Genomic DNA, 72,089 nt, shown 5'->3' with positions numbered 1-72,089 from the left:
ATCCAGGGAAGTAAATGGATAAGCCTTCCAACATCTACAGAAAATGAAGCAAAGTGCAAAAGAGATTATAGTCAGCTTTTGTGTGGCCAACCATCTGGCAAAGTTGGTAAAGTTTGGCCTTCAAATTAATGGGAGAATACTAAAAATGTGGCATTTATATAATCATCTATTCATATGTAAACATAAGGTTACAGTCACTCATCACTCCATTTAAAAATATTCCAGATGGATTTAAAGGTTCACAAAATGAAAGTATGAAAATTTAGGAGGAAAATATTGGTGTGTTTATAAGTTTAGGCTAAACAGATCTTCTAAAACAAAACATAAAATCCGTAAAAGATAAAAAATAATAGTTTATTGCTTCAAATTTTAAAGTTGCTCTATAAAAATATATTATAAATAAATTTTAAAGTAAAATGACAGATTAGGAGAAATTATTTACACATATATATCAAAGAATTTGTATGCAAAATACTTTCCAAACCCTGTCTACCTTTATGCAAAAACAATGTACTAAAGAAATAGGCTAAAGAATTGAATAATTGATTCACTAACGCATTGCTAAGAAACCCAGAAAAAGATACTCAATCTCAGCAATAATCAATAAAATGCAAAATAAATAATAGGACATATTTTTTTCTCAGCTTCCAGATTGGGTATACTAAGAAGCTTGAAGATCAGAATTTGTTATGAAGATGTGGTAAATGCTGATAAAATTCTTAAATGTTACATATTACATATATTTTAATGGGAAATTTATCCTAGCCTAGTAAAGGTTTCCTAAACAAAACATTCACATATCACACAAAGATCCAAAAATTGCAAAATACCGTATTCATTTAGGAAAAAAATGCTTGCACAGACACAAAAGATGTTTACAATGATGTACATTGCATGATTGTTTAAGGCAGCAAAAGTTGTGAATTACCTGAATTTCTACCAAGAGGGGGGTAGACATATCTAAAATATATGAAATTCTATGTGTGGAAATAGGAAAGATCTCTACCAAATGATATTTGTTGAGTGAAAATAAGCAAGAAGCAATACAATACCACTTCTATTTAAAAATTAAAATATGTCAAATCACATAGGTAGATAGATAGGTGATTGATAGATACAGAAATATCTGTCATTGTGTCTGCATGGGTTTGCAAAGATTTGGAAAGTTATAATTCAACATGTTAAGAGTGGCTCTTTCCAGGGCAAACACTGAGATTGGGGTAGGTGATCATGTCTCATCTCAATCACTGAATTTTTGTTCAATGAAAATATCTCTACTTGCATAAAGGAGCAGATTAGAAGACACATAAAAGAAGCTGGTATGATCACAACATAATTTTTAAGTCAGTACTTCTTCTGGCACTTTAATTTTGATAGAGAGAAAGGTGAATACCATTTCCAATGTACATTTCCACATTTGGAGACTCACCACTGCAGAGCTAGGAGATCAAAGTCCCAGCACATGAGCAGAAAGGCAAACGTGCTGCAGATATTAAACAAAATGACTTTGTTCTTAATACAAGGCTACCTCAAAACCAGAGAAGCAAGGAGATTTCTACTTGTATAACAAAAAATAAGAACTCTTCATCTTCGCATCACAAATGTTCATATGCAATGAGAATGAAAAACATAAGGGCCCATGACTTGGATCATGGACCTACAGAATCAAGGCTATTCTAGAAATGAGGTCACTGTACAAAGCTGTTGTAACATATGTTTTACTGAACTGACATGGACACATGGAAATTGTAATATTACCCAAGGGCAACTTCAGTTGGTGTATCTCAGTGCATCTAGGAACAAGGAAAGAAAATCATGTGCGAAGGTTTCCTAGAATTGTTAAAAGGGTGGAAACAATTTTTAAAATCCTGTTAAATTCCACCTGACATTGTGAATGTGGGAATAGCAAGGAAAATGCATAACTGCCAGCACTGAATAAAATTTAAATGTCGTTACCGTACATTTGAGTGCTGTTAGTGTATAATTCTGAAAGCAGAATTTTGTAGCACTTCTTTAATTGCTCTAAGTTGATGTTAGGAAGGTTAATTTTTTTTCAAACTTATCCACAACACAAGCAAAACTAGAGAATAGTTAAAACTGCTTGAAGCTTCAGAACAGTTCATAAAATTATGAAAAATTTGAAGAGATGTCTACAAATGTTTAAAAGATCTGTTCCTAGGGTCAAAGTTGGACAAGTCCACAACACCTTCTGGAGGTGTAGTATTTGTGTGGTATTTGATAGCATTTTGTTGATTGATTGACTGGAGTATAAAGATTGGCTTTATTTCTGCCATCTTGTAGCCATAATTGACCCAAATAAGTAGTTATTTAGAAAGAAGAAAAGCCACAAAGGTTGTAAACATAGGAAAAGATGTATCACAGTATATTGGTGCACAAGAATTTCCCAGTAGCTCTTGCAGTTCTATAGAGGTGGACTAGGATTTCATGTCTGGCTGAGCAGTCATTCTCAAAAGTTAGCTTCCTCATCTTGCATTCTCCGGCTGCCTCCAGCCAAATCATTTTACACAATTTGCTGTGTCGTTCTGTAGAGAATGTTTTTTGTTCAGCCATCTTGGGATTGCTCGAAGGAATCGGCCGGGGAGCCTTTGAACACCTTCCAAATGTAACGAGACATCATAGTTCTTCACAGTGAATTCACATAAGGGAATTAACTACTTTTTGAAATTTTTAAAATCTGTGTGCAGCTTAATCACCTGTAGACATTCGAATAATCATCAAGAAATGTGTCCGTGATGTAGTCTCAAGTGTAACTAAAACATTTTCTATAGAGTGGAGAATTTGTTCTCTGAGGCAGTAGTTGGTATCATAGGCTGCATGTACAGTGTAATTAGGACCTATTTCCAATCTTGGCAGTGATGTCTCTCTCAATGGCATTTGGCCCCATTTCCTCATGAGATTATTCACTGGTTCTACCAGAAGGCTAGAAGGCCAAAGCTCCCATCTCAATATTTATTCATACTAAGTTCATATTGGTTTTGTTTTTCCTTCATCCTCTCTTCTAGAACTTTGTACTGCCAAGGTTAAGGTAATGAGTATGCTGGAAAATATGTCACTCTTGAAATTACAATGTATGAAGTCTATACTGGTTGGAGAATAAACCTATCCTTCCTTCCTTCCTTCCTTCCTTCCTTCCTTCCTTCCTTCCTTCCTTCCTTCCTTCCTTCCTTCCTTTCTTCCCTCATTCCCTCCCTCCTTCCCTCCTTCCTTCCTTCCTTTCTTCCTTCCTCACTTCCTCTCTTTCTTCCTCCCTCCCTTATTTCCTGTTCATCTCAAGCACGAATGTTGTTCCTAACGGGCCTCCTGAAAGACGTGGTGGTTGTCATTGTCAATGCACATGATAATGACCATCTTTAATATTTTCTTTGTATGGTTCATTTCAAACTGCTTAGACAAAGATGTATCCTAAAAAAAGGGTGGGGGCTTAAGTAGCTTATATAAACTAGAATGTTTATTACTGTGCTTTTTAATAATATGACAGATATAAGAACAAATCCATAAGTGAGGAAGAACAAAGACTGCTTAGCCAAAAGAAAAAAAATCAGTGAATATACAACTAGATATAGCATTGACTTTGTCTTGGGGTACTATTAGCAATGAAGGCAATAATTAAAGTGCGATTTGTTTATATAAAAATAAAACTACTACTTTTCTTACATGGAATTTGGTAGGAATTTAATCAAAGCTGTACAAATATATATCCTACCTGAAAGAAAAAATCGTCTGATATTAGTCACACTTATGATGATGAGAATAATGAGAACCAAACAGGGTACACACATGGAATAGGTGCATTGTCAACACAGTCTGCTTCTTAACTAATTAGCAAATCAGCCCAAAGTGGCACATCAGCTTCAAATGAGTCTCATAGCTATTTCTCTTGGCCTTCCTGCATAATTAATCAAATTCATGATACTAGGAAAATATTAGAACATTAATCTATATAGAAAAATAATTTGGTGCTGGCTTTCCTATTTTTATGTTGTGCCATAGTGTTGAAAGCAAAGATTCTGTAACTTGAAAAAACACGCTTGGCATGTGGGAAGACTGAGAGTCACATTTGATGTTTATATTCCTGTCGTACATAAGACTGAGGCTCACACTGAAGAAGTGAGTGGACTGGACATGCAGAGCTTGCTCTGTCACAGGCACTGAGCAGGCCATTTTGGCAAATATACTCATGAGCATGTAGGCTTCCAACACATTTCATGTGTCAAAGTGAGGCTACTGAATACACTTGGGAAGCTACAAAAATTGTTTCTGTTCAAATTTCATCAAGCATTCAAATTATATCTCTTTTTAAGTCACTGAAATATCAAAAATAGGAAATGAAAATGGTGTTAGTTATCTACTGACCTTTAAATACAGAGCAAAGAAAAACTGTCAGATAAATAATATCTCTTCTCTCACAAAAAGTAATAATAACATTCCATCTTTATTCTGGTTTAACTCTATGTGCCTATGTTTGCATTAACAAAACATATGGCAGGGGTTCCTTAATCTATAGAGAAAAGAAGAAAAAGAAAGTACAAAGGTTCCTTCTACATTTCCTTTTCTCTCATTTTCTCGGACTTACTCCGAAGTCCTTTCTACTTTCATTTAATCATGGCATAGTCATTCATTGAATCCCTGCCAGTGAGAAATGTCTTGAATAGACCCCGAGTAGACAAAGCTTTAGGAGGCACGGCATATCTTTATTCAGATCAAATCAAGCTGTCTGAGTCAACCCTGCAAATCTCTAAGCACTTCTTAGAACTGAATACATAGCAATTGTCCATTGCCTATCTAAGTTATTTTTGGAGCCTATAATTTCAAATGGCATTCAGAAAATATCACCAGGTAAGCTGGCAAAGCAGTTTTATTGGATATGGAAATCAATACCTTCTTGTTTCACTCTTTCTGACCCAGAACAGTACCTGTTACTTGTGCAGCAGCACATCTTGGGGCAGGCCAGATTACAGTAAAACAGCAAATGATCCACATATGTGTTTTGGAAATCATTCATTTGCATGCAGCAGAAAAGCCAAAGAAAACTCATTTAAAACCTAAAGATCATTTATTCTATCTCATAACTGGAAAGATGACCACGTTCTTAACCACAATTCGGTCCAGGATTTAGACATTCTCAGAACCCATGTCATGAATTAGTTTTCTCATGCATGATTTACCCTGGACATTTAAATGGCCTTCACTGCCCTAGACTTTTCCTGAAGGGTGCATACTCTTTGAAGATTCACAATGTACTTAATGACAAGACCACTGCAGAACTAATTGCAGTCCAATGACAACAAGATACTCACATTCTTTTGAGTCAGAATAATCCCAAATGACATGAACAGATGTGGGAGGTTGGTCCCCAAAGGAAATTAGGAGTCGTGTCACCAAGAAAGATGAGAAGTGGATTTTGAGTAGCCATCAATACATGTCTCTATCAAAAAGGGATACGTGTTAGTTCTTTTACTTGAACGCACTGCACACTGTCATCTATTTATCTGGTTGTATATCCTTCCTGGTAGTTACAGGATATCCTAGAATGCAATCTGTTTGAGGGCAGAGATCATGTTTCAACTGTATCTCTCTCTTCTTTGACCATGGTGCTTGATCATGAGTGAGAGGGAAATGGTTATTTATTAAATGAACAGGTGGATGGGTGAAAAAATGAATGAATGAACAAGAATAACATAAACAGAGCTTAGACAGGGATTCTGTAATAAATAGGGAACCATGGGAGGATTAAACCTGCATTTATGAAAATAGTACAACCCATCCAGTAGGGCTTTGCTTGGGCCAACTATGTTCCTCCAAACACATCCTCCAAAGGCAGCAAAAACTCTTAAGGATCTCAGACCAATTGCTCTCTAGCAATGGCCCTAGTGTTTTAGGGAAATATAAGGGAAAATTGAAATTGTTTAGTCATAGAATATTTGTAGAGTTTATTGACCTTATGACACACCCTGTGGCACTGGAGTCAGTTAAATACTGGACTAAATCTCTCTGAGAGATATTAGCTGTCACAAAAAGTAATAAAATCTCAAATTCTTATAATTTCCCCAATAATTCCCCATCGTAACACCTTCCATTATCTCTGCATAAAGACATACCTCCGATGGTGTGTTAGAGGTGGAAGGGATGGGAGATAATGAGAAAAACATAGAAGACTACCTTCTTCTCAATTTTCACCTTTTTCCCTGAGGTAATTCTATTCTTATTTCTCTGATGATTGCCTTCTCGTTTTTTATATCCCAGTTTAGCCATTTCCAGACTCCTTGGCAGCTGATGACAAACCCCTGAAATCCTACCTAATCCTACCTAACTTAGGTATGTACCATATTGAGAGAAATATATACTCTTCCTTTCTCACATCTATAACCTTGTTAAAACCTTGTTGACAGGGATTCTGTAACCTGGCTGTAATAAAAATTTTTTAAAAAGAAAGAAACATGGCTATTCTAAACAATTAGCTGGCAATTAAAAAAAGAAAAACTATTTTAGAACTGTCAAAAACGTCTCTCTTTTTATCAGAAAATTGAGTTTGAGTAATTTTTCTGGAGTTCTTAGAATTGTTTGTAATTATTTTCAGCCCTATGTGCAATTATTTATAACAGAACTCAATGTACAAACTTAGCAATACTCCTTAACACCCAGGGACTCAGTAACTATTTTGAATTTTTAGATATGTAGCAAGAGCTTTGTCATAGATCACCTCCTTCTTTGATGAATATAAATATGATCATATGTTCCTATCTCTATTGGGAAGTATACAGCATTTTCCTTTATATTGTATCCCAACCCTAGCTCTTTGCCCTATGTCCAGGCACCCAAATGGATCATGAGAAAGGACTCTAAGATGTTTTTTAAAATACTTATTTATTTATTTATTTATTTGAGAGAGAGAGAGAGAGAGAGAGAGAGAGAGCACAAGGGGGGAGGGGCAGAGGAAGAGGGACAAGCAGACTCCCCAGTGAGCAGGAAGCCTGATGTGAAACTCCATACCAGGACCCCAGGATCATGTTCTGATTGAAGGCAGACCCTCAACCACTGAGCCACCCAGGTGGCCCTCTGAGATGTCTTTTTTTTTTTTAATTTATTTATTTATTTATGATAGACAGAGAGAGGCAGAGACAAAGGATGAGGGAGAAGCAGGCTCCATGCCAGGAGCCCGACGTGGGACTCGATCCCGGGACTCCAGGATCGCGCCCTGGGCCAAAGGCAGGCGCCAAACCGCTGAGCCACCCAAGGATCCCCTGAGATGTCTTTTATTTTTTTATTTTTTTATTTATGATAGTCACAGAGAGAGAGAGAGAGAGAGAGGCAGAGACATAGGCAGAGAGAGAAGCAGGCTCCATGCACCAGGAGCCCGACGTGGGATTCGATCCCCGGTCTCCAGGATCGCGCCCCGGGCCAAAGACAGGCGCCAAACTGCTGCACCACCCAGGGATCCCCCCCGAGATGTCTTTTAAATCACAGTTGCTGGCCAAGAACTTGCTGTAGCCTACTTAGGAAGTCCAAGATCTTTGTAGCTTATAAATTGCTAATATTTTACCTGTATTTTTTATATTAACATATCTAAGATTGCCATATTTCTGAAATTTTGTTTCAGAATTGCAATTTTAGAAAATAGCAGTGATTGTAGAAAAATCTGTATAGCCAGTTAACAATTGATTTGACAAAACAACTTTGTTTACATTTCAAGGATCAACTCTCAATTTCATGCTTAAAATCAGGCAATTTCTAATCATACTGTGATATCTAGATAAATCATTTATTCAAGTTTATGATAGCCTCTGTAATCATTTTTCCTTCAGAACATTCACATCAAATTGCTTTGCTGACACAGCATTTTCCAAAGTCAACACTAGTGCTAAATGTTCTTATTTGCCCATATTTGAAAGTCAATGTGTGTGCATTATTTTTAACAATCTCTATAGCCCATTTTTGAATCAAAATTGATCTGACAGTATTGTTGATAGCAAAAGAGAACAGTCAAGCAGATGAGGAGGGTTCCGCTGTTTATATTGCCAATAAGCTGTCATTCATTTTTCACTTGTACTAGGTTAGCAGAAAGAACTGAGAGGTACCATATTTCCTCTCATTTGTTACATCTAGCATAATGCCAAGTAAATTGTGATATTCAATAGATGTCCATAGGATACACGAAAAAGGTCTGAATGAAAGAAACATGTAGTTTATAAACCTTCATGATGTTCCTACTCTACAGATACGAGTTCTCACAACATTATTCTCAATCCTTAGTTTGCATCTCGAAATTCTGAAGCTGAAGTTTGTGAGGAATCCTGTAGTTTTCATTTGAAGGACTTCAGTTCCTGTAGTTTGCATTTGAATGGTGTCATTTTATGTCCACTTTTCAATTAGACCTAAGGAAGCACTACTAGGTTTTGAGTGTGCCTAAGTGTTTGAGAAGCCTAAAGTCATTAAGATAAAACCTAACATCAAAAAATCAGAAGCCAAGTAACTTGTGCAGAAGGAGTACACAGAAAACTTGGGGTGGTTTGGTTAGAGTATAATTAGGGGAGGGTGTGCATAAGGTAGATTTTTCTGGTTTTCAGAAATTGTAATTTTTTTGATGTGCTATTTCAATTTTTAGTAGCAAATGTGTATGTAGAGGATCTTATTAAAATTGAGACTTATTTGAAAAAAAAAATGATCAGTGTTTTCCACAAAAATTCCAGGAGATGCACTTTGAGAAACAATGACCTATAAACAAAATTATATGGTTAGAAATATTTAGTGGTCTAGAAATCTTCACATGCCACGTGAGTTACAATCAGACTGGATTGCTTTAGATCAAGATCCTAGCTCATTAATTCTGGGAACAAATGTTGACATCCATTGTAGATTAGCGGCCCCCCATGACTGGTTACTACAGTTAATGACCCCTTTTATAGAAATAAACCTAGTAATATAGAATGACCACCATAGAGGACAACCATATGCAGCTTTTTAGAGGTTGAATCAAAATTATACATGGAATAATCCAAAAAGAGGACTTAGTGTTACTTTGACTCAATACCCATCCCCCCTCTTAACTCAGAAATTGATGAGACTATTTGCCAGACAAAAACAAATGAGAAGTCTCTGAGCTGAGCTGTTTGAAGACAGCCTCTTCTTTATAACATTACGATCCCTTTTCAGTGCCTGATGCTATTTGTGTCATGCACCATCTGTATTGAATTGATCTTTTTCACATATCAGGACTGTTGGCATGAATTGCACAAAATTCTGAGTTTCTTCATTATTATTCAAATTTCATACTTTTAAGTTCAAAGTCTCCCTGACTTGTGTTTTTAATGTTCTACTTTCCCATTTGCACAGATATGGTCAATTTTCTTCTTTAGTGCCTTCTTGGTTTTGTTATAACATGCACTGGCAAAGTGCCAACGCTTCTAATTCAGTCATTCCACTCTGACTGCAGCATCTCCAAGTGTTCTGTCTCCCCAGGGTTGACAACAACAGAAATGGTTGTGGGTACCCTGGCTCTGGTGGGAAGGAATAACTAACAGCTTGAGTATGATTTAGACAAAGGTCCTTCTCACGTAGAAATACAGAAATCTGGGGCATCTCCTAAGTCAAATATCATCATTCATACTTACTGAATTTAGCAGTTTTACCATTATATTATGTTTTGCTCCAGCTTGACAAAAATACTTTTCCAACTTAAAAAGGCTCTAATGAGAAAACAGAATCCACGGTTGAATTCATTTTCACCACAAAGCCAAAGTCTGGAGTGATGTATAAGCTTATTATAAATAAATTTTATTTATCTAGAAAATTAAAAGAAACAACCATCCGAGGTGACTTCTTTTGACAAGATTGGAGGTGTGTCTGTGCGTGTATGTGTGCATCTGTGTAATTGGATTTATGCTAGGAGGCTGAAGAAAGATTGAGGCTTTAAAGAAATTATTAAAAATGAGAAAAGAAAAATGTGGTTTTTTTCTTCCTAAACATATTGGTTATCTTGAGCATTATGATCACTACAGTGTATACACTATTTTAATTAAATGTTTGCATTTATCAGTTGGATGATAAATAATCCTTTGAATGGAGTTTTAGTGATGAAGGAAATGTTGAGAGTGAACTAAGTCTGAAAAAGCAAGGAGCCCGAGGATTAAGTTATCTCTTAAATATCACATCTGGGACATCTGGCATGAGAACCCACCTTTTTTAACTTCAAGAATGGTGTCTTTCCTATCTATTTGATTTCTACAATCACAGAGAGACATACATACATGGTTTCATTTTTTCCTTTGAGTAAAAATAAGCGTGTAGTAAAATAACATAGTTTTCACAGATGTTACAATACATCTGTGTAAAAAAAAATTTCTCTATGATGAGAGTTATCCAGGTATTAATTAATTCTACCTGGGAAGTTCAAAGCTACAGTTTTGCATATCAGTATATTGAAACAATCATTAGACCTCACTGAAGAAAGACAAGACAACATTGCAATAGCATGTAGGATGGTTAACTGCATTCCAACAAGCATGGAAGATTAATTCACTCCTGTTCAGTAGCTGAACTCTGAAAAGCCCCTTCAAAGAGTCTCTTTTGGGATCCCTGGGTGGCGCAGCGGTTTGGCGCCTGCCTTTGGCCCAGGGCGCGATCCTGGAGACCCGGGATCGAATCCCACGTCGGGCTCCCGGAGCGTGGAGCCTGCTTCTCCCTCTCCCTATGTCTCTGCCTCTCTCTCTCTCTCTCTCTGTGACTATCATAAAAAAAGAAAACAAAGAGTCTCCCTTTTCACACACTGTGCAGCCCCCCCCTCCGCCCATAGAATCTGAGCTTGCATGTTATCTGGGCTAATAAATCAGATTGGAAGAAGTGACATTGTCAGTTCTAAACTAACCTTTACCTGGCCTGACCATTTACGCTCCATCCCTCCTGGAACACTGGAGTTTTGGGAGCCATGAACCACCGGGCAAGAAGCCCAGCTGCTCTGCTAGCCAAGCCATGGGGGTGACTAGAGAGAGGAGCACTGTAACTTTCCCCTGTAAAACAATCACACAAAACCTCTTTGCTCTAAATAATCTCAGTGAAAAGCAGGGCAACATTTTCCACAAATGGAAGACACACAAGTGAGGAAAATCAGGAATAGAGCAATTTGATAGGTTTTAAAGGAAGTGTGCTTAACATCCTCCACGAGAAACAGAAAAAATAGTGCCTGTAAAACAAGACAACTTATGGTGAGAGTATTTACACCAGACAAATTGACGAGCTACATATAGGAGTTTTGGGGGTTAGGCAGACCTGTTGTTAAACATTTCAACACAGTACTGCTTAAAGGCCATAAATTCTTTTTTTATTTTATTGGAAAATATAGATATATTTGAAGAAATTGAATATTGTATATCATTGTACAGAACTAATTAATTAATACATATTAATAAAATGCTGGTAATTCATTTTTCTTTTTAAATTAAATGTAGAGCTCTTTTTTACTTTTTAGTAAATGTAGAGCTTCTAATAATTTAAATTTAAATTTAAATAATTAATTCCAATGCTAGTGAAGAGAAAGAATGGAGAGCAATTGTATTTCAGAACCTCTCCACAAAGCCCCCCCCCCTTTTTTTTAACAGATAGAGAATCATTTAAAGGCACCATTCTATGAAGGACTGATGCATTCATTTACACATAAGTCATCTCAGTGGGACTGTACATCTCAAAATCACTGGCCAAGATTTCATCTTTCCTGGTAAGTTGTTTTTCCTCCTGAGTGATGCCATCCTTTTCTCAGTGCCCATTTTGGTTTTCTTAGGCTTTTGGGTCAAACTATAGACAAATGTTTCTTCTTTTTGTTAATACTTCCTTTCTTGGGATGACTTTAGATCTCTAGATATTTCCATAACCTAGGAACTGTTCTTTCTTTTAAAATCATTCTGTATATGTCTGCTTTGATCTCGTTTTGATGAATGAACACTCAGGGGGAAATATAGTTCCCTTCATTTCCAACTGTGCAGAAGAATCTCAACATTTTCCCCTTATGGAATTCATAAAGCTGCAATCATAATCCAGTAATTCACATTAGTCTGTGTCTCCAAAATAAATTTTGGGTTTTGAAAAATGCATGATTTCATGTGTCCAAAAACACAGTACTACACAGAATTTTACTGTCCCAAAACCCCCCAATTCTCTGTTCTTCCCCCACCCATGTCTCCTGCTCCACCACATTCTCTTCAAGCCTCTGGACACTGCTGGCATTTTTAGAGATTTTGCCATTTCCACAAAGTCAGATAATTGGAATCAGACAGTAGGAAGCTCTTTCAAACTGGCTTTTTTTTTTTTTTTTTTTTTTTTTGGGAAAGCAGTATGCACTAACCTCTCTCCAGGTGTTTTCTGCCTGTTCGATCTATCAATTACTGAAGAAGAGATGGATGAAATTTCTGACAATATGCGTGGATTTTTTCAATTTATCCTTTCACCTCTCTCTGTTTTTGCCTCACTTACTTTGGCATTCTATTATTAGGTACATTCATATAAAGCAATAGTTTCTTTTCTTGATGTTTTCACCCCTTGCTCATTGTGCAGTGCCTTTCTTTTTCCTTGTTCTTAAATCTGCTTCGTCAGAAATTAATATAGCTTGCCTTCTTCTAATTAATTGCGGCATTGTGATCCATCCCTTTATTTGAATCTGTGTCTTTATGTGTGAAGCAAGTTTCTTGTAGACAACATGGAGTCAAGTATATTTTTAACCATTTGACTGTCTCTGTCATTTAATTGGTGTGTTTAAGCCATTCGTATTTAAAGTGATTATTGATATAGTTGGATTAATATCTACTACTCCTGTAAATGTTCTCTATTTGTTGCAGTTGTTCTTTATTTCTTATTTTCCCCTCTCTTTCTGCCTTCTCTGGTCTTAGTTAACCATTTCACATAATAGTATTTTTCTTTCTTCTCATAGTGTACCAATTATGCTACTTCTTAAAAAAATATTTAGTGATTGCACTGGAGTACTCCAAGTAATCTAATCCAGTCTAAATCAACTTTCAAATGATACTTTAGAGGTAGCACAGCTATCTTAGAGTACTTCCAATTCTTCCTCCCATCTCTTACAGCACAGCTGTCATTCATTTCACTTATCCACATAGTGTAAGCACCCAATATATTGTTATTATTATTACTCTGGAAAAGTATTTATTAGATTCATTAAGAACAAGAAAAATAAAATATTTTATTTTACCTTCGTTTATCCCTACTCCAACACTATTCCTTTATGTAGACACAAGTTTCTAACCTATATGACTTTCCTTCAGTGAGAACTTTTAATGTTTCCCAGAGAGCATTTCTGCTGATCATGAATTCCTTCAGCTTACTTTGAGAAAGTCTTTATTTTTTCTTCGTTTTGAAGGATAAATTCACTGGATGTAGAATTCTAGGCTGATACTTTTGTTTTCTTTTAACACTTTACATATTTCACTACACTCTCCTTTGGCTTGCATGGTTACTGACAAGAAATATACTGTAATTTTAATCCTGTTCCTCTAGATCCTAAGCTTTCATGGAGCCCACATGACCATTTAAGTTTCTACTATTTTGTTGTTGTTTCCAGTTTTCTTTCGGTGGACTCCTTCTATGGCAAGGAAAATATTCTCCTCATCCTCTGACCCAGAAAAATCTCTTCAGGTGAGAAAATAGTGGTATCAGCTCACTAAAGAAGGACTGCTTACACTTTGGAATTTAAATACATCTTACCTTTGATCAGAGCTTCCCAGTATCTTTAAAAGCTATAAGTTTGATAATTTTCTTTATTTTGTAGGTGCACCAGTAATGACTTGCTGCTACCTGCTACCTACTATATCACATTTAGAATTGGCAGAAGATGCACACACACGTATCTGAAGTTAAATAAAATTATATATCTATATCTGAAGGTGATTTTCCCAGTTACACATTTAATAAATGGAATAGTAAATAATTCAAAAGGCTTTGTGGAGATGACCTTTAGAAATAATACTGCTAACTCTATGCATTCAACTTGGCTTGGGAAGTCCAGCCAACATAATCTATTTAGAATATACAGTCTGCAATCAAATGGACCAGAAGGGCTAAAACTTTTAGTTACTTTGCAAAAAAAGGTATTTGTAGCATGGGGAAGAGGAGGCAGTTGCTCTTCCTCCCTTTACTGCAGTGCATGGTAATGCAACTTCCTGATCTGAGAACATTATTTTTGCCATTTAATGCAAAGGAAAGTTAATTACAAAGAATGACAAACAGCTGGATTCAGTGATGGTCTTTCTACCTTCAAACACACTTAACTTTTAATTAAACTATTTTTAAATTTTTCTTAGTAATGATATTAATACATAATAGCATCCAGGCCTGATTAGTGAAAATATTCCCATCATTTAGGGAGGAGTTGTAATTATGTTCTGGCCTCATGGCTGTCATTTAGAAAATTGCAAACACAGTTCGTTAAAGGGCACTTTCATCAAGTGACTTACTTTCCATCCAAGTAGTTATTCACAGCAAAGACAGGTTTCTGATGTAAGTTTACAAAGGAAACCAAAATACCCTATTATTGCATGGTCAAGCTACTTTCATATCACATTCTGAGAAGTGGTTCAGAGAATACTAAATTTCTACAATGTGAGATTGCTTCCTGCTTAAATATTAGTCAAGTGTATTTTCAGGTACACATAATTTTAATTATTATCATATTTGTGATTTTTAGAAGGCAACATTACTTCAAATAACTTATCATTTGTTACTAATATTTTCAAGCATTTTGCAAATTATGAGATGTGTATGTATATGTGTATCTCCACATACACATATATACATGCGTACATCTATATAATTGTCATTCAAAAAGGCTCACAAGAGAAAACATAGTGACTTGATAAATTAGGCAAGTATACTAGAGAGGTGAAAAGAGGAAATGACAAATAAATAGTAAGTACACATAAGACAGGAGGGATAGAATATATCAGGACCTTGTAAATAAGAATGGACTAAATGCTATTAAAATGAATTTATAAGAACTGTGCTGAAATATATTTTACAAAGTAGAATATAAGGGAAAGGGCAGGGGCACCTGCGTGGCCCAGTTGGTTATATGTCCAACTCTCAAGGTCATGAATACAAGCCCTGGTTCAAGCTCCATGCTCATCAGAGTCTGCTTGAGATTCTCTCCATCTCCCTCTGCCTCTTCCCTCTCTCTCTCTCTTTCTCTAAATACATAATTTTTTTTAAAAAAGGAATAGGTAATTACTTGCTAAAACAAAAAAAGGGGTGATGACTGGCAGAAATGCAAAATGAATATTAGTTCAGGATTAAAAACACTTGAAGACAATGACATTTTAAAAGCAAATTACTAAAAATTCAAAGAAAACTTGAAAAATAAAATTATACTGGGATATTTCAATATATATCAATCCATTCTTTTAGACATAAAAAAGTAAAAAATAAATGAAATTAGCAATCATCCTAATGTGTACATAGGGAATGTTCATTGAAGATAGGGAATATGGTATAACATCCATGGAACAATTAGAACAATTAGAAAAACATTTATATATTTACACACCTTCCCCAAATAACCCCACACTAAACCATAAGAATAGTACTGGCTATCTACTGTATCTTATAACCCTATACATAATAAAAATTAACAATAAAATGTGACAAATATATAAAGGTATGTTTAAAAGAATGTTCGTGGCAACATTTTTATAGTGCACTAAACTGAAAACAAATGAATTTTTATCAATGAAGAAATGTTTGAATAAACTAAGCAATAGCCATACCATGAAAAAAAAAAAAATCAGCTATAGGAAATAGTACATGAGATGGATTCTAATTGAAAGGATTGCCTTAATTTATTGTTGAGCTAAAAATTAAAGTATGGTATATCCCTAAGTTTTATCTGTGTTGTAGCTTGTGACAGGAATTCCTTACTTTTTAAGGCTTAATAATGTTTCATGTATGTATATACGTTATGTTTATCCATTCATCTGTTGATAAACGCTTGGGTTGCTTCCACCACTTGGCTATTGTGAACGATGCTGCTATGAACGTGGGTGTGCAAATATCTCCTCAAGATTATGCTTTCAATTATTTTTGACATATACCCAGAGGTGGAGTTACTCAATCGTATGGTAATTCTATTTTTGAATTTCTGAGGAAATGCCATATTGTTTTTCATTTCAGTTATACCATTTTACATTCCCACCAACATGGCACAAATGTTCCAATTTATCCAGATCCTCACCATGGTCTTTTTTTCTAGATAATAGCCATTCTAAAGGGTGTGAGGTGATATTTCAGTGTGATTTTGATGTGCATTTCCTTAATAATTAGTGATGATGGACAACTTTTCATATTATTATTGGCCATCTGTATATCATCTTTGGAGAAATGTCTGTTCAAGTTCTTTGCCCATTTTGTATAAAGTTATTTGCATTTTTTGTTGAGTTGTAATTTTTCATATATTTGAGATATTGACTTCTAATTAGATACATGATTTTCAAATACTTTCTTTCATTCTATAGGTTGCCTTTTCATTCTGTTGAGTGTGTCCTTTTGTACGCACACAGGAATTTCTTTTTTTAAATATTTTATTATTATTTATTTATTCATGAGAAACAGAGAGACACAGGCAGAGGGAGAAGCAGGCTCCATGCAGGGAGCCAACGTGGGACTTGATCTTGGGTCTCCAGGATCATGCCCTGGGGCAAAGGTGGCGCTAAATGGTTGAGCTACCCAGGCTGCCCTATATGCAGGAATTTCTAAGTGATGTCCCATTGATCTATTTTTGCTTTTGTTTACTGTGCTTTTGATGTCGTATCCAATAAATCATTCCCAAACCAATGTCATGAGGCTTTTTCCTGTTTTATTCTAAGAACTTCATGGATTTAGGTCTCATGAGTTAAAATTTTATATGGTATAAGGCTTGGGTACCACTTTATTTGTTTTGCATGAGGGTATCCCGTTTTCTCAAGACCATTTGTTGAAGAGACTGTTCTTTCCCCATTGAATGGCCTTGGCACCCTCATTAAAGATGGTTCAACACTACATGTAAGGATTTAGCTCTTGGCCTTCTATATGATTCCACTACATGAACTCTCTAATGTATTCAAATTTATAGAATCAGAAAGTGAAATGGTGGATGCCAGGGGCTGGACAAAGGAGGAAATGAGGACTTACTATTTAATGAGCAAGCATAGAGTTTTAGTATTGCAAGATGAAAAATCTCTGTTATGTTGCATAACAATGTAATTATACTTAACACTACTGAACTGTACACTTAAAATGGTTAGAATGGTAAATTTTATTATGTGTCTTTGTCACAATTAGAAATAAAAAGAAAACAATAACAAAAATAAAATGCAGAGAAGTACATACAATATGATTTTTTATTTTATAAATGTTAGTAACCTAACATTTACTGTGTGTGCATGCATATATGTGTATTACATGTGGGTAAACTGGAAGTAATAAGAAATAGTTGAGACAGAACTAGAGAAAGAGAGATTAATAAGAGAGAGAGAGAGAATATGAGTTTGAGCTTGAATATAAGTATGGAATGCTCTATACCTGATTATTTTTTTAAAGATTTTATTTATTTATTCATGAGAGACACACAGAGAGAGGCAGAGACATAGGAAGAAGGAGAAGCAGGCTCCATGCTGGGAGCCCAATGTGGGCCTCAATCCCGGGACTCCAGGATCTCACCCTGAGCTGAAGGCAGACGCTTAATCGCTGAACCACCCAGGAGTCCCTCTACACCTGATTATTAACACAAGGAAACATACACAAGGATATTCACTACACCATTGTAAGTGGAAAGAGTTCTGGAATCACTTAAACTTTCATTAATAGAGAACAATTATATAAAAATGTGTGCACATTGTAAAAATGAATTCGATCTATAATATGACAACATGATATATCTCAAAAATGTATTGATGAGTGAAAAAGCAAGTTATCAAATAAGAACAATGAATATAGCATAATACCATGTGATCATCTGAATGACTACTCTCTTTTCAAATTTTATCAGATATTTTTACTGTCTTGGTTCCAGTCTTGTTTACGAATTCTTTGGATCATCTTGTAAGATGAGAACGGTACCATGATTGACTTAAGCCAACTGAAAGTCAAGTAATGTCAGGACATGGTGTGCTGATGCCTATTTCTCTGAGTTCGTGGAGAGATAAGTGGTGGAATTCAGTCATCAACAGGGAACATGGCTGTGTGCCCAGATTCATTTTTTGAAGAGAAAATTTATTACAGCGTCTCTTATATTAAATACATTTTATTAATTTGATTTTTTGGTCTTACTGTTTTTATAAAGGTATCCTGTTTTATAACGGTGTAAGTGTGAGGAGTTTAGTCTCTTTTTATGTTAACACATATTTATTTAATACGATAATCAAAAATATTGCTACACTGGATGTCAATGAGGCCATTTCCCTTAACATAGGCACATAGATTATTTGATGACACTAATAAGAAGTTATAAATTTATTACACATTTAACTCAAAGGCAACCAGTGAATTAAATGCTTGTCAATCACTGACCTCCACCTCTGAAACCAATAATACATTATATGTTCATTAATTGAATTTAAATAAAAGTCAAAAATAAATAAATAAGTGCTTTATTGTCTCATTTAAACTAACCATACCTCTCCGTTTTTCCAGTGGAAGAGCTAAAGCTTGCAGAGGTTGCGTTGGATGGGAGAGAATTGGTCAGAAGACATATTTGCACAAGGTTTGGGACCTGAGATTGCTCCTAAAGTTTACTGTTTATTTTTTTTTAAGTTTACTATTTTTAATATAGTATATTATCTAACTGATGAAAATAGGGATTTTCTACACACAAGGAGGCAGAGGAGATGGAGGAGAGGAAGGGAATGTGTGTGGTTGGTAATTGTGGTTGGTGGTGGTCCTTGAGTTAGCTAAATGAACCTGGGGAAGAGAGAACTCCTATCAGGCCTCTCTTTGTGATATTGACAGTGAGGGCGAACATTATATTATATCCTATATCGGAAAACACATGAAAATGGGAGAGCCCCATTATTTTGCTTTTAATGTTGTGAAGAATTGCCCACTTATTAGTAATCCAGTGTCAGATGCGATCATTGCTGTAATTGAAGAGGAAGTCACAGGGAACTGTAGATAAGAAACACTCAAGGCCCTTTGAGGAAATTGGAGAAAGCTTTTCACAAGGAATTGTGATTGAGACTGTTCTTAAGGATGGGGCTTGCCAGGAGCTGGGGAGTGGGGGAAATGAGGTCTCTCTTTGCTTCTGACTCTGTACATAGATATTCTGATATTTATTTCTTGTTATTCAGGTAATGCCCCTGCCTAATTATAGCATCACTCTTTATTCTCCACGTAAATACATTTTGTTACCAATTTAAGCTGAAAAGTATCAGGGATTCAATAAATAGTTGCAAAATATTAGAATATATATATATTCCTTTCATTGGGAGATCATCTGACACTTGAAAAGATAGTAGGACTACTTGCATTTGATGAAAGTGGAATGTAGTCACTTTATTATTTTACAAACCCCCTTAGATGTTGGAGTATCTAGTACCAAGCAAAGTATTTCTTATTTCTCCTTCTGAAAAACACCCTGACTTGTTTGTTCTCCTTTGTCACCTTCCTTCTGATGCCTTTATCTACTTCCTAGCAAAACTATACCTCTCAACTCTAACAAGGCAATGGGATCCCATATTTTAAGAGAGGATTATGGTTTTATGGCTCTAGAATCTTTCTTGCTGTAGTGTGCTACTTACTTTCAGTTTAAATCCCTAACAGAGCCAACTTTGATCAGTGACATTTGTAGGACTGGTGAAGCGTTTAGTTAAAAGAAATTGTTTGCTTTATCAAGTGTTTAAGGACTTCTAATGTCAACATTTTCAGGAATACTAAAAATAACAGAAAGTCATTATTTGGGTTTATCATTCTAATACAAGTCACGGCTATAAAATTATATGACTGCAATTTTAGGAAACAACTTGCATGTACAAATGAGTCTTATTTACCTCTAAGAGGTCACATCAAGAGGATACGTACTTATTCAAACACTCCACAAAACCTTTTCTTAAAACCTTTTGCTTTGGAATTAGTCAACTGAGCCGTCACTGATACTTACCAATCTCTTTAATTATCTTGAGTTGACTCTCTCTCTTATTCTCTCTAGCAGCTGTTCTAAACTCTTTCCATTTTCTCCTGCCTCTCTAAGGCACTTCGCTGGTTCACTTTCAAATGGCTTTTCTTATTTAAAAAAAAAAAAAAAAACACTTCACGTGCAATTTCTTTTACCCTCTCTCTGCTTCACTAAAATATCTCTAGTAATTCTTAACCTGTTGAGTCATGAGCCACACTGAGACTCTAAGAAAAATCTTTTTAGAAAAATTTTGTGTATAATGTCAATCCATAATGTTAAAGCCAGCTGCTCTAGGATCCCCTCTGTCATGCCCTCCTTCTGTGCTTTCTGAAAGAATTAAATGCTATTGGAATTTTAAAGCCAAATCTTTCTATGCCATTGGACTCAGTCCTTCACCCTTGAAAATCGAGATATCCATACTAAACCCATGATCTTCATACACAAACACACCCCCTTCTGATCCTGCCTTTGTCTTCATTACTGAGATTTTGATGTCCCTGAAATGCTATGCCTCCCTCATTTCCTGAGTTCCTGCACTGCCTTCTACATTTCATTGTTCAATGACAGTACAGCATCTACCAGCTGACCCAAAGTTACAACTTAGGAGACATCCAAACTCCTCCTTTTCCTCCATCTTAAACATCTAGTGAATAACTAAGTCCATTTAACATCATCCAGACATCTTGCCCTTCGCAAACCACATGGCTGTCCCTTCACTGAGGTTCTCACCATTTCTCTTCTGGACTTTGCTGAGAGCTCAATAAGTGGGCTCCATATTTCCATGGAGTTACCTCCTTGAAATGTATAATTTACTGAAGCACAACTCAGCCTCAAATACTCCAGTGTATCTCCATCACCACAAGGACAAAATCTGAACAACCTAGTTGATTCACCCACATATTAAACCACTCAAGATCTGACCCTTGCCAAGTTTTCAGACCACTTTAATATAAACTTTTCTCACTTTTTAGAGATGATATAATTGACATATAATAGAATGCACATTTTTAGAAACATTTTTATGAGTCTTGGCAAATGATGCATTTGTATAACCATCCTAATGAAGAGACAGAATGTTTCCATCATTCCAGAAAGTTCCCTTGTGTCTCTTTCTAATTAATTCCTATCTCACCAGCCAATATCACCCTCACCCCTGGACAACTGTTGTTCTGATTTCTATTACTGCAGATTAGACTTGTTATTTTCTAGAACTTTGTATATTTGTGTCTGGCTTTTTTCCCTGACAAAGTACCAGGAAAGGAGAGACCAGCAGAAACCTAGTGGAGTGATCAACATCTGATCCCTACCTGGGCACAAATAAGCCCCACCAGCCACAGCAGCAGTGGATAGGGACCACCCTACCTAGGTGAGTGGTGGCTTTATCTACAAAGAGTGTCAACCTGGACAGAGATCTATAATCACAGTTCCACATTCAGTGGCATGGGTGGCTTATCTGCTAGCACTCATAGCACCAGCTAGCTTGATATCCCCAGGCCCTACACCCAATAATAAAAAACAATGCAAGGCCAGAATCTCCTTGACCTGTCTAGCAACAGAAAGCAAACCAGAATCCCCCCACCCAATGTACCTGGAGAGATTGACATGGGAGCCTCAGAGGCACCAGAGGAATGATGCATAACAGAATAATATTGCAAGGCCTTTGAAAATGAAATCATTACTGGATTCAAACCCTAAAGAGTATGTCAAGACCTATAAGCTAACCCTGAATAGAGGGACTCTTGCTAAAATGACAGATTTAAATAGATCAACAGTCCCCAAGCATCACATTCAGAATGTCCAGAAAACAAGAGAAAAGCAAACGTCATACCCAGAACCAGGAAAAGCACAATGCCAACAAAAAAAGACAACTGATGCCTAAGTCAGAAAGACATCAGATGTTAGAGTCACTGACTGGGTTTTAAAGTAGTCATCATGAAAAGGCTTCAACCAACTATTATGAATTATTTTAAAACAAATGAAGAAGTGGAAAAACCTTCACAGTTAAATAAAGTTACAAAAAAGGCCAAAATTTCTGACCCAATAGCCTCTGAATGTAAAGGTGTCCTCTCATTTATCTGGGGGTGAGAGCTCTGTGACTGAGGGGCTAAGGTTCTGGGCCTTGGGAATCATATCCTCCTTGTGATGCAAGGAGTGTTGGGTAGCAGTGTTGGGTGAGCCACCGGGGTTGTCCCATCAGTGAGTGAGGACTTGTGTCCAGGGGCCAGCTGTCTTTCCAGGTAAGAAGTTGGTACCTTTCAGTCCTTATTGTGTGAACAGTGACCTGATCATTGGGGGAAAAGGCTTGGCCTCCAGTCCTATGCCATCCCCTTTTAACAATGGAAATTTCTTGGACTTTTCCCACATCATGACTCATTGGAGATGAGCACATCAGATCTGAGGGTCTTACCCTGTGGTGAGACAAAGTGTTTGCAGCTGGGCCGAATGACATACAAAAATTGCACTCAAAATGGAAAAGCCTTCAGGAGTGGAGGAAGTCCTGAAGTCCAAATGGCTAAAGGCCAGTGAGATACCAGACAAGTGTCATTGCCAAAGGCTCTAATCAGATTTCAAATTGGTCATAGCCACTTACAGCTCCGCATGAAATCTTAGGAAGATAGAGCTTATTGTGAAGTCACAGGTAGCTTCATTCGGATGTCCAAGCTTTGTGACATTGTTTTTCTAAGTCTTTAAATGCTCTTTTGTCAAAGTCCTGATATGTTAATAATTTTAGAATGAGCCCTAATATATGTAAATTTATTTTCTTAGAGATCTGCCGACATAACTTCAAGGTATTGGTTAAATTATCGATTGTCACTAATGCTAGTTAATTAATGCATCTAATTTTAAACTAATCTTCCTGAAATCCTGGAATTGTTTTCTTCACCAGGTTCCTAATTTTTAAAGGTGGGATTATTTCAGTTATAATATGAGACAGTGGTAACTACATTTGTTCAGAAAGTACTCTTCTCTGTTTCCATCATTTCTCAGTCCTAATCAAGACAAAAATTAGGGGAAAAAATAGCCTTTGTGTTTTATTGTATCTCACTTAGTTATAAGTATGACCGAAGTCAGAAATATGAGTCTAACAAAACTTATCGGAATTCCAAATGTCTAACAATAAGTTTCATTATTTTTTTTACCATCTTACCTCCCTATGTAAAAATCTGCTTGGAAAAACTATTTATAAAATATTTTGTGATTTTTTTCTTCTTAAATTATGAAAACAAATTTTATCTTTATCATTTTCATGAGATTAGACAAGTTTGAGTTTCCTAACTTTAAATAAGTTACATGTCAAAAAGTTTTTTTTCAACTGGGCATTCTAAAATTTAATTAGAGTCCATTTTTCCTTTGAATTATCTTAACTAGATGTCATGTTTAAAAATTCTAATTAAACACCTAAGAAGTTATTTCAGTTACTTAAAACTGCCAGCCCCAAAGTATGACCTTATCTGATATCTAAGAGACCATATTAGGGTTTAAAATAAAATGTATACTGTCCTTGTTGTGCAAATAAAGGTCAGCATTATGAGCATTTATGTTATCTCACCTGTATGAAAGTAAAAAGTACAATCAGGGTAAGTGGTTTCAAAAGCTCAGAAAGCAAAATGATGCTGTTTGTTGCCCAAGTTTACTGGGATTGCATATTCTGTGATGCAATTAAGAGCTATTGCAGAGATTTTGAAAGAAAATGATAGAGGTAACATTTTTAAAACCTCAGTAACATATTAAGCTCTTTGTCGTTTACATCTCTCTGCAATGAATCAAAATATCTCAGAATTAGAATGGAACTTAATGATTTTGTAATCTAGTGGTTCTCAAGATTCACTGTGTGCATATAAATCTCTTCAGTGGTAAAAAAAAAAAAAAAAAAAAAAAAAAAAAAAAAACCACACACACATATTGTTGAATCTCACACCTGGGGTTTCTTTATCAGTAGGGCTGGGTTGGGGCCCAAGTTCTGCATTTAACAAGTTTCAGGTGATATTGCTACTGGGTGGCCCAGGAAATACCCTAAGAAGAGTTATTCTTGAGAATTAAGTGTGAAGATATCCATTAGTTCTCAGATAAACACCAGGCTCCTAGAGCCCTCAATAAATTCTATCGAGCTAGTAGAAGTAGTCAAAGTAAAAGTGTAAGAGAAGAAACAGAAGCAGCAGCACGAGAAGGAAGAGCATGAATCCCTTGCCTTGATACTGAAGAAAAAGTAGAACCTCTCTTTTGTACAACTTTTCTCTGAACAAATTGGTTTTGTCATTGGTATTTTCTACAATAAGAGGAATGACTTCTCACTTTCCATGCTATGGCTTCCGAATCTCTCTTAACCATCCACAAAAAAAGGGTTATGGACTAGGAGAAAAGGAAAAATTTGAGTTTCTCATATCTTAATGAATTTTTTTTTAATGTACTAAAAGTAAAGTGGGATAATGAGGAAAATGGGAGGGTGAAGTTGGAGAGCCATATTTTTTAGACCAATATTATGTAACTGGCAGAGGATTGGGTGATGACAAGATCCAGGAAATGAACAGAGCATGAATTCCAGGAAGGCATGAGCTATGTTTTCTTAACTTATTGCTACTTAACAGCATTAGTTCATAGAATGACTGAATTCAGGTAACCAAATTGGATTGGAATTGCTAAACATCGAATTCTGTGGGGTTAAATGGGAGAATATTTGTGTGCTGACTGAGCCAGGTGATTGCCACATGAAGAGAAGTGACCAGAAATATGGTGATTAGACCCTAAAAGACAGGCTAAATGGAAGTGCAACCTGATGATGACATCATGAAATGGGAAGACTAGATGAGCCATGGTCTAAGAGAGAAATCATACAAGTAAATCAATAAGTACAACTGTGAAGTCTCACATTAGATGTAAGAAGACAGTGTTGTGAGATGAAGTGCCACCACCACCACCACCACATCCAGTGCTTAGAACACTTACACCACCACCAACTCCCCCTTCCCCCGTCCATATTCCTATTTTAGAATTTGTGTTTGACCAGTGACATAACGGAGGATAAGAACTTTTTGGCTGAGACAGGAAAATATTTTCAAACTCAGTTACTTTCTCTCTAGTCACACAGGAAAAGCAACATGAGGAGCAGGATAATGATAATAAATGAGATAAATAGGGGTGCCTGGGTGGCTCAGTGGTTGAGTGTCTGCCTTTGACTCAGGTCCTGATCCCAGAGTCCTGGGATCGAGTGCTGCATTGGACTCTCCCCATGGAGCCTGCCTCTCCCTCTATCTCTGTGTCTTTCAATAAATAAATAAAATCTTAAAAAATAAAATAAAATAAAATAAAATAAATGAGATTAGTATTATCTACCAAATGATATATAAATTAAAATGAAAAGAAGACAATTAAATATCCTGCATTGCTGTAGACTGGATATTTGTATCCCCCCAAAATCCATATACCCAAGCCGAATGCCCAGTGTGATGGTATTAGGAGGTAAGGACTTTGAGAAATGATTAGGTCATGACAGAATTAGTGTCCTTTTAAAAGAAACCCCAGAGAGCTCCCTTGCTATGTAAGGTGAGGACACAGAGAAGAGGGTGTCTGTGAACCAGGAATTGGACTTTCACCAGACACCAGATCTGTTGGCTCCTTGGTCTTGGACTGCCAGCCTCCAGAACTGTGAGAAATAAATTTCTGTTGTTTATAAGCCAACTGGCCTATGAACTAAAACAAGCATACTCTTCGAAGTAAAATTCTTTAACATCCTTTAATTCTTTAGCATTTTAAATTTGTTTACCTAAAACATAAAGAGCTGACAGGGCAGTGTTGTAAATCAACCTACATCAATATTTATTGAGTAAATGCTTCACAGAAGGCTCTTTTCTCATTGAGCTGATCAAGAATTAAAATGTATCACATCATAAAAATGAAATAAATTGCTCTAATCTAAAATGTAGCTCTTAAATTTTCCTACCAGCCATTTGAAAAGCTAAACTATCTACTTTGGGAGAGTATGAAGCCAGAATTTTAAGTGTCATCTCATGAACTCAAGTTGGATTTGTAAAGAAATTTTTAAAATCTTTAAAAAAATTTTATTTCATTGATTGTTACTTAAAGAACAATAAAATATCACTGCTTTTCATTGCTAATGTATTTCATTGTGATGCAGGGAGGTCCTCTGCTAGGAAAATCTCAATCTCTTCTTGAGATGGTTGATCAAAGACGTAATTAGCCCTAGATTCAGATGTGCTTTGAGTGAGAAGTAATCAAAAATGACGTGAGAAATTAGGCTAAAATTAACTCAGAAGAAACATAAAATACAAATTGCTGCAAGTCCTCTTTTAAATTTTAATGATATTTCTTCAAAATGGTTCAAATCTTATAAATTCAAGCAAGACCAGTAGGAAAGCCTGACATATGTAGAACTATACTTGAATTTAAATCAGAAAAGGAATCACTAAACTCTAAATGTTGAACAAAACAATGACAAGATGATAGACACTATTGGAGGAGGAGGTGGAAAAGGACAATTCATACTTCTGAGCCCTTGAAATTGCTTTCACAAACAGTATGTCATTTAATATTCACAAAGTATCCTGAGTAGAGAGATAAGGGACAGATAAGGTAAGGGACATATAACAGTTTCTCATTTTATAGATCAAATACATGACTGACTGATTCAGTGATTGGTTGCAGTATTGACAATGCTATTTATTGCCAGAGAAATGACTACATACTCTTCTCATTGTATAATGCTCCTAGGATTTATTTATCTTTGTGACAATAAGGTAACACTGAGCACTTATAATGGGCTAAAACTCTGCTTTAGACACAACACACAGCCAAGTATGAGTGTGATTCCATACTGAGTATTTGTCCACCAGGTTTTACACAAGACCCCAAGGAAGCCAACATAACAAGGAAAATTAGAGATTCTCTTTCATTGGGATTCCAGTCTACTAAGGTGACAGGCATCGAACAAGTAAGTATTCCAATATACTACTTAATATATGTGTGTATTTTTAAATAATGCATATATAACTCTAGACCTGTCTTTCACTAGTAGTGTGCCTGGGCCAAATCTCCAAACCTCTTGTTTTAATGTGCTCACCTGCACAATGGGATTAATAATAATGTCCACAACTGTTGCAAAGATTAAATGGAAAAATCTATTATATTGTTATATATTATCCTGAATACCTAGCAATTTTTCAACAAATATTGTTACCATTTGATGATAACGATTATTACTCTAGTTATAAAAATAAAATACTGTTCTTGCTTAAATAAGATGAATTGAAAGTTGTACATGCACAGTTGTTACAGATGAAAATACACATTTATTCAAGTGCAAATTAGAGTTTTATATAAATTTCTCTTTGGACTGTGTTTCTTGAATACTGGAGTGTCTCTAAGAATCACCAGCAAACCATTAAATTATATTTAGATGAACTTAAGATATGAAGTAAGTTTATTTGACATATGCAGTTGATTTTCATTAGTCATGAACACTGAATTAGTGAATCTTGAACCATCACTCCCAAGGGAAATGTAAGGTTTCGTTCCTGAGAGCTTCTGCTCATTTTCTCTATAAATCAATATATAAACTTGTTTTATATATGTTCTTGTTTAAAGACACCTTTATAATAGATATTGTTGGTTCATGAAGGTTGAGCTCCTGATAAAAAACACTATAACTCATGCCTGAAGCAAGCTTCTCTGATATGTGCATTTTCTTTACGAGTGACAAGCCAGGCTTCTTAGCTTGGGGACACTAGACGGCACTTCAGCAGAACATTTGGGTGCCATTTTAAGTGCATATCACCAACCAGAAGCACAAAAATGAGAAAAAGTAATGCTAAATAAACCAAGAAAAGGACATGTGTTTACAGTGTAAGAGCTGAAGCAAGAGGCAGGGTGTAGCTGTGTGCACTCCCTGCTATGAAGGTATGTGTTGGGTGACTCAAATTTTTTACCACTCTACACCTGCCCAAAAATGATCATAAAAGCACCACCAGTACTGATTTGGGGGCTACGAATAAATTTTCTCAAGGAAGCAATTTCACAAATACAGAATCTGTGAAATGAGGATCAGCTGTACTTTGTTGGTACCATTTTTTCTCTGAGTGAAGCTTGGAAAAATTTAGAACAGGTTTGAATAACACCCAGTGACACTAAGTGACTGAAGGATTCTTGCTCCCAGAGGGACTGTATAAAAAGTCAATGCTAACAGAAAAATACTATGTACATAAAGAACAGTTTTTATTGTATTTGAACTATGACTCCTTAAACTGGGGTTGATGGCCATAATCACCTGGTTAGCTTCTTAAAAATGATTGTTACAAGTCTCATACCCATTCTGCTGGAGTATATCTTTAAGGACAGTGGGAAAAGAGAAATTTTATTTTTAAAAACACAGGCAGTTGTAGGGATTTGGGGGGGGGGTCATAATTACAAAAGCATCTCAATAGCTCTAGCTCATAAAACATTATGGTCCTCAATAAATATATTAATTATAATTATATGTGGCCAAACAATGTCTCCCTGGTCTTTTTAGAGTACTGAATTAATTGTTCAGTACTTAATAACAGATCTGAGCCTATTATTGCAGTCTACCATGATAACCCATATTATGTTGTTTTACAGGATTATTTAGAGTTAAAATAATCCTATAGCAGTTCATTCATCTTTAACAAAAAGGAAAACATTTTAACAGAGAGAGCAAAACAAAAGTACTGTTTCTTGAGACTTGATGCTTCCATTTGATCAATTGATGCATCATTGGATATGTATGCATTTCAGAATATCTCTCTGCGGCATATACATATGTTAGCTTAAAAACAAGCCTTATTTAAAACATTGTACTATTCAAACCTGAGTTTTACCTCTTATTTTCTCATTTTACTGTGTAAGCAATTGTTTTTTCTTTTTCTCTCTTCATTCTTTCTTTTCTTTCTTCATTTCTTTTTCTATCTATGAGATAAATTCTTTGGTGGCAGAATGAATCATTCTGGCATAATGCAGAAAATTAAAATGTGCATGTATGCACGTGTGAGCTTACATATGAGCCTCTGTTTATAATACAAGCAAATATATAACACCACCTTAAAATTTAGTATTGATATGTTTATTAAACTTGATATTAAAGCTTTTTTTTTTTTTTTTTTTTGCCTGACGGGACTAATGTGAAATCTTAGAATTGTAGGTCAGATTGGCTTTGTAGGAGTGATTTATAGTCAAGCAAAAATATCTCTGTGGTTACATTCTTTCTGTGTATCAACATTGAATAAGAACGTTCTCACTAAAACTTGCCTCCAAATGCAGTGTGACTAATTTGGCCTCTGTGTGTAGCTTAAAGTAGAATCTACTGTGTTCACTGGCATCTTGTCCCTGGAGGAGATGATAGATAGCATTCTGCCAAAACATTATATTATGACCCCCATGCTTTTGTAAATGTTCCACAGCTGATAGAAAACAGAATCAAGCATCAATGAAGCATTTGCAATGCAATGATTCTCTAAGGTGGTGGTTTTAGCATTCATTTTTGTCCGTGAAATCTGTCCTTTGTTGATATGAAAGGATGTCTATCTTTGAAACTCAGCTTGCATTCAAATAAGAATATAAAAACAATTAAGCACTGGGCTCTATCATCCTGCCACCCGCTTCTCCTGCATGGCTAAAATATTGAACATCTTGAACTGCACGGTGCCTGGAGATGGGCCATGTGGCTTGGATACACTCAGCAAATCTGGGGCCTGCCAATTATTATAACTACTGCATTCTGTCCCAGCAATTCCGATTCCTCCTAGGGAAGGTTATTCTTGCTTAGGACACAATAAGCCATAAACCATAACTGAAAGAATTGAGACTTGCCCCAGAACTCAAAATAAGGTTCACCAACACTCCTGAATGATGCATGGTATCTGTCTCCACAGAGCAAGACACACAAACAGAAATGTGTAAATAACAAAAATATGTGTCATAACTATAATAGTAGCAGGAAGCAGCATTCACCATTCCTAGAATTTGATGATCACTGGCCATATGCCAGGATCATGGGGCAGAGTTTTACTTTTTTTCCCCATTTAATCATCACAGAGCCCCTTTGTGGTAGATACCATTATCTTTGTTTCTATCAAAAGACAGAAGCAATATTTGATGTATGTACAAAGAACTATGAGCACTAAAGAAAGATTGGCTAACAAGAAAGAGGAATTTATCACTCAGAACATTCTCATAAAAATTTCCACTATTTGTACAGTGCCTGTACACACACTATCTTAGATTTATTCTCCTGTAGATTATTACTTTTACAGATTAAAAAAAAATGAGGTGCAATGAGGTTAGGTGTTACCCCAAACACATATAATCTACAAGACAGAGTTCAAACCCTGATGTTCTGATGTAGAACCCTCTGCTCTTTCCTTAGTCCCTGGTCTCTCCCAAGTCCCTTCTTTGTAAATCCTCAACCTGTAAAATTTCTTTCAAGGCTGTTTTGCAAAATGAGAGACTATTACTGACTCAGAGAAGTTGACTTGCTTAGTCAGAGCTTTCTAGAAGCATTACCTTGAAGACAAATTGAAGGATCCTTCTATGGCATGATCTTTGAAAATCACCTGCTAACCCCAAAGGTTACTCAATCCCCAACTTTCCTTTTCTCTACCTGTGCAGAAGTATAATTTCCATGAATAGAATAATGGGGTTTACTCCTTGATTATAGGAACATTTGGATCAAACTATAACAATGAATCAGGTGACCATAAAGCTTATAATGGTTAGGCTTGACACATAATGAAAGAAGAAGAAAAAGAGTGGGAGGGGGAAAAGGGAATAGGAGAGTCTTGGCCTGAATTGATTTAACTGAAAGTAGGAACTACTACCAGTATTTCTTAGAAAGGAAAAAACTCTAGGTCTTAAGGAAGAAATTTCTTCCAGGAGGAAAATATTTCAAACTCTTTAGAAGTTTCCTAGAGGAAAATATCACTTTCAACGTCTAAATGTCACTTTCAACTTCCAAAGTATGCTACAAGGGGGAAAAAATGGCTTTTGCTTGAATTATCTTTCTATCTTATTCATGTTCGTGTATTCACACTATTATTAGAAGCAACAATTTCTGAAAAATATATTTGTATCCAGTAACCTTTTATTTATACCTTCTCCATTCATTAGTTCCTTGCTTTCTATAATTGAAAATCCAAACCATCTGTCAACACAATTCAACACCTTAACTTTTTGTTGCCACACCCTTACTGACTTCTACGCAGAGTTTGTACATGGGCCAGATGCTATCAGAGTTTCAAATGAGAAACATCAGAGGAAGTGGTATAAGGGCATCATGATCAGTAGCCATTACTTAAATATAAAAAGTGGTGAAAGTATGTTCGCAAAGAGCTCCATCCTACAAGATCATTCTTTGGATGATTAGTGATCGGAGTGAGCAATCAAACACAATCATTAAAACTGTGTTAAAAGAGAAATAGTGAAAACTATTTCTGAGTCTGAGATAAGAAGATAACGTTATACTATGTGATGTTTGTAAGCGTGTTTGTGTGTGTGTGTGTGTGCGCGCGCATAGGTACATATTCCATGCTAGGAGAATGGCCATGAGATCCTCAGCAGCATGGTGTCTTTGTGTACTTGAGATAAAAGTCATAGCTACTCAAGAATGTACTCGGTCTTTTAAGAGGAACAAGGTCATAATACATGCAACTTCTCCAAGACAACAAGTGTTTTGATATTAGAAAATTCATCTCTGATATCATTACTACAAAAGCTTAAAAAGTGGTACTACTCCTTTCTCTTCCCTATCATTTGACATGTGGCCTTGTTATAAAGGTCAGCCAATATTTTGCTGCCATTCCGGACTCCATATAGCATGAAAATTTATAAATATTACACGTGTTAGAAAAACATACACAGTCTGCAGGGTGGTAGTTTTCCATATATGTTCATTCAGATGATCAAATTCACTAATTTTATTGTTTCAAATGTCTGTGTTCTCACTGAAAGCTTCTCTCCACTGGTTTTCTCAGTTTGGATGTGTGGTAATATCTCCAACCACAGTTTAAGAGTGGTTTATTTTTCCCTTGTTGTCCTATAAATTTTTACTTTTTATATTTTGAGACTATATGATTAGAAGAATAAGGTATTAAAACTGCTTTATATTTCTGGTGAAGATGTATCTTTTTTCATTACATAGTGACATATTTTTATGTCTCGTAATCTTTTTGCCTTAAAGCCAATTTTATCAGCTAGTGATATATCTACACTAGCTTTCTTGCTTAGCATTTTCTTGGCATGTCTTGTTTTACCACTTTACTTTTAGCCTCTGTGTATCCTTGTGTTTTAGAGAGATCACTTATAAATAATTTATAGCAAGTTTTCTAAAGCCAGTATATGCCACTTGTTTTGTGTATCTTGTCTCTCTCCTTCCTTACCTTCTTTCACATCTTTTAAAAAATTACTATATTTGTACTTATTCACTCTCTTGTTTGAAAGTTATACATGCTTGTTTCTATTACATAAGCTATAGACTGCTATTCGACTTATCAAAATTTAATGTTAACCGATATCTGTACCTTTCCCAAGATAATACAAGAAACTGAAAACACTAATCGATTTATCTCCTTCTAACTTACCTACTACTAGTGCGATGTATTTTATTTTATTTACTTTTTAAAAATCTCATTTATTTATTTATTTACTTAGAGCCCAAACAGGTTGAGGGGCAGAAGGAGAGGGTGAGAGAATCCTAAGCTGAGGGCAGAGCCTGACACACGGCTCCATCCCAGGACCCTGAGATCATGATCTGAGCCAAAATTAAGAGTTGGATGCTCAACAGATTGAGCCACCCAGGCACCCCTGGGGTGTGTATTTTAATTCAATATTTGTTAAATACCACAAAGTGTTATTTCATGCGGTTAAATTACTTTAGACTTATCCATCTGTCACTTTCTTTTTAATTTTTTTGTTTTTTCAGCCAGAGTTATTACCAAATCAAATTTCATCCATCTGAAGTAGACTTTTTAGTATTGGCTTCAGAGCAAAGTTCCCATCTATTCTTATTCACCCTTGGACTTTCATGAAAATAATACTGAATATTCTTTCATCTCTATGTCCCTCATCCCAGCTTCCTTAATTTTTCATTATTTTGTCTTTTCCTTTGTTCCCTGGGAAATTCCTTTTGATCTAGCTTATGTCTCACTAATTCTTTTTTCAGCCATGTTTAATAAGTTTTTAAACTCCTTTATGGAGTTTTCATCAGAAATTTGCATTCCTTCTTCAGTTTTATTTGAAATTTATTTAATCTGCATTGTCTCCTTTTATAATTTTCTACTTATATATATTCAAAATCACATTTAATTTCTCTTAACACACTCTTTGTAAATCTATTTATTTTTGCTGATCCTCACTCAATGATTCTTATGTGTCTAGTTAGTTTTTCCTGTGTCAGACAAAATTACAAAAGAAATATTTGTGGAAATAATGTGAGGCTCTACTTTGTATTTTGAATTTGCTATTATTGATTCCTTAGGGATATTATTTCAGGACAACTCTAAGCCCTGTTCAAGATTTGAGGTTTTCCAAAGACTTTCCAAGGTGCACAAAACAATGCTCAAAACCCTGTAAAACATTCAACTCCAGTTTGCCCTTACCCAAAGCATGTACCTTGGGGTGTCATATGGAAAGGCGGGAGTGCTGCTTATTAGCTTTTCCACTTGGATGGGACCCAAGATTTCACTCACCATCTTCCCAACTAAACCACCAAACACCTCTACTCACAGGCCAGTGCCCTCAGCAAAGTTGCTTTGAGTTCTCATTTTACCTGTGTGGCTCTCCTCTTCTTGACATCTTTTGGTGCTTCTTCCTCCCTTTCTTATTAGCTTATAGAAACTTTTAGAAGTTTACTGTGTTTCATATAGAGTTGCACCTGTTTTTAGTTTTCCCAGCTCACCATTGGTTGAAGCAGACATTCATTATATTTCTGACACATGACTTTTTTAGGTAAATCTTTTTTTTTTTCTTAAATTTAACAAATACTTTTTAAGAGAAGTATGATCTGCAAACAAACATGACAAGGTTCACCTTTAGGTATTCTGTTTCAAAAGGTTTAGAGTCAAGACTGGACGTTTGCAATTTTAAAAGAAATTCCCAGGTGATTCTGACATGAGCTCCCCGACCCCCAAACCCACCACCAAACTGGTAATTTGAGAACCCCTAATTCAAATTATACATTCTTCACAAAGACTTCAATGTTTTCAAATATAATAATACTTGATATATTATTCACACCCCTCATCCACAGCAATGGCTCACAGCTACAAGTACAAATAATAGGAACTTCGGGTAAGTGGATTCATAGTTTGAAAAGGCCCTGAGAAGATTACAATGTCTTCCCCACTCAATCTTTCTTCAAATATAAGCATCATTCATACCTGTCTATTGCTGCAGACTGCTCTTTGTAGGTTGACTATATTTTTAGGAAACAACAAGACAATAATAATGCTATTTCTTGTCTGCAAAGACAACTGGCTGACTTGGCTCTTCAGTATTCTTAGAGTATCATATTTATAACTCTGTCCTTTTTTATTTCAAATGGTGATATGTTCATACAGAAGACAGAGAGGAGATCTTTAAAAGACCTTGTTTCCCCCCAGCCAATTTCATGTTCCACTTGAACACAACTTCACAGAATAAATGGGAAAAGTGGGCAGTTTCTGTGATTTTCTCCTTTTGATGGTTTTAAGCTGGGGTTAGAGGCACACACATCAGACAGTCATTTCACAAAGGAGACACTGAATATCCCCAGATCACATTTAACTAAAGCACGGACATTTATAACAGATCTGCAATCATCTGTCAATAGCAGAACATTATAGCAAAGTGAGCCAAAGACAATGACAGGAAATGATCTTGGGAACATCTCGCTCCTGCACTTTTTCCTTACTCACATAACCATTTCAGGAGAAGAGGTTTTGTTTGGCTGAGCCACATCCTGAAAGACCCTAAGTCTCCTGTAGGAAAGCAAGCTGAAGAGGGAGAAACAGAGATTATATCCCAAAGTAGCAGTGGACAGATGATGAGCTGAAAATTACATTTCTGTCCTCTCCTAGCACTTCTCAGTACCTCATATTATGATGTGTGCACCATCTTTGACAAAGTGTCCCCACTCTGAGGGAAGAACTCACTAATGTTCTTTTCAGCAGTCAGCACCTACACAATAGGACGTTGATTTGGCTAGTCATCATATTCACCCATTCTGTTAAGAACAATATATTACTTACAATAATATTGATAATGGCTCCAAATGTACCTCACTTTTCAGAAATGTGGCAAGACCAAGAGTTTCATATCATTTTCTTCTCAAAGAAGTCAATGTGATAAGATGTACTTAATGTGACATAATTCTCAAAGTTTTGAAATGTATTTTTTCAATTCAGGGAGATGATCTTTAAGAACATCTACAGATATATTTCAAGTTTATGTATCCCTGATACAGGCAAAAACAAAAACTACAACTAAAACAGTTGTACTTGAAGAAGCAGATTAGAAAGACGGTTTTACCAAAACTTCACTAAAGAATTCATTTAAATAGCAACTTCTTTTAGTGTAATTAACATCAGATAGAATGGGGATCCCTGGGTGGCACAGCGGTTTGGTGCCTGCCTTTGGCCCAGGGTGCGATCCTGGAGACCCGGGATCGAATCCCACATCGGGCTCCCGGTGCATGGAGCCTGCTTCTCCCTCTGCCTGTGTCTCTGCGCCTCTCTCTCTCTGTGACTATCATAAATAAATAAAAATTAAAAAAAAATAAAAAAAAAACATCAGATAGAATGGTGACAAAGACATGGCTTCCTGAAAAAGACAGGATGAGGTTATTATGAGCTGATTTATGGGATTTGCAGGAAGACCATGGGAATCCGTCCATGGGGACCATCAAACTGGATGGTCAACCTGGCAATAAATGATCTTTCGGTGTATTGACTATTAGTCAGGAGAAATTGAGGAGATACTTACAGTTTAAATAGCCCCAAAGGAGTTTAAAAAACTGCTGTCCAACTGATGTGCTGGCTGTTGCTGCCTTACCTCTGGGTGGGAGGACTTTCTAGTTAATCTGGCCAGTAACCTCAGGTTCACCACACTGTAATGATTAGTACTGAATTTTTTTTTCCTGAGTGGGCAGGATATTCCAACTTCTATCAGGCAATAGTCACAGAGATATACACTTACACTGAGCCTTAAAAAGAGGGAAATGCATGGTGGCTATGGACAGACACTGGAAGAGCCATTAGAGCTTTGGCTGGTTTGACTAGAGAATGACATGTTGGGGTACTTAACACCTTTCAAGAAAGAATGGCAATACCCAAGCCATTCTGTAGTTTATCTCAAATCCTAGTGCTCAGTGTGATGGCATTAGGAAATGGGGCCTTTGAGAAGTAATTACCTCATGAAGAAAGTGCCTTCATGAATGGGATTCATGCTGTCTTGCCCCTTCTGCCATATGAGTTTATGTGGAGAAAATGGTTGAACCAGAAAAGACAAAATCAAGAGATTGAAAAATCAAGCCACAGACTGGGAAAAAGTATTTGCGAAAGACACATGTTATTAAGAACTGCTACCCAAAATATACAAAGAATTCTTAAAACTCAACAATAAGAAGATAAATAACCTGACTAAAAAGTGAGCCAAACATAACAGACCCCTCATCAAGGAAGACAGACAGATGGCAAATAGCATATGAAAATATGCTCCACATCATATGTCATCAGGGAAATGCAAATTAAAAGAACAATGAGATAGCACTACACACCTATTAGACGTTCAAAACCCAGAACATTGACAACACCAAATGCTGTTGAGGATGTGGAGCAACAGAAATTCTCATTCGTTGCTGGTGGGGATGCAAAATGGTATAACCATTCTGGAAGAGTTTGATGCTTTCTTACAAAACTGAATATACTCTTATCATATGATCCAACAATAATGCTTCCTGGTATTTACCTAAGGAGCTGAAAATTTGTATCCACATAAAAACCTGCATGTAGATGTTTATAGCAGCTTTATTCGTGATTGCCAAAATGTAGAAGCAACAACGATATCCTTCAGTAGATGAATGGATAAATAAATTATCATACATACTGACAATGGAATATTATTCAGTGCTAAACAAATGAGCTAGTAAGCCGTAAGACACATGGAAGTATCTTTAAATGGATATTCCTACATGAAAGGAGCCACTTGAAGAGGCTACATGACATGCCATGACATATGGTACATGTGTATGACATTCTGGAAAAGACAAAAGTATGGAGACAGTGAAAAGATCAGTGCTAGCCAAAGGTTGGATATCAAAGAGGGATGAATAGGCAGAGAACAAAGGATTTTTAGGGTGGAAAAAGCACTCTGTATATTATCAGGATATTTATTTACATGTCATTATACATTTTGCCCAAATCCATAGAATATGCAACAGTGAAAGTGAGCCCTAAGGTAAGCTACGGATTCAGGGTGATCATGATTTGGCATTGTAGATTCAGTTGCAGCAAATGTCTTACCTAGTGAATGATGTTGATCACAGGGGAGACTGTGCATGTGTGGAGCAGGAGATACAAGGAAGTCACTGTACTTTCCTCTCAATTTTGCTATGAATTCTGAAACTGCTTTAAAAAAAGAAAGCCTTGTGAAATGAAATCTTTCCATAATTTTGCCCTATTAATCTTTAACATTTTGCAACAAATTTCATATAACCCTACATGAGGGTAAATGTAAGGTAAGAAACACTGTGTCATGTTAATTCTAATGTACTAACAGAGTAAAAGTCAATATGTGCTTTTCATGTCAGAACTGTCCTTGTGCTGACAAGTTTAACACTGCTTTTTTCATCTTATTTGCTCAGCTACGGTTGCTTTTTCCAAGTGAATACCAACACAGAATTTGAGCAAAGCCAGGAGGCATGAACTTCTCAATTTAAGAAATAAAATTAACTCTTCTGTATACTAAGCACTACTTACTTAATTCACTAGGATAGTTTTATGAATTAAACAAAACATAGGTAAAAATGCATCCAAATGTGCAGCATGATGTCAGTTTCTTGGTTATACTTACAATTTCAAGGCTGGTAAATAAAAACTATTCACACCAGAAGAAAAGTTGAGGACATATTCTTGAGTTTCAATCTATCCAGATTTTAACATGAATCAGGCCCTTAGGGATATCAGCTTGTTGTTGAAAATTACTAATCATGTATCCATTTGCCCTCATGTTCAATAAGGAGAAAAGCATTATAAACCTGATGAAAAATATGTATGATCAAATGTCCTTTTTATTAAATATTCTATCAAGTGTGGTAAAACTGTCAGTAGTAATGGATGGTAAATATACCAACTCACCACAGGCTATATATAGGAGGAGGCCCTGAATTTGGCACCATGGCAGGATGGTTCTTCTCGTGGACAAAGGGAAAGATAGAATCTCTGCTTCAATTTCAGAAAAAACTATAGTAGAAAGATATAATTTCTAGCGTACCTATGGCAGTTGCCCCAAGCAATCCAACATTTTGCAACTAATGTCACGTACCCAACACAAGGGTAAATGTGGAGTAAGAAGCAGTGGGGTTACAGTAGAGGATACCAGAATATGGTGTGCCTCAGTGAAGGTAGCCAGATTTGGCAAATAGAAGCATGTGACATAGAATTTCAGATTAATTTTTGGTATATGTATGTCCAAATATTTCAAGGATAGCCCACCCAGTGTTTGGGTCATAGTTCCACCATATGTAATTCTGAAATTTAAAGTTAACCAGATTTCCTTTATTTTATCTGACCACCCTAAACTCAATGAACTCAGAGTATTAATGTAGCAGAGCCGAGAAGAAAGATAATTCTTTGACGAAAGTTTGGAACATTGGATCAAATGATCACAGGACAACTGAAGCAAAACCATGTATAAAATTAATTATACATTGACACCTATGAGCACAGAATATAATCAAGTTTTAGGAGAGCACATTGCAGTTAAACTTCTGAAGTTTATATTCTATGTTCCACCACTGGATTATTTTTCAATTTCTACAATGTTCTTATGTGACTATCGAGCTTTGTGTATAGACAGCAAAATGACTTGTTAGCATAATTTTATTCTATAAAAGATCTAAGATAACCCATTTGAAGCCAGAAATATACCAAGAGGTCCACTTCTGTCTGGCCCAGGCGAGGGTCTTGAGTTCTGAAGCTACATTAGAGGAGTGATCTTGTGCCATTACATCAATTCTGAAGCAGTCTAAGATTTCATTCAGTTTTATCAGAACTTTACATGATCCTGGGGCTGGGTGTCTAGCAGAGTTTTCAGGATTTGTTATAGATGAGCCTGCTAAGCAGTTCTCATAAACAAGAGAATTGAGGAAAAGATGAAATACTACAAAATAAAGATATGGGTTATAAAATGGATCACCCTTAGTGTTCTTTCTGAAGTGTAAATACAATATTGTGATTCCTTTTTCTTTAAACTTTCAAGTTTCTAAAGTGTGTGTGTGTGTGTGTATTAATGGAATTTTTGAAGGTAGATGTTCCAAGTAGGAATAAGAGTTACATCTGAAACTTACATTCCTGCAACATCAAAGGATCCCACTCAGACAGCCAAAGCAGCCAGAACTAAGAAAGAAAAGAAAAGCATGTTAATTTTGATTTCCTAAAGCCTGAAGAACCTAACAGAAGAACTTAAAACATGGTGTTTTATAGCTAAGACAATGAGCATAGCTTTTACTTCTTAATCTTTAAGATGTATGAGTTTTTAAAATGTTTTCTAACCAGTGTTCATCTACATATAAATTTGGAGAAAACATACCAATATATGTTTTTTCTATATACAGGTTTTCTTCAGTGTTTTAATAAGGGTAGCATTATTGTTAAAGAATGTGGAAATTAATTGCCATAGATAGAACTGAGGTTGGAAAAAAGTTCAAACAGATATAATTATTTTGTCACAAAGGCATTTCTTAGTTTTTCACCATTGATTGTTAGTGCAACATCTTCTGAGAGGCCCTAACCTATTTTTTAAGGGTTTTTTTTTTAAGATTTTATTTATTTATTTAAGAGAAAGCAAGAGAGAGAGAGAGAGCACAAGTGGGGGTTGGGGGCACAGAGGGAGAGGCAGGCTCCCCACTGAGCAGGGAGCCCAATGCAGGACTCCATCCCAGGATCCTGGGACCACAACTTGAGCCCAAGGCAGATGCTTAACCAACAGATCCACCCAGGCACCCTAGCCTGAACTATTAAGAGCACTTTTTGAATTGGAAACAAATGTAGTAAGACTTTGATTAAAGAAAAATGAATAGATATTTCACCAAAGAATATATACAAATGGCCAACAGGTATATGAAAAAGTTCTCAACTTCACTAATCATCTGGAAAATACAAATCAAACCAAAGTGAGATATCATCCACACCTGTTAAAATGGCTATTATCAGAAAGACAAAAGATAACATATGTCGGGGTGCCTAGGTGGCTCAGTTAGTTAGGCCTCCAACTCTTGATTTTGGCTCAGGTCATGATCTCAGGGTCATGAGATCAAGCCCCAAGTTGGGCTCTGTGCTCAGAACAGTTAGCTTGTCCCTCTCCCCTAGCCCCCACTTGCACTCTTTCTCTATCTCAAATAAATAAAATCTTAAAAAAAAAAAGATAACAAGTGTCGGTGAGAATATGGAGAAGGAATTCTTGTGCACTGTTGGTGGAAATGTAAATTGGTGCAGCTACTATGGAAAACAGTGTTGCAGTTTCTCAAAAAATTACACATAGAACTACTATATCTTCCTGCAATCCCACTTCTGAGTATATATCCAAAGGGAATGAAACAAAGGAAATGAAATCAAGATCTTTTTTTAAAATTTAAATTCAAGTTGTTATCATATAGCATAGTACTTGTTTCAGGACTAGAATTTAGTGATTCATCACTTACATACAATACTGGGTGCTCATCCCAACAAGTACCCTCTTTAATACCCGTCACCCATTTAGCCCATTCCCCGCATCCACCTCTCCTCCAGCAACCCTCAGTTTATTCTAACTATAAAGTCTCTTATAATTTATCTGCAATCAAGATCTTGACAAGCTGTGTTCTATTCATTGCAGTATTATTCACTATAGCCAAAATATGGAAACAACCTAAAAGCCCATCAATAGATGTCTGGATAAGGAATATATATTTATAAATTTAATAAATTTTCATTATATATAGTGGAATATTATTCAACCTTAGAAAAAAAGAAGGAAATCCTACCATTGGTAATAACATGGATGAAACTGGAAGACAGGATGCCAATTGACAAGCCAGGCACAGAAAGATAAATGATGCATAATCACCCTTGTATGTAGATCTAAAGCATTGAATTGAATTCATAAAAGCAGAGAGTTGAATGGTAGTGGCCTGGAGCAGGGGGTGGGGGAAATGAGGAGATGTTGGTTAAAGGGTACAACATTTTTAGTTATGCAAAATAAATGAATTCTGGAGATGGAAACTCTACCATGGCAACAAGTTAACAATACTGTATCATATACTTGAAACTTGGTTAGATCTGAAGTGTTCTCACCATGGAAGGAAGAAATGGAGGGAAGGAGGGAGGGAGGAAGGAAGGAAGGGAGAAAGGAAGGGAGGAAAGGAGGGTGAAAATAGTAGTGTGAAATGATGGATATGTTAATTAGGTTGGCTAGTGGTGAAAACTTTAGAATGCATACATAGTTCATTCAAAACATTATATTATACAAGTTAAATAGATACAATTTTTATTTGTCAATTACACCTCACTAAAGCTGGGGAAAAGTAAATGTACTGAGTTTTGAAGTGCAATTTGAATTTAAATAAATTCAATAACACTAAATGTTGGGATGACAGCACTTCCTCAGAAATACATTACTAAGCGTGAAACTATATTTTCTTAACTTGATATATATATATATCTGATATATATATAAAATCTGTTGTCATCTTATCTATTCTAGTTAGACTGTGGAACCAAAGAAGACAGGACATTTCTTGCACTCCTATGTTCACAGTGAGATGTTTATGAGTTATTTTTAATCTTTGGATAATTATTCATTTGACTTTTGAAGTAACAGCTTAGGTAAATTTTTAGTTAACATACAACTTTCATTTTACTGGCAAACAATTATGAATTCTAATCAGGAGTCTCCCTTTAAAATAAATTGTGTCTACAAGATAACTTGAATGCATATTGTATGAGGTAGAAAATACTTAGCAGCATATTTATGGAAAAATACATGTGGCATACATCCAATTAGTTATTCTTTTATTGAAAAGATGTTCTTTATGTCTTAAAAGCAACTAGCTTATGAAAGATGAATATTCTTTGCTAAGAAGTATGATTGTTTTAATCTTAAGTAAATAAAGGTGTCACTTCCTATCTGGTGGGGGAATCAGAATATAGAAATTAAAAGATTTTTGTCCCCTTGCATAAGAAATAGGACAGCTATAAGTTTTCTCTGAAATCACACCTTTCATTCAGAGCATCAATTTCAGAGATATTTGAGCTTTCTGCAAATGAAAATTTGCAGCCGGGCTGGAAAGTGGGTGCTTTTTGATTAACAACAACTCCTGCTGAATTTCCGTCTGTTTCATTTTTTAAGTAGAGTGGTATTGTCTTTTTCCCCCTTTTTCATCCCATTCTGACCCATTTATTACTAGAGTATTTCTGAGAAATTCAATCCCCCCCCACCATCTTTTTTATCATCTTATAATAATGTTGGTTAGTGGGATTAAATAAAAACTGCCTCTTTTTTATTTTTTCTTATTCCCCCAGTAAAAGTTTCTACTTTAGTAGATTACATGGCAAATGACAACTCATGCCATTGGGAAGGATTTAACTACATCAGGGTAGTATTTTGCAATAAACTTTATAGGAAAAATTGCATTCAGAAGCATAATACAGTAACCTCCTGACTGCTTTTTTTAACCCGTTTTTTCAAGAATTTTTTTTTTTTAATTTGAGAAAGTTATTTAGGTGCTATATGCTACATTTCAGTGAAATCAGCTATCAGTTTTCTGTTTAGCTAGGTATTTGCATACCCAGTCTCACTCCCTGGAGGATATGGCACCTAAAACTAGGGCATAAGAGAGTAGAATTAACTTTTACTCATGATGGTAATGTTGGCTCAGATGCCTGGCCTGAGGCTATACCTAGAAATGCAGTTTTATACAAATATCCATCAAACTCAGAATTAATCGGGGCTTTTCAGCCCCTACACATTGTCACACAATAGAGAGTATCTATGAACGATGAATGGATAATTTAACAAATATGACAAAATATTAATATCTTTATGTTTTGAATGGAAAATTCAGGGTGTCATATTATTAATGCATTCACTGGGTGAACTTCTGTTGAATTCCAACTTTGTATAAGGCACTGCTCTGGGTGCTCAGACAAATCACTGTCACTGGCAGCAAGGAGTTTATATTATCTTAAGTAACATACCTTGCTTCAAAAACTGGTTATCTGGGAACTGTGGCCCCTGACTCACTTTTCCCCCCATAATAACTTCCAATTTATCCATTTTAGTGTGGGTTAGCAAAACTGCTAATAAATGAGATTAAGTGATTTTACTGTGAGTGGCCTAGAATTGCCAATTTTTCTTCTACTTTCTACTCTAGGCCTTGCTAATTGGGCATTACTAATGTAAAGATCAGAGGATGTATCTGACTCGATTAGAATGAAATTAGAAGTTTGGAGTAGGAACAGCCATTCTTCCCTACTATGGGCCCACTAGCTAATTTTATAAAGAGGGAAAAAGGAAAGAGTGAATTAGCCATTAGGTGGAGATATGAGGGTGTATGCTTTGCAGTCCCAGTAGGAGCCCATCATTAATGCCATAAAGCATCATAATTTATGTCAACTTTCTCAGATCCCCAGATTATACCTATAATGTGTACTTACCACAATTAAAATTGTCACCATTATTTTTCCAATAAAACTGAGTTAAAACCTGGAAAGAGTAGCTATTTAAAATAGAAAATGTATTAGTAATGTGATTTCAACAAAAATTGGAAACAATGGTTATGTTTATTTACATAGCTATTTAGGTTATGTTTTAATAGTTGGTAATTATGCCATAATTATACTTCCATCATTTTATTCATGATAATGTCACCTTAATTCTGAACCTCATAAATCCTTATAAATGTATACCTTAATGAAATATGAAATACATTTCTTATCTTGTAAATGGTTAAGAAAAGAAGACATGGATGTATAAAACATATAAAAATCTTTAAAGGTCAAAAACAGGAAGACATATATTTTAGTATAATAATTTACCTATATTCCTCAGCTACCTAGCTCTAAATTTATTTCCACGCTGAGACACAAATCTTAGGAATAAATATGTTAAGCTCTGGCTTGGGTGACTTTTGGCACATTGTTCGGTTATAAGTTAGATGGGTCTATGGATGGAATATGCCATGGGGAGCCACTGGATCACCAATAAATTTGGTTAAAAGTTTGGGGCATATGGATAAAGCTATTTTTTTTTTCAAAAAAGTAAAAGTACACTTTAGTTTTAAGAAGGAGGATTTTGTCTAAGTCCCTCATGTATCTTAATTTTTTTTTCATTTATTCTAATCAATATAGAACACAAAATGCTCATTCTACAATTTGTCAACTTTATTCTTAAGATTCATGGATTTGGAAAAGCATGGAAAATGACAGAGTTCAACAATATTTATTGATGTTTGGCTCTATGTAGCCTTGAGAGTCTACTTCTGCCAAGGACATACAAAAATAGGGAAATGGTAAGAAATCTTCATTGTTCTTATTCTTATCAAAACATTGAGTTAGAGCAACCAAATAGCTTAGAATTCAAGGGAAGACAGATGACCACCAAGAGACATAGGATCCACGAACTGGATTATGCAAAGGTCAATGCTTGGAAGTTATGGTCAGCACACGAGTGGGATAGAATACACCTAAATTTTCGATAAATTCTGATAGACTGAGCATGGACTAGAGAGGCATCATCAGAAACATGGAAACCCCAAGCCCCAGAGGAATCCCACCTGCTGTTAGACTCCATGGAGGCTCAGGGAAACCACTGTGGGCAGGGCGGCCAAATGGAAAGGGCCTCTGTATTAGTGCAGGAATCGGCCACTGTGGTAAAGGCATGTGACTACTTTCCCTGCCTATTCTTTTCCCTCTTAAGTAAAGGCCTTAAGATGCTAAGAAAGGAAGAGCAAATCCCAGGGCTCCAAGATTAGCAGCAGGAGGGAATAAAGCCCCACTAACTTTCTTCTATTAAGAAAAAAGAGAAAGCCTCTTGACCAGAGATCACAAGTAAAATGGTCTGGCTGGAGGAAGAACACTTTTCACATGAGGAAAGCAGGGAAGGATCATGAAATCACACCTCCTAACTGCAGGAGGGTCAGAAAGATGCTAGTACCCAGAATTCTAGAGCAATTCAGTAGGGGGAGAGCTGCCCTGAACAAGATCCCTCAGAGGTAGCAGGAGGAGAGGAGAGGCCAGGGTGCTGAGGAAGCCTGGAGTTGAAATGCTGTAGCTTCCTGACCTGAAGCTGGATCCTACAAAAGAGACTCCCCCAGAAGTCCTCACATGGAAGATGGGTAGGAACACAGAGGAGAGAAACCCTTTCGTAGTGCAGACATGTGGAAAATGCTACCAGTTGTGGGGAGACCAGCAACACTAGACAAACTGTCAGGGCCACAGCCTACTGGCCTAAGCACAGCCCAGTGGCAGCCCCCCGTTTGGGGAACCTGAAGATGACAATGCGCTAAGCACAACCACAAAACCACTACCAATGCTAACAGCCTTGAAGATGAAGAAGCATGCTCATTTCTGGGCATTTCCATTTCCCTCAGTCACTGATGTTCTTTATGTGACATTCAATATTCAGTCAACATTTATGAGACAAAATCCTGCAAAAAGCAAGGGAAAAAAACTAATTGTTAAAACAAAACCATGAACTGACCCAGCTATAGAAGTGACCTAGATGTTAAAATTTTCAGACTGGGCAGTAGGAGTATTGTAAGTATGTAAAATAATCTAATGGAACAGATGGACAATATACAGAACAGATGAAGAATTTCAGTAGAGAAGTAGAAATTACATGAAAATGTGGAACAAAATACCAGGGATAAAGAATTTCCTTGACAGTTTCATCAGCGGACTTGACCCAGCTGAGTAAGTTACCCTGATCAGTAAACTTACAATGAAATCAAGAAAAATACCCAAAACCAGACCCAAAGAGGGGAAAAAAAAAAAAAAAACTAAACTAAAAAAAAAAAAAACAAAACAAGGACCAGAAAAACCAAGAGTGTTGCCACAATATCGAAAAGTCTGATGTATGTGCACATGTAAGTCCCAGAAGGAGAAGAGCAAGAAAATGTGCAGGAAACATATTGAAAAGATAGTGGCACTGAAATGTCAAATATAGAGAAAAATGTCAAGCCATAAATCCAAAGTAGCTCAGAGACCTGCTCAAGCAGGATAACCCCATACAAATAAATAAATAAAAACTAAGAACCAAAATTTAAAAAATGATAAAAAAAAAATCTTTTGGTTCTGTTTCTCAGGAGAATCCCAATGATACAACATTTCAATTAGACACAATTCAAGTCTCAAAGCATATTTGCTGGAATGATCACAAAGTATCAAATACACACTATGGGCCTGGGGCATGTATGCATTTGATTTGTGAATCCATATATAAGAAATGGTTTTAATCTCAGTTTGTGAGATGCAGAACATTGTGGTGGATAGCACGGGCTCTATAGACGGATTTATGCATTTAAATCACAGCTCCAACATGTCACTTGTGTGACCCTGAGCAAGTTCCCTGATTTATCTGTACCTCCTTCTCTTCTGTAAAATGGGATAACATGAGAACTCATTGCATACGGTTGTTAAATTAAATTAGTTAAAATATTAAGTCCTTTGAATGATGCCTGTCACATGGAAAATGCTAAAACTTGTTAACTAGATATTATGATAATTTATTATGATATTTGTTTAGTAAGGACCGTTGAATTACCTTTTTCTCCATTTGAATACATTTACGTAACACGGCATACATCTGGGAGTGATTATATAACATTTGATCAACTCTGTCCAATAAGTGAAAAATAAAGAGTGATGCTCCAGTTTATAGTAGCTTCTAATCCGGGAAAAGAATACACATCCAGAAGATAAACCCTCTGTAAGAGTATTTGTACCTTCCTGCAGATGGTTTACTCGTCCATGATACCAATCAGGCACAAAGTAATCAACGTGGCTCTAATGCTCCCTTCTGACTTTTAAGTTTTGTTTTGTTGGTTTTTTGCTCACTTCGGAAGTAATTACTTTCAATAATTACTCTGATTTTATTTCATCTCAACAGTCTTTCAGGGCTGTTTTAAAATTGGGTCCAGTTCCAGTTTTACAGTGCCCTATAATGCACTAAGAAATATACTTCTTCCTAAGAAATTACTGTGTTCTTTAAAGGTGCACATTTATAATTATAAATATATGATGTGAAAAGATTCTTCTGAGAATAATTCTACAGTGACCATAAAGTAAGGAGTGATGGATTAGAAAAAGTCCTTGGAACTTTCAAAACCTGACCTTTACACCTGGCCCTCATATACACCGACCTGTCCTTAGAGGAGTACATTCGTTTTATTCTCACATCCTGATATATATGACACCCATACTAATATTTGTAAGTTAATATTTTCAAAAATCTTGTAATGAGCTAAAGCCCATAAGGGCATTCAATAACTTATAAACCACGATTTAAAGGTAATATCTTCTTTTGAATCACACTCTATAACAAACACTTATTTTTAATGTGGTTTAGGCTTATGTGACAACAGAAAGTGCCAGATTGCAAAGCCCTGTTTAAGCAAAGTACTGAGTGTTAGTTTTACAGCTTCACAGAATTTCAAGTTTGGACATTATTTCATTAAAGCAGAAGGGCCAGTTCTGAAGTCCTTACTTTGTCTTCATAAAGAAAACTGATGGGTTTAGCCCCAATTGTAATATGAAAAGTCCTAAATTCATTTATTTTTACCAGTAAGTGGTACTTTCATTTAGGGAAGTTTCAGAAGTAGTTTACATTCATTTGTCAGTCTTGTTGCTGGATACATTCTCTGATTTAGATGCCCCTGCCACCATTTGTTCTCTGGTGGATAATAGATAGGGAGAGAGATTGATTACAAAGTTGTAATTCAATCCATACATCGTGATGATGTTTATGATATTATCAGTACCTTGAGATTAAATTACAGCTTGCCATCCATCTTCCCTCTCTTTGCCCATTCGCCTTCCTAATATGTAAGAAAAAAAACTCAAAGTTTTATAAGCACATACCAAAATGAAAAGAAAGAAATATATTCAAAAGTTTCTGAAATGATGTAGTGTTGTTATGGGTAATTAAACCACTTTTTCTTTAAGGAAACAAACTGATAAATTAGTGGAAACATACACATAAAAACACTAGAGCAGTCATTAGAGTGATTTACTCTCATTAAATTTTTAAGCTCTATTGGAACAGTACTAAGACATATACCAGTAATAACTTTTAACAACTCAGTGTAGCATTCTCTGCACAGGAGAAAAATGGGTGGCAATGAATACTTTGGAGCTTCTGCAACTGTGTCCCTCCATGTTGAGCATCTAGAACCATGGAGGCACCATAAATCTCTCCTTGGTCCCTCAGGGCTCTTTTGCAGATGATGAAGCCCAGGCCAAGAACAGTCCAAGAACTTGGAAATTGGACAAGATTATCTTAAATCTTCTAGTCATTCTGTTACGGTGTACAGAGACCAACCTGGCTGATGTCCGTAGTCTTTGGTAGAAGAGCATTCCTCAAAATGTAATGTGCATAAGAATTATCAGAGGTCCTTGTTCAACATCAACCCCCAGCTCCAGAGATGGTCTTGGGACTCTGTATATTTAACAAGTATATTAGCAAGTAATTCCATCATGCCGGGGTCTGAGAAACCTGCCTCTGGAAGTGGAGTGCTTAATCTAAGTATCACACTCAAGGACTCAAGGGTTGAATCAGTTTTGAAACCTCTCCCCATTAGTAACTGAAAAAGTATGACAGAGGGTAATGAAAATGTACCTGTCTTCTGAATCTAAGTATTGTTTTTGAAGTGCTCAAAAGTGTTTCTAAAGATGAAAAATGGTTTCTCTTTTGCTGAATCAAATACATCTAAATAGCTGACTTATTTTCCCACACTCTTTGGAATGTGTCTCTGTGTTCACTTTTGACATTACAACTACTTGAAATAGCTGTCTTCATTTGCATTTCTTTTTATCATTTTAAATTTAAAAAATGGAATCATCTTTTTATCTCTGCATTTACATTATATCCTTATTATTTACTGCTAATACAATCTGGTTGCATTTAAAAATCCAAAATCCTTGTCATTGGAAGTTCTCTATCAGGGTAGTTTATCAGACTGATTTCTAAGTTAAATCTCTCAAAAGTCTATATATTCAATGCTGACTATGTTCACATCTCTGTTTATGTTCTATAGGTGAGCCCAAAATGATATATAAAAATATGTACTTGGCCTTGCCTCAATTATCCAGAAATGAGAGAAAAACAGAGTAAGCTCTCGAAAGTTCTCAAGAGCAAGTTCAAGAACAAGAGACAGAACAGTGTAACTTAATAGTGAGCCATGGTGGCAGATGAGACAGGATTGACAAGTGGAAATCCCAATCTTTGTGCTGGGGGAAACTAGGAAGATGGGGGTGGGGGGTTGACTCAAAAAAGCAGCAAATGTAGAGGAATTGTCTTAGTGTGGAATGCTGAATGTGTGGAGAAGGGAAGTTAAGCTCTGTTACACTTCCAGTGTGAGTAGTAACATTGAAGTTATGGTCCTCAAAATACAGGTTAAGATGTGTCCATCAGAATATTGTTAGTAGTTGAAACGATGAAAATGAGCACCATTTCCCTTATTTAGAAGTAAAAGAGGGCGAGACAACAGAACCAAGGGTATGTTCCCACACAGAAGGAAAAGTTATTCAAATCTCCATGCCCCAAAAGAAATAAATTTCAAAAACAGGAGAATCTATGACCAAGTAATAGACTTAAAACATAACAAAAGAGATCCATACCTAATTCATCAGCGCACCCATCCCTCAAACAAAATGTCTTACTCCTCTAAGAGAGGAGTCACAAAATTTTTTCATTAAGCAAAATATGAACTGCAAACTAGAATAACATTAAAGAAATGCATGGGAGTTCTCTTTCCTAATAGGTTTACGAAATAGTCGTTACCCATACAGCTAAATAACATCTTTTTTAAAAAAATGATTTACTTATTTAATTTCTACTGGAAAATCTTGGCCTCAGGAAATGAGTGCAAACAATGTTAGATATGGTCAGGTTTCCTAGGAAGAGGAGTACAGTGGCAGCCATGGTGTGGAGGCATTGGCCTCAAGACTTCTCTAGTTATTGCTGAGAACATTCATTCCATGTTTTAGACTCTTATATTTCTGAATTATTAAAGCAACATTTGTTTTACAAATGGTGAGCTCCAGAAAAACCTATATTGTACAGATAAACAAGACGCATGCTTGTACATGACCAAGTTGTCCAAGGACCTTCCTGTTCAGAACATGAGGTGGAATTCCCTGAATTGATTGACAACTTATTGGGCATCTAAGCCCGGATTTTGTGTCTCATCAACAATACCTTACTAAGTGATGTAAGATGTAACCAACACACTGTTATTTTTACATTTTGCTCTTTAGTTGACTGTGGCTTCCATCTGAGTGGATATGTAATCTGTCTAAAGAGACTAGAAAGAAGATTAACCAACCTCTTCACCACATACTAAGGTCCTTCTCCCTCCCATCTTTGGATGGTAAGATTTTTTTTTTTTTTTTTAATCACGACCTACCTCATCTTGAATGAATCAGAGCCACATTTGTTAAGGAGCTAATCTTTCAACATAAAGCAAGATAGCTCTGCATTTTAAGGACAGATGGTAATGCCAGAAGACATGTGGGCACTCCAGCTCACCTTTTATTCTTGGCCAGATAACTTTATCTGTGCCTCAGTCACATCCTTGGTAAACTCTGGATAATGACAGTATCTGCTTGTACTATTGCCATGAAGATTAATTTAGTTAATACACATAAAGTGTTTACTCCATAGTAATTGCTATTAGGTTTTAGCTACTATTATTTTTAGCCTCTACCCCTCAAATGTGATTCTGTATAGTGGTGCCCTAAAGAACAAGCTCACCTCTTTCATGTGACCTCCCTTCATATTTGGAGACTGCTCTCATGTACCCCCCTTGGACTTTTGTTCTGCAAGCATGGTGCCCACAGTCTTCTAACTAATTCTCAAATGCCATGGTCCTGAGACCTGTAATCCCAGTTAGTCTCTTACTGCTCATGTCTATACTCTGTAAATTAACTTTGTGATGTGAAAATCACAGAGCTGCATAAGATCATTAGCTTACTACTTCTTCTTAAAATATTCCTGCAGAACTATGTATTTCACAAATTGAGGTTGAAATAATCTAGAGAGTTAGAGGAAATGGAAACAGGTGGGGAGGGCAGAGAGAACTGGGTCCAGACTCAGCCTCTAAATTCAGGGACTAGGGGATCCCTGGGTGGCGCAGCGGTTTAGCGCCTGCCTTTGGCCCAGGGCACGATCCTGGAGACCCGGGATCAAATCCCACGTGAGGCTCCCGGTGCATGGAACCTGCTTCTCCCTCTGCCTATGTCTCTGCCTCTCTCTCTCTCTCTCTGTGACTATCATAAATAAATAAAAATTTTAAAAAATAAATAAATAAAATCAGGGACTAGTTGACCAGGTGTATGACCTTGGGGAATTTGCTCATGGAGAAAATGAGAGGATGATAAACACCACTGTTCCTTCAAACGTGTAAATAGGGAAAATACCATCCTTCCGTCACAATTGTTGAAAAGCTTCAAGGCATATTTGTCTTGTTTAAAATAAATTCCTCATTCCCAGTCAGTCTCTACAGAACATTTGCTTTTCTCAATAATATTGATCATGATATGATTTTATTGAATTCACTTATTCACTGCTTTAGATTACTTCTCCACCCCAATCAAGATCGTTTTTCCCCAGAAGGACAAGGACTCCATTTATCTTTGTCACCATTAGCTTTTCAATACCTGATACATACTAGGTGCCCAATAAATAATTGTTGACCAAATGAATGTTTGGCACATGATAGTCATACAATTAATGGTTCTTCGTTTCAGGATGAACTTATGGAAGCATGAAAAGTATCTATTAAACAATGTCTCAGAGGAATTAATCAAAAGTTTTACAGAAAGTTGTGCAGCCTCTGAAAGGTTGGTGTAAGACAGATATGCTGAAGTACTTGATAGTTAAGGTCTTGCAGAAGGTGATTTAGAATGCTAATTATCCCACAAACCCTGTTCTTTATTTCTCTCTCTGAGCGAGTGAGTCCTGATATTGAGCTGAACACAGGACTTCAAAATAAACCCTTTATCTTCCAGTTCCCTTTGCAACTATACATATAGGGCCACATAAAGCAGTTCTGGATATAATAAGAAAAATGACGTGTTGGGGTGCCTGGGTGGCTCAGTCATTTGAGTGTCCGACTGATGATCTCAGGGGCCTGGGATGGAGCCCAATGATGGGCTCCATGCCTAGCAGGGAGCCTACTTGAATATTTTTTTCCCTCCCTGTATCCCTCCCCTCGCTTGCCCCATCTCACTCTCTATCTGTGTCTAAAATCAATCAATCAATCAATCTTTAGAAAAGTGATATGTAGGAATTCTTGGAAGTGTGACCTTGTCAGTACCCTTTGTTCTCCATGAAAACCAGAATGGAGGTATGTGATGAGCCATCCTGAGTCACGTGGATAAGGGCAACATGCTAGGAGGAAACCGCCTGGAGAGAAAGAGCCTATATTGTTGACTCCTGACAACTTTGTAGATCTGAGCTGCCACATCAGCTTGAGAAATAGCCATCTTTCTTTCTCTCCAAGGTAATTATTTGTGGTCTCCATCATAGTCAGACAAATTTATATCCTGAATATAAATGCACACCATCAGTGCTTTAAATATAGATCTTTGCCCTTCTACTCATCATATGAGCTCTTAAAAAACAGGGTTAGTGATAAATTGTCAACCTTATATGGCTACATTCTCTTTTTATTACATATATACTGATTACCTTCTGTGAAGACAAGTATTAGAGGATTTTTTTTCTTAAGGATGGAGATATAGTGGGTTGAACAGTGTTCCCCAAAATTCTTAGTCACTCAGGACCTCAGAATGTAACATTATTTGGAAATAGGACTTTGCAAATGTAATTAGTTGAAGATCTCAAGACGAAATCATCCTAGATTTAAGGCAGGTACCAATGGCCAATGTCCTTATTAGAAAAGGAGGAGCTTACCCATACAGTCACACAAGAAAGGCCATGGGAAAACAGAGGCAAAGATTGGAAGGATGCTGCTGCCATGAGCCAAGGAGCCACCAGAAGCTGGAAGAAACAAGAGGATATTCTCCTCTAGATCCTTCAGAGGAAGTGTGGCTATGCCACCACCTTGATTGTAGACTTCTGGCTTCCAGGACTATGAAAGAATACATATATGTTGTTTTAAGCCACTAGTGTTGGGGGGGAATTTGTTAAGCTATAACCGGGAACTAATACAGATGTTAAATTAGATTTTCTCTTCAGCTCTAACTTTTGGGCTGTCAGTGGGCCCCAGCAAAAAAAAAAAAAAAAAAAAAAAAAAGAATGGCACACTCAAAGGGTTTAACTGAAGGAAGTTAGGATTAGGAGAATTGAGGGCCCATGATGCACTAGCAACAGAGAAACGATGTCACCCCTAGGACTGAAGACATAGGGAGAATGTGCATTTCTGGAGAAACTGTCAGGGAGATAATGTAGCAGTCAGCCTCTGGAGGCATAGAGCAGGATAGTAAGGGGCACAGAATGGATCTGGGCATGAGCTGCAATAGACAATAATAAGCAGAGTTTCCATGAGTTGATTTGGCAGGATATACAGCCATTCCAAAGGATAAACTAGATAGCGAAGGCTCAAGGGAGAATACATTTAGTAAAACTTAGGTTTACCATGAAGCTTGGCAAAGAAGAGGCACCACGAATCTACTTACACAGATGATCTAACTCTAGTTGTAACACTATGCCAATTATAATTACGTGAAGTCAGAATATATGTCATCTCAAATTTTGTAGGTACTGAACAGTAGGTTATCAGGCACACGGCATATGAATGTGACTGCCAGGTAAATAGATTTATGATACATGTGAGGAAGACTTGATAGTCCCAGTGTGTACACTAGGTAAAAGTGTTTGAATGCATGGCTGAATGAATAGAGATTTCTCAGAGTTGCGCTACAAACTCCAGGTATTAGGAAGATACCAAGCCCAGCGTGCCCCTGGCCAATCTGATCTGCTGGAACAATGCTCTGTATTTTCGTATAAGAACGGTTTTCAAAGCACAGAGAGACATTATACATGCACAATTTTCAGAGACTCAGACTTTGAATTTTTCAACAAAATGTAATGAAATGGGCAAGAGCCCTGCTAAAGGTGAAATCCCTTATCATGCAATGCCTTTCACCTGAGAAATAATTTAGCTCTATTTTCAAGCAACCTCTCCTTCCAGATGATCAGTGAAGCGATATGTGCTCTGTAGGTTTAAACGGGGAGAATATTAATAGAATGTATCATATGTCGAATTTGAGTGGGAAATAACAGTGAAGAGAAATTGAGGTGGAAAAGGATTAGAAACCTGGTAAAATATTGGAAGGAGGAAAGAGGGCAACACACTCACTCATTTCACCAGATTGATAAAAAACAAACGGAGTCATCAGATGGATTCAGACGAGCCTCTTTCGGCCCTGGCGCCATAGAGAACGGGGAAATGATGGCAACATTTAAAAGTAGCAGCTTCTCCTTCCTCTCCCCGGGGGCGTTCATATCGGAGCCCAGGACAATTAGAGCAGAACGTTTAGCAAAAACCCCTAGAGTTGAATACTTTACTGAGAAGCTCTGTGGTTTGTGAAAGAATTCTGAATTTGAGGAGGTCTCTCACCATTTCCTATGATCAGGTCATTCACCGAGTTAAATATGTTTTGGGCACCCCCTTGGACGCTAAGCACTGTGAGAAGTGGAGGGTGAAACGGAACGCACAGCTCCTTCCTTCCCTTAAGGATCTCTAGCGTGTGAATGGAAAGGGTAAGCGGAACGTTTATTAGATGTGGTTTACATGTGATAATCACATCTTCGGGGTGATATACAAACACAGGGGCCTAGCTCAGCTTTAGGGAACCCGGACATATTTCCAAAAAGAGGTGACACTAGAGGTGGATGCATCGATTTGTGGAGGTTGAGCAAACTGAGGAGGGAAGGAGGCTGCATCCGGTGAGGAAATCAGCACGAACGAAGAAAAGAGCAGGGAGGGGCTGGTGCTTACAGGCAGCTCCAATAGGTGTGCTGAGCAGGAGTGAGGGCGTAGCTTGTGGAGGGGCGTGGCCACGGCAGGGGGCGTGGCCATGGGGAATGGGCTGCCCATACTCCAGAGCAGTTTAGTAAGGGGCAGGGGCGTGACAAGGGGTGTGGCCGCAGGTGAGGGCGTGGCCCGGCAGGGGCGTGTCCGTGACGAGGGGCAGGGCTGTCCGTGAAGGCGTGGCTTGGCAAGGGGCCGTGGCCGTGGTAAATAGCCTGACCATAGTCCAGAGCAGTTTGGTAAGGGTGTGACTGCAGGTGAGGGCGTGGCTTGGTGAGGGGCGTGGCTATGGTAAATAGGTCTGACCTTAATCCAGAGCATCATAAGAGGCGTGGCCGCAGGTGAGGGCGTGGCGTGGTGAGGGGCGTGGCTGTAGTGAGTGGGTGAGGCTACCAAGTGACAAAGGTGTTTCTAGAGGATGAAAGAACAGGAGGCTAACAGTAGTTGGCATATGGAATAGGTAATGGAATCTCTGAGCTAGGAAGAGTCTTAACTGAGGTGAGGCTGGAGACTTTGTAGGTGACGAATCTCTCCAGCCTCAGTGTAACACAGGAATTGAAACAAGGACCAGTGAGGAAGGAAAGAAACTGGGAAACTAGTGAATAATCAAGAAAAGGGATCCAATGGCATGGACTAGAACAGGAGCAGTAGGGAAGGGGGAGAAGAAGACAGATCATGACAGATGCAACGTCAAAGAGCAGAGTCGCTCGGCTGCCTCGGGAGCCCGCTCCCAGAGCCACGTGTGCCCTTTTGTCATCCCTCAGGAGTTCCACTTCTGGAATCTTAGCTCCATTAAATTGCATAAATTTATACATAAATTATGAATCCTCAAAATCTCTCTCATTACATCTTTTGTTTGACTTTATCGAGATTACCTACACTTTTGCCTTGTCCTCAAACCCCGCTCTTTGGAGCTCCTTTTAGTGTGCCTCCAAGGCAGGTATAGTGCATCTCTCTCCAGGGCCCTCCTGACCATCTGTCAGCACATTGCATCAGCCCAATAGACTCACCTGCCTTCTCTCTTAAAAAATGGAAGGGGATGCATAGTGTTGGAGAAAGTAATCCTTTTTCTTTTTTTAAGATTTTTATTTATTTATTCATGAGACATACAGAGAGAAAGGCAGAGACACAGGCAGAGGGAGAAGCAGGCTCCATGCAGGAAGCCCAACGTGGGACGTATTTCCCTGATGGCCAGCGATGTGGAGCATTTTCTCATGTGCTTGTTGGCCATGTCTATGTCTTCCTCTGTGAGATTTCTGTTCATGTCTTTTGCCCAATTCATGACTGGATTGTTTCTTTGCTGTTGAGCACTGGGTGTTATGCTAAATGTTGGCAAATTGAACTCCAATAATAGAAAAAAAAAAAATGTCTCCTGACTTCCAGTGTCTGAGTAAACACCTACCTCCAATCCCCATCCCCCAGAGTTAGCTCAGGAACTCCATCAATACAAGGCTGCACTCATCTTGGTGATGAGTATTCACCCGAGGCAGAAGGCCAGGAACCAAGCTCAGATGGGTGTCCCTTCCTCTTGCCTCTTCTATTGGCTTGCTTAGTAAGTCCTGTTGAAGACTGTAAATCAAAGGAATTGGTGTTTTAGTTTTTCATTAGATTGCTGTGAATGTAGGTTGCAAGATCAACTTCTAGGAGAAAAGGAGCAGGCCTTAGTGTCATTGGGAAGTTCATTTAAATTCAAAAGGTCATTCTTTAGCTATAAAACAAGAGGATGGAAGTAAAATGATCTCTGAGATTCCCTTCAGTTTAGATATGTTATAATTAACCATCCTTGAGTGCAATCATTTCAAAAACATATATTTTCAGGTGTATTTTTTTTTTCAAAAAGACAGGTCTTCAAGGTTTAACACCACAGATGCCTCATTATCCAAATACCTCCACACTTAAAATTCAATCCCACTTTCTGTCATAAAGAAATTATGTTTTGATTAAATTTTCTGAACCAGAAATATATGTTAAAAAATACAGAGGAGGATAAGAAATATAAACCTAAAACTCCCAAGCTACAATAAGCCCAAACAAAAAGTACTTAGCAAACATGAATAGAACAAAACAAAAATAAACTGGCTGAATTAAGACAAATGTATGGGAATTATTACATTTGTGTAAAATAAAATGCAATTATGAAAAATATTCTGAAAGTTTTTTTTTAACTTAAGTAGAATGAAACCCATACATTCTTGCGCAATGACTGAACTGTATTGAGTGGTGAGTCATATGTACAAGGACATAAAGGTTAATCAAAAAGCCTGAAGTTATATTCTACACAATGATTTCCTGGAATGCAATTATTTGCTCATTATGTAATCTCCTTTCCAGCAATGATATTCAAATGCGCATACTTTATTTTAAACAAGAGCTGCGTTTTCCAAGGCAGAACACAATTGGCATTGCAAGCTAGATGTGTGTATATATAATTAAAATCACCTCATGAATTTCAAGCTCTCCAATACAGTTATTTGTATTTTTTTTCCTAACCATCTCTCACATATATTTATTCCCAATGTTCAGGTTGGCTGTAAAACTTGAGAGCTTGGAAATGCAGTATCCTGTGGCTGCTGAATCACGGACCATTCCTCTGTGAAACCCTAACACAGATACTTACCCCTCAGAATTATTTTGAAGACTGAATGGTATAGCATGTGCAAAGTTCATACCACTGGCCTGGAATAGAAAGGTAATTATAGAAGATGTAGCTGTGAGGATGGGGAGGTGGAGGTAGGGTTGTGGCACCCTGGAACCAGATGGTGACACCCATGGCAATAAAGAAAGGAGGGCAGCAGGAGGAGTCGATGAGGAGCAGGGGGAGGATGGCCAGGAGGGGAGGACAGGAGGAAAAGGGGAAAGAAAGAGTTGTGTCTCACCTACCTCTAGGTTAGCTAGTTAGTCAGCTGTTACCTAGAACCATAAGTGTGGAATTCAGGACCAGGTGAAAATAACCAAGTTTGTAAGTGAAGGAAAAACACTGATATAAGTAGAAATGAAAAGTGTGACTTGTCAACAAAAAGGAAAAAATACTTCATCCAGCGAAATTGTCCTGAGACTAATCAATCAGTTAATCTTTGAATCACAAGATAAAACATACACAAGGTTTTATTTCAGATTCTTTATAAAGCTAAGCCATAGGTACTTGTTATTAAGACGCATGACTGGTAAAAGGAAGAAATAATATACGCCTGCCTTTTGTGTCTTAAAAATAGTTGCAGCCAGAGCAAAGCCCTGGGATGACAGGAAGAAAATGAAGTTACATTTTTCACACCTTCTGATTAACTTTCAATGCCTCCCAAGCCCCAACAACTGGAAACGAAGAATTTCGTGTTGAGCTAAATATTTAGAAATAAAAAATCTAATAATTGTTAGAGGACACAAATCAGAGCTGTATTCCTTCTGCAGCCTAATGCAGTACATTCAACAAAAGGTTAGAAAGCAATAATGAGCATGAATTCTTCTTTTTAAATCTTGCTCCCATTGCCAAGAATGTTTCCATAGTTCAGTACCTGCACTGTGTGTGTGTGTGTGAGCATGTGTGAGTGTGTAGTGTAATCTCCATGTCAGAATATTTAGCATCCGATTGTTTGGATTCAAGCCCCCTAATTTATTAGCTGGAGCCTTCTGGAAATCAACTACTTTGAACTCAGATTACTAGTAGTAAAACTGGGATGGCAGTAACGCCGACCTCACAGAAATTCTATACATGTCTGCGGTGTATTAGGCACTCCATTAATGATAGCTTTGTTATTATTTGTACATACACTTGTATAATAAAGACACTTTTGGGCAGCCCTGGTGGTTCAGCGGTTTAGCGCCACCTTCAGGCCAGGGTCTGATCCTGGAGACCAGGGATCAAGTCCCATGTCAGGCTCCCTGCAATGGAGCCTGCTTCTCCTCTGCTTGTGTCTCTGCCTCTCTCTCTTTCTCTGTGTCTCTCATGAATAAATAAATAAAATCTTTAAAAAAAATAAAGACACTTTTAACTCATTAACTCGTAGATCATAAATGTTCAACAGAAGAAAATACCAGAAGAGAATAAACAGCACACGCATATATATTTAAAATGTACAAACCTATAAATACATATATAAAATGCATGATACTTATATAAAACATAATAATAAATATTCTTGGGATTACAGATAATCCCTGAAACCCTCAAGTCTCCTCCAAATTACAGAACACACACAGTGATGTATATGCAGTTGAAGATAGACCGGTGTTCTCTTCCTCTGATGCGTACTACTGACTAGGTTGCCACATATGAGAACACGGGCAAAACCCTACTTACACTCACAACGGATGGAAAGCTCATCTTTTTCTCTTATTTCACGGAGAGCTGGGCACGCACTAGGAATGCCCTGCGTGGTAGTCAGGACTTCACAGGGCTGATGCACCCAGGTCTCCAAGCACCCATGATGATGGTATCCTAAAACTCTGTGGGGCCTGCAGGAACTGTCTGGTCCAGCTGCCACCTCAACACTGGCCGGGTTGCAGGGAACATCACTATGAGATACCAACATTCCCTCTCCTGGTTTCTAGCCTAGTGCTACCGACCCACACACCTCTAACCTCTCATAACCCAACCTTCAAATTGGGATCTGAACTTTACAGTGGTTTTTGTTGTTGTTGTTGTTGTTGTTTTTAAGCACCTGAGTATTGGAGAAAAAAGAGCTTGTCTTCCTCATTGTCTGCCATATTATTGCCAGAATTTCTGATGGAATTGGATGGTGGAAACATCATGGGCTGATTGGCATGCATTTACATCTAAGAAGGTCACACCAAAGTATGGTACCTTTAATTATAGAAACAGATCCTCAGAAACCTTCTTCATTTCTTTCCAAATTTCAGATTGAAAAATGTACTGAGGAAAGGGTGCTTATTCCAATTAAGTGTATATTGTGGACAGAATAACTAATGAGCAGGATGTCAGTGGGTACATCTATGGATCTTCATGAATACCTATTTCTATTTTCTATTCAGCCATTTGTCTTCACAAGAAAACTGCTTCTTTGGTCGTTCTCAGCATATTACTTTACGCAAGAAAAGCACAAACCTAAGTCCCAAACGTTTAGAAAACTGATTTAACTTGTTACTAAAAGTTTTTTTTTTTTTTTTAAACAAAATGCTAAGCAAGGGATGTGCATTCATCAAAACACAGCCTCTGAGATCAAACTCCCCAGTTCCTACACCTGCTTTGTCACCTGAGCACTTCACTCTCTGTGCACTGGTTTCCTGACTGTGGGACCAGGGTCCTAAAGGTTCCTGCCTCATTATGCGCTGTAAGTGCTGAGTGAATTAGTTTAAAACTGTTCTCGCATGTCGATTGTGCTGGCAACAGGCTTCACTTGGATCAAAATGCACAGAGCTGCTCACATAAAAGCAAGCTTTACTGCATATAAATTATATTTTAGTAAACCTGACTTTAAAAATGGTTCCTGACACACCGTAGTAACTGTGTACATTCAAATTACTATCATCATCCTTACATGATTCAGGAAAAGTCTTCTGCTATGGACTGAATCTTCACCCCCCTAAATTTATGTCCAAACCTAACCTCCAAGGTGATGGTATTAGGAGATGGGGTCTTTGGGAGGCAATTAGAATTAGATGGGGTCAAGTGGAGCCTCTATCAATAGGATTAGAACCCTTCTAAGTGTCTGGAGAGTTCTCCGTCTCCCCTTCCTCTCTCTCCCCTGTCCCTCTCTCCTCTTTCCCAGCTTCCTTTCTCTCTCTCCCCCTCCCTCTCCCCCCCATCCCCTCTTCCCCCACTTTGCCCTCTACCAAGTGAGCAGCACCATGAAGACACCATCTGCAATCAGGAGAGCCCTCACCAGAAACCAACCACACTGACACCCTGACCGACTTCCTGCCTCCAGAACTGTGAGAAAATAAATGTGTGTTGTTCAAATGTGTGTTGCTCACATCTGGTGGTATGTGGTGCTTTGTTGTGGCAGCCCTGGTGGACTGAGGCAGCTTCTTAAAAGTTCTCTCTGCATTCCTTTTCCATAAACTGCATGTCTTAGGATCAGCCAACTATGCCCTCCCCTCTCTTCTGACTCCTGTCCTGCTTTCTTTCCTTTGCCCCATCCTCCTAGAGTGCTTCTGTTCTTTGTCCCTCCCCTCCCTAACTCACTGCCACCTCCCTCCCCGGGGCAGCGGTATGGATGCAGGGAAGGAGGCTGAGGGGGCCTGTATTTGGCAGGCATACCCTGGACTCCCATGTGTGTGAGGTGTGTAGACATGTGTGTCAAGCCATTTACACCAAAGTAATGAAGCATTAATTCAAACTACAATGGACAAAGAGGGGAGGGTTTTCAGAAGGGTCCTTTGTGATCTCACAGGGACACAGGCTGTGGCTGGGACCTGGGGTACTTCTTCTGTGGGCTCTGAGTTCTTGCCAGTCAATCCCCCCCCACCAGCTTTTCACCCCCAAGCCTCCCAGGACACCTGCTACAGAAGGCTGTGCCATATAGTTGAAGAGAGCTGAAGTAAACATGTATGGATATGACTCTCAAATCAAGTACAATGGAAACAAATAATTATGATTGTGTTTCTTTAATTTCCTCACACATTTTTATTTTCTTATTTTTTCAATAAATTTTTATTTATTTACTTTTTTAAGATTTTATTTTTAAATATTTCCTACACCCAGCATGAAGCTGGATGATCAAGACTCACAGGCATTCCACAGACCGAGCCGGCTAGATGCCCTTTCCAAGGACTTTCCTCCTAACATGGATTCCTTTTCCTTTCTTCTCCTATTTTAAATTTATTTTGTCACTCTCTCCAGCTTCTTGTTTCCTTGCCTCCCTTCATGGATCGATGTTTTTGCTTTGAAAGGACTTCCTTTTGGAAGCCTGGGTAGCTCAGGTGTTTGAGCATCTGCCTTCTGCTCTGGTCAAGATCTCAGGGTCCTGGGAGGGAACCCCACATCGGCTCCCTGATCAGTGGGGAGTCTGCTTCCTGCTCCCCTTGCTTGTGCTCTCTCTGTCTCTTTCAAATAAATAAATGAAATATTTAAGAAAAAAAAAAGGACTCCCTCTCTATATTCTTTTCTGCTTCAAGAATTGTCTAATTTAGTAATTCTGTTTTCTAAATCATTCAATTATTCAAAATAATTTGAAACAATCCACTTTCTTAGTGTTGAGATAGTGCATTAAGAATATGATTGTTTTGAAAAGACATTTAACCTCTCAGCTAATTTTCTTCAACTTCTATTTCTCCTAATTCCTCTCCTTTTGTGCAGGATGATTTTTCACAGTTATTTCCTATACAAAAACCACAGAATAAGCTTGTTAAACAATATATTTTTGATCCTTATATGATCACAATGTCAAACATGGCTTTTTTGTTTGTTTGTTTGAAGTATAATTAACATACAGTGTTAATACAATAGCCTAGATAGGGAAGCAGCCTGAATGTCCATCCACTGATGAATGGATGCAGAGGATGTGGTACATGATGGAATATTACACAGCCATCAAAAATAATGAAATCTTATCATTCATGACAACATGCATGGACCTGGAGAATGTCATGCTAAGTGAAATAAGTTAGAGGAAGATTTCACTCATCTGTGGAGTTTAAAGAAACAAAATGAATGAACAAACAGAGGGGAAAAAAAAGAGACAAGGCATGGCCTTTTTTCAATTTTCTAGAGAATAATGAGATTGTGTTTAAAGTTCCCTGCAGGGCTTTCTGGTCTTCCTTTCTCATTTCCTGCACTGTTTTTTATAGCCTTGGATATACAATGCTTGTCAATAATTGCCAAATTCCAGCTCTCTCTTAGAAGTAACATTACATGAAAAATATAATTTCACATGAAACACTTAATGAGAATAAACACCAATGAAAAGTCAAGGTTAACAGTTCAGAAGTTGCAATGATATATCCCTTCTTAGAGAACCATTATGATCCAGGGGCACATAAGCTCTTTGTACTGGAAATAGCAGTCCTTAATCTATGGCATGTGGGATGCAACTCCAAGAACACTGCATAGAGCCTCTTGTTCACTGTTTTAATTGCCGTCAGAAGAAATGAATACAATAGAGATCAATGAGTTAATCATGAAACTATGATAAATAAGAAAGCATCCTACTCAACAGCAAAGAGTCTGTAGGAAGAAGGACAATCAGATGAGTGCATAAACTTTTTTATTATAGAGGCACTGAAACAGTCACCACCTCATCACAATAAATTGCCAGTGCTCATTTTTAACAAAACCTCATCGAAAAAAGTGTTCCTTTATCCATTTCCAAATATGCTGGTACAAATACAGAGGTAAATCAGTTCCAGTTTCTATTGGGGAAGTTGGTCTAAAGGAGTGTTCTCTCTTTTGATTTCAGCTATCACTTCTTCCCAGTCTAAAAATATGCTCAGGGACACCTGGGTGGCTCAGTGGTTGAGCATCTGCCTTTAGTTCAGGGTGTGATCCTGGAGTCCCGGGATCGAGTCCCACATGGGGCTTCCTGCATGGACCTTGCTTCTCCCTTTGCCTCCCTCTCTCTCTGTGTCTTTCATGAATAAATAAATAAATCTTTAAAAATAAAATAAAATAAATAAAACATACTCAGCCTCATCCTAAAACAAAAAGTCCTCTCTTGCCCTACACTCCTTTCTGTCTCTTGTTCATTTGTTCTTTCAAGAAGTATCTACTGAGCACCTTCACTATTCCAGCCACTGTTTTAACACAGAGGAGTGTCTACAGCCCTGTGGGATCAACACAAGTTCCTGTCCTCACGGGGCTCACATCTGTTCTCTTCCCACTCAAAAAGCAGTCTTTGCACCTTCTCTTTCTTTTTGAAATAATCTCATTAATATCTGACTTACCCCACCTTATGTATTGTTTGTAACAAGTTTTTTGAAATATAACTTATATAGTATACTTCACCCAGTTGAAGTATACAACGCAATGGGTTTTAGTATACTGACAGAGTTGTGCAGCTATCCCCACAATTGATTTTAGAGCACACGTAGATTCCTCAGGGCAGCCGACTACCCCATCAGGAGTTTGGGGGCTCAGGCCATCGGGCAACATAGCAAAGGGATCAGAAGTGTGTTCCTGGGGACTCAGCAGAGCCTGATTCCAGCTGTCCCACATCCTTGCCCCGAAACCTTGGGCAAGCGGCTCATCCTTTGCACACCTTAGCTTTCTCATCTGTAACAGACAGATCATGCTTCCTGGCCTCAGCCTTCACCGTGAGGATTAAGCTGTGGAATTTGGGGGGCCTTGTCTGACACAGAACAAGTGCTCAGTTAATCAGGACAATAGGATGCCCCAGACTGGCCAGTTCCCTGGGTTGACAGTTCTGCAAGTACAGAAGGGACAGCTCTTTTGCGAAGGTTGTGTCTCCAGTGCCTGGCACGGTGCCTGGCACAGAGCAGGAGCTCATTAAGTCCTACCCACAATGAGGACTGAAGGAGCAAACGGAAAGTCGGTGGCTGTCCCCCCGCAATGCCACCGCGCTGCTCTGCCCGTTGTCATTTATGTCTGTGTGGCGGAGGGCTTCCTTTCCTGCTCCTATGTCACACGTTTTCTATTTCCACAAGTATTAAAAGTGTTTCCGGAAAAAAAAAAAAAAAGGCTGCTTGCAAGACCAAATTAGGGTGGAGACCAAGCCTGGGGGTGGGAAAACCAGTTATGAAACATAACCCTAGGAAGGATGATGGCATGCACGTGATCGTGTCTGAAGACTGAAGAGAAGTGTCCAGGATTTGAGAGAATTAGGAAGTAGAACTAATAGTTAACTGACAAAGCCAATGGGCTTCCCTGAAGCGTTAGCCCTGTTCATGTCTTCCTTCTTAATAGCTTCTTCCTGTGCTTTGGGGTTGTTCTACTCAGGTGGATGTCTCCTATCTCTGTGAGCACATGTATTCTTCATTAGAAAGAATGAACTTCAACTCATTGCTTCTCTCACTTTATGTCAACTTCTGGACTATCTGACACCTAATCACTCCAGATGCTAATGACTATTAAATTTTCTATCTCCATATATATTATATAAGAGAAAGGGAGCTTCTTGGGTAGAAACAAGAAAGACTTGAGGGCTAGGGGATTTCTCCGTCTCTCCAAGGTTCTCATAATAATGTCTCAGCTTCTCTCCCTTTCCAAGCAGCACACAAGAGATCTGATGGGGTTGAGTACTTTTTTTGGCCTTGCAACCCTGTGACACTTAAAAACAGTCCTCGGATTTAATCCTCAGCTATGCTGGACCTGTGATTACTGGAAATAAGACCTTCTACTAGTCATCAAAGAGCTTTATGATTCTTCACCCAGGCATTGAGACAGGAGCTCAAGGTTATCAATTTGTCTTCCTTGGTTCATTGTCAACTGATATGTGTAGATTTTCATGAATGATTAGGAAAATTCAGTTATTTCATAATCATTATGATCAGTATTGCTACCTGCAATGGTTTAAAATATGCCCACACATTTTTCTTGCACTGTCTTTGAAAGGTAGGATCTAATTTCCTTCCTATTTTGTGTAGGCTGAACTTAGTGACTTGTTTTTAATGGATAGAATTAAGTAGGAGTGATGGTTTGCAGCTTCCACACCACACAATTCCACAAAAAGACATGTGGCTCCCTCCTTGCCCTCTCTCTTGTGTCACTCACTCAGGGAGGAGCCACTTGAATGTCATCATTCAGACAATTCCTTCAGAGGAGGAATTAAGCCCTCTTACCAACAAACAGCAAGAAATGGAGATCTCTTACCAAAACTCATCTGAGTGAAGGAATCTTAGAAACAGATTCCCTAGGCCCCAGTTAAACCTTCTGATGGCTGCAATCCCAGTAAATATCTTGACAGCTATTTCTTTATAGTTCCTGAGTTAATAGAACCACCTAGCTAAGATCATCTTGATTCCCTAACCCACAGAAGTTGAGAAATAGTTAATGTTCATGGTTTTAGGGCAGTGCATTTTAGAGATTATTTGTTATGCAGCAATGGAAAACTAATACACCTCTAGGGTGAGCAACTATCACAGTATATTGATCTCTGAAGTGACCCACCTTCTCTTCCATCTCATGTCTGCATCTACAGAAACTTGAGTAACCTTGATATTATTATGTGAGCTCATCCGATATGTGAGTAACATAATCCCAGAATCCCATTTTGGAACTCAGATTCCTAGGTTTTATCTTGGCATCAAATTTGGCATCATTATTGGATAAAAAAGAAAAAAAATAGCTAACTCAGTGAAACAATTAACTAAGCAAGAGATTATTTACAGAGTTGTGAAAGGATTAAGGATGAAAGAAGGATGAATAGCAAAGTATTTAGGGCCATTATATATGGTCCCATTAATAATGGGAAACCATTATTTCTACAGAACCCAAAGAAAATTATAGCCAAGATCCAAAAGGACCCAGGCCACAAAGAGGGGAGAACTGGGAAGCGTGAATATTCTTACCTATTTCTCTTTCTCAAATCTTCTCCTAACTCTCATTGGCCAAACTCAACTAGTATCCAGAAGATAAGCAGGTCTGGGTAATCTAAACAACAGAGGACACCATCTCAGGCCATAGAGAAGGTAAGAAGACTGAACAATAAGTCTGAAGGAACAAATGTAAAATAACAAGCATACGATTTAAGCTACTAACCAAACTTGTGCAGATAGTAAATGGTTACATGCTATAGTGGAGAATGTCATTTCCCTATTTGATGTAAGATAATCACTCAATATTCTCATTCCTCAGTGATAACAATAAACTGAGAACAGAAAAAGCCATTTAACTTCCCTCATAGAGATTTTCAGATGGAAGTTATAGCTCTGAATTTCAGATGGGGTAAAAAGATAACAGGAAGAAGGGATTTGGTTGTTGCTGTTAGCTTGTACTCTTCATTTCCCACTCAGTGCAAAGTAAAAATAACAAGTATTTAAGAAAATAAGAAAATTAGTATCCAGAAAAAAATATTCCTAGAACTGTGTTACGATTTATGAGTTCTTCATAACAGGGACATTACCTAAGTCATCTAGATATGCAAAGTTAATACACTTGAGATTGATCATTTCCCAATTTTATTGGAAGTGGAGTAAACTGCATTTCTCAGAACACATTTTTGTTCTCTTCTGTGGTATTCTAAAGATTTGCATCTTCTCTAAAAGACTGGAAAGTGTCTAAATAATGTCTTCTGCAGAACTGACAACAGGTGTGTCCTGGACAAGGGAGCCCGTTTGTATTCCTTCCTCCAGCCACCCCTAGCTCTAGCCCATACATCAACCTTTAGGAAATCATCCCAAGAGAGAAAGGAGGTCCTGAAACATCAAAAAGTCCTTTTGATCCTGAGAATGCTTTTGTAGCATGACACATAACATGTTTCACTGCCTGAGGGAATGAAAGGGAAGCAATGACTAAGCAGAATGACTTAAATGCTTGGAGCCTAGTTAAAGCCATGTTAGATTGCAATTTCGTCTTTTACCGTGCTAAAACCAGATGGCGAGCTGAGGCGTTCAGAATATCTAAAATCTACAGAAAATCAAGGAATAGTCATATAAATTTTGGCTGACAACAGAAATGTCTAATAGGAGGGCTGGCCCAAGGCAAAAATCAAGATGGCAAATTTTGGTTTTGATTTCTTTACTGTTTCCAGAATCCCATCCTTTTCAGCACTGACCTTGCAGAAATTCATACCTTCTTCACTCAGACAGTTATCTGGATCTCTCTGTTGCCTTTAGATCTTCACAATGTCCTTGACCTTAAACCCATTCGAAATCCAAATCCTTAAGTCTACTTCACACTGGGTAGTGTCTTTGCTGCAGCCCCTGACGTGACGTATGACAGAGGCAGAAAGGCAGACAAGAAACAATGAAAGAACAATGGGAGAAGAAAAGTGAAAGCCGTATAGATAGAATATTAAGCATACAGAAGAGGAGGAAACATGACACACAAAATAAGTGTTGCATGAAGAGCATCTGGAAAAGAAACAATAGCTATATCTGCACTGTTTTTTTGTTTTGTTTTGTTTTGTTTTGAGTAACCAGATACTACTGCATCATTTACTAGACACGCACATCTGTTCTTCACAGCAGCCCTGTGTGGTTGATATCGATATATTTATTTTGTAGATGAGGAAATAGAGGTTCAAAGAAGTCACTAAGCATCCTGCTCAAAGGGGAGAACCTCCTATTTAGAGTTGAGGGGCCCTGCCAAGGGGGGATGGATTTTAAAGAAACATGGAAGGAAGGGCATGCGATAGCAAATGAGGTCCTGAAAAGAGAACTTTGCATGCTCTCTAGACCGTGAGTTGAATTATGAAGAAAGAGAAATAAATCTGGAGTCAGAGCTCGGCTGACTTTCCAGCAAGTCTAAATTGGATTTTAGAACCATGACTGCTGGGATGTGTGATCTTGTCAAGAGTGGAGACAGGGGATGTACTTCTCCTTGGCAGTCCTTGAACCATCCCTCTGGGATCCCCTGAGCATTCTCCTTCAAAGAAAGACACTTATTGAGCTCTTAGTATATTTCAGGCACTCAACTGGGTACTAAATAGGAAAGTGACACCGGGATGAAGGGAGTAGTAAGATGTCACACTAGTTTGTGCAGAATCCCATGGCCCCATTACTTCTCCACCTCTTCTCCTCTCTGATGCACAGTTAAACCCAGGCTCCCTGAAGGCAGACCTTGCTGGTTGTTACAAGCCAGGGGGAGTGACCTTGATAACAGAATTGAAGATCAGGTGAGGACCACAGTGGCAGTCTTATTATAAAGGGTATTTACAGCAGCCGAGGCCCGCTGGTGACCTTAGCTCATGTGGCTGATGCACTTCCCTGTCTATTGTTCAGGATGTTGGTTTCCTGGGGCTGCTGTAGCCAAGTGCCACAAAGTAGGCAACTGAAAACAACAGAAATCTATTTTGTCCCAGTTTTGGAGGTTAGCAGTCCAAATCTAGGTGCGGCATGGTCACACTCTCTCCAAATGTTCTCAGGGAAACTCCTTCTTGCCTCTTCCATGGTTCTGGGCAATCCTTGGCATCCCTTGACTTGTGGAAGAATCGCTTGGATCTCGGCCTCTGTGGTCATATGGCCTTCTCTCTGTGTCCACGTGTCATCTTCTTATGAGAACACCAGTCGTATTGGATGAGGGCCCACCCTCTTTTAATATGGTCTCATTTAGCTAATTACATCTACAATGTCTCCATTTCTAAATAAGGTCACACTCTGAGTACTGGGGTTTAGGACTTCAACATATCGGCATTCACTGGTTACTTGATAAATGTTTGCCAACTGACTAAATATGATGAGCTATTGTCATCAGTATCTTAGGGAAGAGAAAGTGTTCTCTTTTTTTTACCTTGATACTTTTTTAAATGCAGTGATTGCTATCTCATATTTGGTAATTACAATTAATATTGTTTTAAGACACAGAAAGATTACTATAAATAATTAGGTGTAAAGATTTGGAAGCATTTTCTTCAGGCACTTTGTGCCTTTTTTTTTCTTTTTTTCTTTTTTTTCTTTCTTGAGTTGCAAAATCTATTATATGCAAATAAAATCTGTATTCTACTACCAAATATGAAAAGTTAAGTAATGGGGAAAAGGATATAGAAAAAAATCCCTATACTGAGTATCTAAGTAGCCTTATCCAAATATGATGATTTGTGCATTTGTCTTTACACTTTTTAGACATGTGTGTATATGTAAATGCACTTTCCTTCTCCTTTATGTAAAGTTACAGTCAGGAAATAAACACAAAGTAAACAGAAAGAAGGCTATACTTTGGATGAAAATTTGAAAAAAATTGAAAATTGACTTGCAATTTCCTTAGGGAATACTGTTTCTTTTTATTCTATGCCCTTTGGTCTCTTGCAATGTATAAATTATTTAGGTTGGTAAAATCAATAATCATAAATCAGGGATACAAGGGACAATATTTTGATGCTAAATATAGAGTCCTTTACTAACACATTAAACCAAACATAAAAGTTTAGTGGGATTAACATATAAATGGTAACATTTTCTATCTCAGAAACTGTTTATCTCTTTCAGAATTCCAATTAGAATGAACTCTGCAGTCCAATAAAGGGGAAAACTTATTATAAAATTATGCTGGGAATATATATGAGAATTTTTAAAATAAATAATGGTAGTAACACACCTTTTATAGCACTGAAAAAGCATAATGCATAAGAGGATTTTCTGTGTGCTATGTTAAGGGCCTCCTTGAACCGACAGTGTTGGTGCACTACACATTTTAGACCAACTTCTCAAATTGCTCTACTCTTACCTCTTACTTTAATTGAAATAGAAAAACATTAAAAGAAAGTTTTAAGAGTCCAAATTGTGTTTAAAATGTTATGACCCTGCTTGAAACTCTGAAACTAATACAATAAATGTAATAAGGTAAGTGATCCAAAAAAGTGGCAATAGCAAATAAAGGTTAAAATGTTAACGTTGGGGTCAAGCCTCTAAAAAATGGACAGCAATGGAAAGACACATAGACTGGAAATGTTTGAGGAGTTGCTGACAGAGACACTGTCACTAATACAATAGTTTCAGTAAAGAACCAACTTTGCTCTAGGAGCCATTGCTTCATTACTTAATGGACAGTGATCAACAAATGAAGTCAGTGTAGTTAAATTGATATTTTCAAATTTCTTCAATCTCGTGTTCTTTTGTCTAGTTATGTTTAAGTCATCTGTTTAATGTACTTATTTATAAAACTCTTTCAGGTTGGTAACATCTTTGTTAACTAACAAGGCTGAGAATTAAACATCCAGTTAACGGATTCTTTTCATTCAAATATGAAGACATCATGTCAATCACTGATCAGAGTCTCTAGAGTCGATCTATCTGCTACTCACTGGTAAGATAATTAGCAGCTTTGGCATAACAAACTTATAATCTAGAAGCAATCATTAACAAAATGTTAAAATTTGAAGGGGCTTATGAAGTTGTAAGGGTAACTTTTCTTTAAAATAAATATGTAGGGAAAGCCTATGAAGCATTTTATATATAACCTGACTCAATATTTTGCTTTTGACTGTATGTGTTGCAAAAAGAATATTGATTTCTCAATGTCTTTTTTTTTCAGTTCCTCAACTGCAGGCTTCAAGTGGTGCATTAGGTGCTGACTGTATGGTAATAATCTGCCTGGAAGCATCTGAGGTTCACAGTTGAGTTGTATCTAGAATCAGACATCATTCCTGTACCTGATTTAAGCAAAAATAAACCTTGCTAGGATTCATGCATTCTGTATTAGTGTGAATAAATAATATTTCTTTTAAATGAACCCCTTTTTATTTATCAGGTAGCAAGCTAAACAGAAAAGGTGCCGTAACTCCAGCTGACACATCAATCACTTTATTTGAACATGGAGAGGAAATAAAGTTCCACAGTCAACGTCAGAATTTGATCCCTTCTGCCTCCAGCTGAACATTCAATATCAGATAAGTCATATAACTGAATGTTTATATTAGAAAAGGTTATCTGAGCAAACAAATAAATGTTAGAACTAGT

At 37.3% G+C, this 72,089-nt stretch overlaps 1 long non-coding RNA gene across 1 annotated transcript; it reads left to right on the top strand.

Annotated features, from left to right (window-relative positions):
- Positions 1-22,328: 22,328 nt before the first annotated feature.
- Positions 22,329-58,962, top strand: LOC144323151 (uncharacterized). The gene is made up of 7 exons (XR_013388656.1): positions 22,329-22,392; positions 27,004-27,101; positions 50,884-50,996; positions 52,375-52,467; positions 55,228-55,354; positions 58,149-58,314; positions 58,838-58,962. It is a non-coding gene; the product is annotated as an uncharacterized LOC144323151 (long non-coding RNA).
- Positions 58,963-72,089: the final 13,127 nt, after the last annotated feature.

The sequence above is a fragment of the Canis aureus genome, chromosome 1, assembly GCF_053574225.1.
Source record: "Canis aureus isolate CA01 chromosome 1, VMU_Caureus_v.1.0, whole genome shotgun sequence".
NCBI lineage: Eukaryota > Metazoa > Chordata > Mammalia > Carnivora > Canidae > Canis > Canis aureus.
This window is presented reverse-complemented; position numbering and strand designations above follow the sequence as displayed.